This window comes from Schistocerca nitens, chromosome 2 (genome assembly GCF_023898315.1).
Source record: "Schistocerca nitens isolate TAMUIC-IGC-003100 chromosome 2, iqSchNite1.1, whole genome shotgun sequence".
NCBI classification, from domain to species: domain Eukaryota; kingdom Metazoa; phylum Arthropoda; class Insecta; order Orthoptera; family Acrididae; genus Schistocerca; species Schistocerca nitens.
This window is the reverse complement of record NC_064615.1, coordinates 398123420-398195508: the sequence shown is the minus strand read 5'-3', so window position 1 is coordinate 398195508 and position 72089 is coordinate 398123420. Positions and strand designations below refer to the sequence as shown.

General features: G+C 43.2%; 1 protein-coding gene across 2 annotated transcripts; it reads right to left on the bottom strand.

The window, feature by feature from the left end:
• Positions 1–23179: 23179 nt before the first annotated feature.
• Positions 23180–63444, bottom strand: LOC126234424 (ninjurin-1-like). Of its 2 annotated transcripts, none has more exons than XM_049943116.1 (4): positions 63231–63444; positions 50115–50378; positions 39408–39611; positions 23180–25102 (listed from the first exon to the last, which is right to left on the bottom strand). In XM_049943116.1, the coding sequence occupies exons 2-4, from the start codon at positions 50370–50372 to the stop codon at positions 24926–24928; spliced, it is 639 nt and encodes a 212-aa protein (XP_049799073.1). In that variant the 5' UTR covers positions 50373–50378; positions 63231–63444; the 3' UTR covers positions 23180–24925. The 2 variants fall into 2 exon arrangements, with proteins under 2 accessions (XP_049799073.1, XP_049799072.1); XM_049943115.1 differs by having other exon boundaries at positions 50115–50381; positions 63231–63442.
• Positions 63445–72089: the final 8645 nt, after the last annotated feature.

Below are 72089 nucleotides of genomic sequence, written 5' to 3'. Positions count from 1 at the left end.
ACTTATCATTTCTGAGAACGCATGCTGTTACAGTGTGATTACCTGTAAATACCACATTAATGCAATAAATGCTCAAAATGATGTCCGTCAACCTCAATGCATTTGGCAATACGTGTAACGATATTCCTCTCAACAGCGAGTAGTTCGCCTTCCGTAATGTTCGCACATGCGTTGACAATGTGCTGACGCATGTTGTCAGGCGTTGCCGGTGGATCATGATAGCAAATGTCCTTCAACTTTCCCCATAGAAAGAAATCCGGGGTCGTCAGATCCGGTGAACGTGCGACGACCAATCCACCTGTCATGAAATATGCTATTCAATACCGCTTCAACCGCACTCGAGCTATGTGCCGGACATCCATCATGTTGTAAGTACATCGCCATTCTGTCATACAGTGAGACATCTTGTAGTAACATCGGTAGACATTAGGTACGAAATCAGCATTCATTGCACCATTTAGATTGCCATCGATAAAATGGGGGCCAATTATCCTTCCTCCCACAATTCCGTACCATACATTAACCTGCCAAGGTCGCTGATGTTCCACTTTTCGCAGCCACAGTGGATTTTCCGTTCCCCAATAGTACATATTATTCCGGTTTACGTTACCGCTGTTGGTGAATGACGCTTCGTCGCTAAATAGAACACGTGCAAAAGATCTGTCATGGTCCCAAAATTTCTCTTGTGCCCAATGGCAGAATTGCACTCGACGTTCAAAGTCGTCGCCATGCAATTCCTGGTGCATAGAAGTATGGTACAGGTAGAATCGATGTTGATGTAGCATTTTCAACACCGAAGTTTTTGAGTTTCCCGATTCTCGCGCAATTTGTCTGTTACTGATGTGCGGATTAGCCGCGACAGCAGCTAAAACACCTATTTGGGCGTCATCATTTGTTGCAGGTCGTGGCTGACGTTTCACATGTGGCTGAACACTTCCTGTTTCCTTAAATAACGTAACTATTCGGCGAACGGTCCTGAGACTCGGATGATGTCGTCCAGGATAACGAGCAGCACACATAACACACGCCCGTTGGGCATTTTGATCACCATAGCCATACATCAACACGATATCGATCTTTTCCGCAATTGGTAAACGGTCCATTTTCACCCAGGTAATGTATCACGAAGAAAATACCGTCCGCACTGGCGGAATGTTACGTATTACCACGTACTTATACGTTTTTAACTATTACTGCGCCATCTATCGCAAAGCGAAAAAGGTGGTCCAACTAAAACATTCATATTTCTTTACGTACTGCACGAATCCTACCCCCATGAACCATGGACGTTGCCGTTGGTGGGGAGGCTTGCGTGCCTCAGCGATACAGATGGCCATACCGTAGGTACAACCACAACGGAGGGGTATCTGTTGAGAGGCCAGACAAACGTGTGGTTCCTGAAGAGGGGCAGCAGCCTTTTCAGTAGTTGCAGGGGCAACAGTCTGGATGATTGACTGATCTGGCCTTGCAACGCTAACCATAACGCCTTGCTGAGCTGGTACTGCGAACGGCTGAAAGCAAGGGGAAACTACAGCCGTAATTTTTCCCGAGGGCATGCAGCTTTACTGTATGGTTAAATGATGATGGCGTCCTCTTGGGTAAAATACTCCGGAGGTAAAATAGTCCCCTATTCGGATCTCCAGGTGGGTACTACTCAAGAGGACGTCGTTATCAGGAGAAAGAAAACTGGCATTCTACGGATCGGAGCGTGGAGTGTGAGATCCCTTAATCGGGCAGGTAGGTTAGAAAATATAAAAGGGAAATGGATAGTTTAAAGTTAGATATACTGGGAATTAGTGAAGTTCGGTGGCAGGAGGAACAAGACTTTTGGTCAGATGAATACAGGGTTATAAATATAAAATCTAATAGGGGTAATGCAGGAGTAGGTTTAATAATGAATAAAAAATAGGAGTGCGGGTAAGCTACTACAAACAACATAGTAAACGTATTATTGTGGCCAAGATAGACACGAAGCTCACGCCTACTACAGCAGTACAAGTTTATATGCCAACTAGCTCTGCAGATGATGAAGAAATTGATGAAATGTATGATGAGATAAAAGAAATTATTCAGGTAGTGAAGGGAGACGAAAATTTAATAGTCATGGGTGACTGTAATTTGAGAGTAGGAAAAGGGAGAGAAGGAAACATAGTAGGTGAATATGGACTGGGGCTAAGTAATGAAAGAGGAAGCCGCCTGGTAGTGTTTTGCACAGAGCATTACTTAATCATAGCTAACACTTGGTTCAAGAATCATAAAAGAAGGTTCTATACATGGAAGAATCCTGGAGATACTAGAAGGTATGAGAAGTGTCAGGAAGTCGTTTCTGAAAGTATTTGTATGGAGTGTAGCCATGTATGGTAGAGAAACATGGAAGATAAATAGTTTGGACAAGAAGAGAATAGAAGCTTTCGAAATGTGGTGCTACAGAAGAATGCTGAAGATTAGATGGGTAGATCACATAACTAATGAGGAGGTATTGAATAGAATTGAGGAGAAGAGGAGTTTGTGGCACAACTTGACAAGAAGAAGGGACCGGTTGGTAGGACATGTTCTGAGGCATCAAGGGATCACAAATTTAGCATTGGAGGGCAGCGTGGAGGATAAAAATCGTAAAGGGAGACCAAGAGATGAATACACTCAGCAGATTCAGAAGGATGTAAGTTGCAGAAGTTCTGGGAGATGAAGAAGCTTCCACAGGATAGAGCAGCATGGAGAGCTGCATCAAACCAGTCTCAGGACTGAAGACAACAACAACAACAACAACTACACGAATATGTAATAAAAAATGGGGGTTCCTATTTAAAACCACGCAGTTGATATCCGTTTGACCTATGGCAGCGCCATCTAGCGGGCCAACCATAGCGCCATCTGGTTTCCCCCTTCAAGCTAGACGAGTTTCGTTCTTTGTAGTTTTTTCGTATGATGCTTATTTCGTGAGATATTTGGCCCAGTCACTATCAATGGACCACCCTGTATATTGGGAGGGATGGGGGGGGGGGGGAGTAATACGTTGTCCGACTCCTCCTGAAAAGTGCTGTCCCGAAATTTCTATAGTAAATCTCTCCGTGATGCACAACGCCTCTCTTACAACGTCTACCAGTGGAGTTTGTTTAGCATCTCCGTAACGCTCTCTCGCCAGCCAAACGATCCCGTGACGAAACGCACCGTTCTTCGTTGGAACTATTCTTCTCCTCTATCAGTCCTAGCTGATAGGGATTCCAGATAAATGAGCAATACTACAGAATCGGGTGAACAAGCGCCTCACAAGCCACTTCTTTCGTGAATGAGTTACATTTCCTTAAAATTCTTCCGATGAATCTGAGTCTGGTGTCTGCTTTTCCCACTATATGTTTTATGTGGTCATTCCACTTACGATGGATGTAGATAGTTGCGCCTAGATATTTTACTGCAGACGCTGTTTCCAGCTTTTTGTCATCAATAGTGTAGCTGTACAGTAGTGGATTTCTTTTCCTATGTATGCGCAATATGTTACATTTATTTATGTTCGGGGTCAACTGCCAGGGCCTGCCCCATTCATCAATTCTCTGCAGGTCGTTCTGCAAATTCTTATCATCTTCTGCCGTTGCTACTTTGGTATAGACAACTGCATCATCTGTCAATGGCCTTAAAGAGTATCCGACACTTTTTACTACATCATTTATATATATTGTAAACAGCAACGGTCCTGAATAAAATGTTCTATGGTTTCCAACTGCGTCAATTGGTTAAAATTACACGAGCTTTCGGCCAAGCACTCCTTGGCCATTGTCAAGCGTTATGACTGCCAGTGGGCTGTTGGTGCGCCCTTATATACGCTAGCTGCCGGCTGTGACGTCACTTGTGCCCGTGACATTGCCATACATGGGCATGTTTTGAATCGGCGTTCGACGTGCCCTCTTTAACCGCGCGATCACTGGATCCCACGTAGCGCTGAGCTGTAAGCCACCGTCTCTATTCAGGGTGTTTGTGGTAATTTTTATTTCAATACCTCTTCCTTTATTAAACTGTCCCGGAAGCCGTTGGTGCGAGCCACGACAGAGGTATCGCCATATTTTATGTGGTGACTGTTTTCTAACGCATGCTCAGCTAACGCAGATTTCTCAGGATAGCGTAGGCGATAATACCTCTCGTGTTCTTTCCTGCGTTGTTCCACAGTGCGCACTGTTTGTCCGATGTACTTCTTGTGCTGTCACCACCAGACACCACACTTGCTAGGTGGTAGCCTTTAAATCGGCCGCATCATAGTCCTCGAACTCCATAATTACGGCGGCATTGCCCTTGTCAGAGGGAAGTACCACAATGCTTTCGTCATTGGTACCAATGACGAAAGCATTGTGGTACTTCCCTCTGACAAGGGCAATCCCGCCGTAATTATGGAGTTCGAGGACTATGATACGAAGATCTGTGCGCCACTGAACGAAGATACTTATCGGAAGCTCACACGCGACCCCACATCAAGAATAGTAAGAAAAACATCAGAACTTCTTAAGCGATCTTCAGTGGAAGAGAGTGTGGTTAAGAATCTTCTCCCACAGGCGCCTAGACCACCTACTACTTATGGTTTACCGAAGATACACAAGGACGGGACGCCATTTCGCCTTATTGTGTCCACAATAGGTTCTCCAACATACAAGCTGGCGAAGTACTTGGCCAAGCTCCTCGCTCCACATGTGGGACTCTGCGAACATCATATAAAAAACTCAGTAGAACTTATCAGCAGAATCAACCGTCTACGCATTAGTGAGGACGATATTATGGTCAGTTTTGATGTAGTGGCGTTGTTTACGAGTGTGCCTATCAAAGATTCTTTGGATCTAAATTCCCAGTACTTTGTAAGTGACGTGGTCGAGCTATTTAGGCACACTCTTACGTCCTCCTACTTCGTGTACAACGGCCAGTATTACGATCAGACAGACGGCGTAGCAATGGGTAGCCCGTTGGCTCCAGCTGTTGCAAACCTCTTCATGGAGAATTTTGAGGATATTGCCATAGATACTGCGCCATTGAAGCCAAAGTGTTTCTTTCGATGCGTTGACGACACGTTCGTCATTTGGCCGCACGGACGCGAGAAATTAGACGAGTTTTTGGAACACCTCAATGGCATCAACAGTAATATCCAGTTCACCATGGAGGTGGAAAAAGATAATGCATTGAACTTCTTCGACGTCCTTGTCCACTGTAGACGAAATGGGTGCCTTGGCCACAGCGTCTACAGAAAACCCACCCACACAGACCTGTACCTGCACGCCACCAGCCATCATCATCCAGCACAGAAGCGCACAGTATTGCAAACATTGGTGCATCATGCAAGAGTAATATCAGACGACGACAACCAGCCCCACGAACTGAGCCACCTACGCAAGGTTCTCAGGAATAACGGCTACAGCACCCATCAAGTGAAAGAAGTGATTTCTGGGAAATATCAGAATAAGACCACAGACGAAGAGCAGGAAAAGAAACTTGCTTTGCTGCCATTCTGTGGCTCTGTGTCGGGCAAGATAAGCCGCCCGTTGAAAAGACACAAGATCAATCTTCAGACCTCCAACGAAAATCCGTCAATTACTGAGACCAGTTAAAGAAGCTGTAGGTCTCAGAACACCTGGAGTCTACGAAATACCTTGTGAGTGTGGCCAGAAGTACATCGGACAAACAGTGCGCACTGTGGAACAACGCAGGAAAGAACATGAGAGGTATTATCGCCTACGCTATCCTGAGAAATCTGCGTTAGCTGAGCATGCGATAGAAAACGGTCACCACATAAAATTTGGCGATACCTCTGTCGTGGCTCGCACTAACGGCTTCTGGAACAGTTTAATAAAGGAAACTATTGAAATAAAAATTACCACAAACACCCTGAATAGAGACGGTGGCTTACAGCTCAGCGCTGCGTGGGACCCAGCGATCGCGCGGTTGAAGAGGGCACATCGAACGACGATTCAAAACATGCCCATATATGGCAATGTCACGGGCACAAGTGAATTTTAGAACATGTTTTTTTGCTCGAGTATCATGTCGTTTTTGGAAACCCAGAATCTACTATGTAGGAATCAACATGGATTCCGGAAACAGCGATCGTGTGAGACCCAACTCGCGTTATTTGTTCATGAGACCCAGAAAATATTAGATACAGGCTCCCAGGTAGATGCTATTTTTCTTGACTTCCGGAAGGCGTTCGATACAGTTCCGCACTGTCGCCTGATAAACAAAGTAAGAGCCTACGGAATATCAGACCAGCTGTGTGGCTGGATTGAAGAGTTTTTAGCAAACAGAACACAGCATGTTGTTATCAATGGAGAGACGTCTACAGACGTTAAGGTAACCTCTGGCGTGCCACAGGGGAGTGTTATGGGACCATTGCTTTTCACAATATATATAAATGACCTAGTAGATAGTGTCGGAAGTTCCATGCGGCTTTTCGCGGATGATGCTGTAGTATACAGAGAAGTTGCAGCATTAGAAAATTATAGCGAAATGCAGGAAGATCTGCAGCGGATAGGCACTTGGTGCAGGGAGTGGCAACTGTCCCTTAACATAGACAAATGTAATGTATTGCGAATACATAGAAAGAAGGATCCTTTATTGTATGATTATATGATAGCGGAACAAACACTGGTAGCAGTTACTTCTGTAAAATATCTGGGAGTAAGCGTGCGGAACGATTTGAAGTGGAATGATCATATAAAATTAATTGTTGGTAAGGCGGGTACCAGGTTGAGATTCATTGGGAGAGTGCTTAGAAAATGTAGTCCAGCAACAAAGGAGGTGGCTTACAAAACACTCGTTCGACCTATACTTGAGTATTGCTCATCAGTGTGGGATCCGTACCAGATCGGGTTGACGGAGGAGATAGAGAAGATCCAAAGAAGAGCGGCGCGTTTCGTCACAGGGTTATTTGGTAACCGTGATAGCGTTACGGAGATGTTTAATAAACTCAAGTGGCAGACTCTGCAAGAGAGGCGCTCTGCATCGCGGTGTAGCTTGCTCGCCAGGTTTCGAGAGGGTGCGTTTCTGGATGAGGTATCGAGTATATTGCTTCCCCCTACTTATACCTCCCGAGGAGATCACGAATGTAAAATTAGAGAGATTAGAGCGCGCACGGAGGCTTTCAGACAGTCGTTCTTCCCGCGAACCATACGCGACTGGAACAGGAAAGGGAGGTAATGACAGTGGCACGTAAGGTCCCCTCCGCCACACACCGTTGGGTGGCTTGCGGAGTATGAATGTAGATGTAGATGTAGATGTAGACGTCACAGCCGGCAGCTAGCTTATATAAGGGCGCACCAACAGCCCACTGGCAGTCATAACGCTTGACAATGGCCAAGGAGTGCTTGGCCGAAAGCTCGTGTAGTTTTAACCAGTTGACGCGGTTGGAAACCCGAGAACATTTTATTCAATGTTATCGCCGCGAAACTCTGCATTCATACAGCAACAGTCCTATCACACTTCCCTGTGGCACTCAGGATATTACATCTGACGATTTTGTTCCGTTAAGAGCGACGTGTGGAGTTCTATCTGATAGAAAGTGTTGAATCCAATCGCAAGTCTGCTCCGTAAGCTCGTATTGTTTTCATTAAACGGCAATGCGGGGCGGTACCAAATGCCTTACTGAAAACAAGATACACATCATCAACCTGAGCGCCGTTGTTCACTGCACTGTGGATCTCAAGGAGGAACAGGTTCAAACGGTTCAAATGGCTCTGAACACTATGGTACTTAACATCTGTGGTCATCAGTCCCCTAGAACTTAGAACTACTTAAACCTAACTAACCTAAGGACAGCACACACATCCATGCCCGAGGCAGGATTCGAACCTGCGACCGTAGCAGTCGCGCGGTTCCGGACTGAGCGCCTAGAAGGAGGAACAGGGCGAGCTGTTTCACAGGATCTCATGTTGATTTTTATAGAGGAGATGTTCATTTTCCAAAAATGTCATAATTCTTGAGCATAAAACATGTTCCATAATTCTACAACAGATTGACGTCAAGGATATAGCTCTATTATTTTGTGGATCTGTCTTACGGCCTTTCTTAAAAACGGGAATGACGTGCGCTGTTTTTCAGTTGTTAGGTACCTTTCGTTGCTTAAGCGATCTACGATAAATTTCCGCTAGAAGGGGAGCAAGTTCTTTCGGTTAATCTTTATAGAAACTTATAGGTATCTCGTCTGGTCGTGACGTCTCTCCACTACTAAGAGATTGTAGCTGTATTCAATTCCGTGGTCGGTTATATCAATATCTGCCCTTTCGACGTTCGTAGGACGATTGAAAGGATCTTCCGCGGTGAAACAACTTCGGAAGACCGAATTCAGTATTTCGGCCTTCTTTCCGTTATCTTCCGTTTCGGTGCCTGTGTGGTCACTGAGAAAATGAATAGACGATTTTGACCCACTTACTGATTTTACATGGGATCAAAATCTCTTAAGGTTCTTACTCAGGTCGGTTCACAAAGTGTTACTTTAAAAATCATTGAACGCTTTTCTCATTGCTTTTCTTACCCTCATTTTCGCTTCGTTCAGCTTTTGTTTGTCAGCTAGGTTTTTGCTTCTCTTGAATCTGTGATGCAGTGCTCTTTGTTTGCGTAACGCTTTTCTAATACGGCTATTAATCCGTGGTGAATCTTTCTCATCCCTTAAAACCTTACTCGGAACATACGTGTCTAGGGCATATTGGACGATGCCTTTGAATTTTTTCCATTTGTGCTCCACATCTTTGTCTTCGTCACCGAATACTTGATGCTGAGTGCAGAGATATTCTGAAATTTGTATCCTGTCTCCCTTGCTGAGCAAATATACCTTCCTACATTTCTTAACATTCCTTGTAGGACCCGTCGTCGTAGATTCTGTCACAGCCTTATGATCACTGATACCTTTGCTACTTTAAGTGATTCGATAAGTTCAGGTCTGTTTGTTGTCAGAAGGTCTAAGACGTTAACCTCACGAGTTGGTTCTCTATCCGCTCAAGGTAATTTCCGGACAAGACATCCATAACAATGCCACACAAATCCTTGTCTCAGGCACCAGTTTTGATGGCATGACACTCCCAATCTATACCTGGCAAGTTGAAGTCACTCCTCTATTACAACGGCATGATCAGGATAATTACTAATGATATTTTGCAAGTTCTGTCTGAAGCGCTCTACAACTACAGATCCTGACCCAGGTGGTCTATAAAAGCATCCGATCACCATTTTTGACCGTTCTTTCCTACTTAACTTACCCGCAGTTCGTGTTCTAGTGGCTAGCGTTGCTGTCTCTGGATCACGGGGTCCTGGGTTTGATTCCAGGTCTGGTTGGGGATTTTCTCCGCCTGGGGACTGGGTGTTTGTGTAGACTTCAACATTTCATCATCATCATTCGTGACAGTGAGTAGATTGGACTGCGTAAAAATTGAACTGTGTAGTAAAAAGTGGACCTTGTATGGACGCTGATGACCTCGCAATTCAGCACCCCACAAGCCAAACACCATCATCTTTCATACTCAGTTTCATTCAGATTAGTTCACATTCGGATAACCTCTCTAGATTTTATAGAAATTTTTTACTGCAATTAACACACAGCCACCATTGGCGACTAACCTATCTTTACGATAAACATTCAAATCTGAACTTAGGATTTCGTTATTGACGTCTGGTTTCAACCAGCTTTCTGTTCCCAACACTATCTGTGCATTATAACCTTCAGTAAGCGATACTGATTCTGGGACCTTTAATTGCATGCTCCTGCAGTTAAAAAAAATCATATTAATCTTTTCTATCCTGATCTGCGAGGACCATGATTCTCTGAGGCCACTGTGGCTGATCTAACAGGCAAATCGTCTTTGATCCCAATGGAGCGGTTCTCTAACCTAGAAAAGCTCCATACGCACGCCACACGTACTCCGCTACCCTAGTAGCCGCTTCTTGCGTGTAGTGTACGCCTGATCTATAAAGGGAAATCCTACAATTCTGCACCCGATAGCGGAGGTCGAGAAATTCGCATCCGATACCGTCACAGAGTCGTCTGAACATCTGGTTTACACATTCCACTCTGATCCAAACCAGAGGACCGCGATCAGCACTGGGAACGGTGCTAAAAATAGACAGCTTAGTCTGCACCCTCCGTGCGTTGCTAGTCGCATTCACCAAATCAGCCAGCCGCCGAAAGGAACCGAGGATGGCCTCGGAAACCAAGCGGCAGGTGTCATTCGTGCCGACATGTGCCACTACATGCACCCGGTTGCACCCAGTGCGATCGATAGCCACCGGCAGAGCCTCCTCCACATCACGGATGAGACCTCCGAATGCACACTGGAATTCTTTCCCTCCTTGCCTGCCATCTCCCAGTGGGGCTTCATAGCCCGCCTAACATTGAAGCTCCCAATGAGAAGCATACTCATCCTCAGTATTTGTCCGGACTTGGCAGGAAAATCGACTGCTGGACCAACAGCAGAGGCATCCCGTGCTGGCTCAGAGTTATCATCGACATTGGCTAGCACCTCGTACCTGTTCCTATGACGCAGGGAGCCAGCCGCACGGCCTGTTCCCTTCTTCGCCTTCCGCCCAGTGACACGCGAAACCACTACTGTCTGCCACCCACTCTTGATTGAGGACGGACCAGTCAGATGTTGCATATTAGAAGCCGAGTCACCAGGTGATTCCAGAGGTACCAAAGGTGTCGCAGGTGTCAATGGCGCCCCGACGTCACTGCAACTTTGGACATTAGCTTGAAACTTGTTGACGGTAGCCAATGCAGCTTCCAGCTGTTTACGAACAGCAGCCAAGTTTAAATAAAATGCAAATAATTTTAATTTTAGTCGCTGTTTGTCCGATTACGAAGTCTCGTAACCGGTTGGCCCTGAGTAGTATTAGTACGCAATCTGACTGCATAGAATAACAATAAAGAATGAAAGGAAATTTCCGTTAAAACAATTGATTAATTAAGTCCCCAGCAACTATAAAAGCTACGAAACTACAAAGCACAAGTGTAAGTGTTCTGTGTGTGGAAGTGTGATTCAACGTACACATCTGGCACGGTTCTTCCTCAATACGACAAGATGCTTTAAACGCCATTTACAATGGAGTAATTAAAAAAAAACAGAAATACTATGATTGCACATAGAAACCAGAATTACACTCTAATACATGAACACAAGCCAGATGCTTTGTTGACTGAACCTGTGACCAAGAGGCATTGTTATTTAGGAAATTTGAAATACAAAATTTTTTTTTATTACCTCATATATATTGACGAAAAACACACTCTGGTCATTACAACATCCCCAATCGAACAGCATCGGCTGTCTAGCCCATCAGAACAACTGCACACGACATGCTCACAACTAGTATTGCTATCGACATCCTCTCAACAAGCACTGACCACGGCAACCTCAGAACTACTACTGCCCACAGCAACTTCTGAACAAGCACTGCCAGTGGAGGCGGCGGAATAAAACTCTTTGGCGCAATCTCTGGCGCTGTGACTCAGTGTAGCCACCTTTCAATTTACATACACCTGTAATTTGAAATCCTGTATATCGAACGGTTACTGCACGAGATAAATATTCAAATTAGAATGTACTGATCTAAACTGTATGCTGTCTACTAGCACAAAATTAAAACTTAGTGGCGTGACGGAGTTTCTGGCGACGGAAAAATTTACACTAAGTAGCCGCCCTAGACAAGGATATTCACAAGACTTACGCAAAAACAAAAACTACGATTAATTTTCCACTGTGCAGGGGAATGTATTGGTACTCTGAAGCAGAATGATATGGATGATATTGAAATGGCCTTTGTTATGCACTGGAGGAAGTGGAACTCAAGTGCATATGTGAAATACAGGCACACTTTTTCTCTTTTATGTGACTACTTCAATAGGGTATGTAAGTGTGAATAGCGAACTGTTTCAAAAATCTCACATTGAGATTAAGGATCACTTTTGCGTTTGAGTGAAAGTAAATTTTTTTCTGTTGTTTCTGATCTCTAAACGAGATATTTTAAATTTTCTTTTAGTTTCTGTTAATGCCTTGGACCCCGTATTATACTAGAAGAGGCTTTAACAATTCCAATGGTCTGCATTTCTCTGTTCATTACTAAAAAGAATTGAGTGTTTTCTAGTTACGTAGGAGTGTAAAACCTAAAGATAGTACATTGTTTAAATATACTTAAAGGTAAAGGCATGAATATTTAAAAAATAAGAAATGCCATCAATAAATTTCCTTATAAAGATGAATATTTATTTGCTTATTGGCAAAAGAGATGTTGTGTAAGAATCAAATGTTTGATCATAGACCTTTTGGCACATTTTTGTGTTCCTAATTCCACAAGAAGCAGAAACGTAAGCTCTTGAACTGCGGCTGTATGGTTTTCTTATGTCTGTAGACCTTATGTGCTATAGCGTATGTCTATCCTAAAACTAAATAAATCTTTCTAACAATGAAGAAAAAGAGATAACATAGTCGGTAGAGCAATTGCTCGCGAAAGGCGTGTCTGTTGTTTCGTTCGACACACAGTTTTAGTCTATCAGAAAGTTTCAAATCAGCGCAGAGTGCAAATTCATTCGGCGAACAGTTTTTTGGGACTTCGCGTGTTTATTATGTACCACCTGCATGACCTAGCACTGAGACAAGTGGAATTTGTCCAGATCTATAGCGACCAGAAATATACTGAATTTACTTTCACATAGTTTTCGATTCATTGTCTGAAACTGAGAAGCTTTCATAGCCTTTTAGTATCAACAGGTGCAAGTAGCTGTTAGGAAAAATGAATGTCTTGCTGGCAGAGTTGCACCGATGCGTGTTATGGAATTTGCACTCGGTAAGAGTTGACGTGTTTCCTTTATTTAGCACTAAACCCTACAAATTGTTTGACGTATTCTTTTGTTTTTGCCATCTTACACAACAGTCTGATGACCCACAACCTGACCGTTGCACAGTTACGTATAAACGGTTCGGTTTATTGGCCATGTTTAAGTTTGAAAATACTAACTGCGACTTTATAGCCTCTGATGTTGATATCTCCAATATTAGGAAACTAAAAGCTAGGAGCAAGAAATATGTCTTATAGCACTGCCTAATGCCCACAGAAAAAAGTCAAAAGGGTGTAAACACCGGTCATGAAATGACTACGATGTCTTTCGCGACGACGTCCCAGGATAAAAAGGATTCCTTATAACACTGTCCCAAAAACCAGTCGCATAGGTTGGTATCAGAGTATTGTTATATTTCATCCCCGGTACCTCATTTACACAATGTTTCGCCACTGCTGATTTTTCAAGCTATTGTAGCCCCGTGCATAGGAATGCGTTGTGTATGTTCTTTCGGACACGTGCGAAACAAGTCCGCGGCTGTGATACGTAACATATAAATTGAAGGTGGAGATGGGGAAGAAAGGAAATACGAGGCGTGTTTTTTAAGTAAGGTCCGTTTTGTTGTAAACACTAGTAGTTCGCTCGCATACCGCAACGAGCACGTGCGTCGTGTACCGGCATGCCTCGGGAACAACTGTGCTCAGTTTCAGCTCTGTAACTAACCTGTACGGTTCTGTTCTGTGCTTTCAAAATGTTTAAGACTATCAACTCGCCCGTTGCGTGTGAGCTTCGCCCAGTGATACAGTTTTTGTCAGCAAGGGACATGTCTGCTCCAGAAATTTTTCGACAGATTTGCGAAGTGTACGGTGATACTGTTATGTGGGTACTAGAATTCAAAGATGGCCGTGACAACGTCCATGATGAGGACCACTCTGGTCGCCCTTCTTTGATTACAGACGATTTGGTGGCTTCAGTTGAAGCGAGGATTCGTGAGAGCAGGCGCTTCACAATAACAGGTCTCTCAAACGAATTTCCTGACTTGTCGAGATCAGTGCTTTACAACATTGTTTCTGAACACCTAAAGTTGGGTCCCGTGCTGCCGAGCTCCCGTTGGATCCCCAAAACTCCTAACAGAGGACCACAAAAACCAAAGATTTGAGTGTGCGATGAAGTTCTTGACTCGTTTTCACGAAGAAGGTGACGGCTTCTTGAGTCAGATCGTAACTGAAGACGAAACTTGGGTTTCGCATATCACGCCCGAATCGAAGTAACAGAGCATGGAATGGAGACACACACACTCGCCTGTAAAGGTGAAGGCCAAACAGACTCTGTCCCAGCGCAAAATCATGGTTTCGGTGTTTTGGGATAGACGTGGTGTCTTGTTGGTCGACTTCATGCAACGAGGAACCACTATCAATGCAGAAGCATACAGCCAAACCCTGAGAAAGCTACGCAGAGCGGTTCGAAACAGAAGACGCGGCATGCGGACAAGGAGAATTGTCCTTCTCCATGACAATGCAAGACCTCACTCTGTAGGTCAGACCCGCGATATATTGGACAGTTTCGGCTGGGAAGCCTGAGACCACCCACCCTACAGTCCTGATCTTGCGCCGAGCGATTACCATCTGTTTTGCAAGTAGGCTGCTTAGGTTTTTGTGTTGGTAACGCCATGTAGCGCTCTATATGAAAATCACTGGCTGTGCTGTGTGCAGTCTGTGGCTGGTTTGCATTGTTGGAATTTGCTATTGTAGTGTTGGGCAGTTGGCTATTAACAGCGCGTAGCGTTGCGCAGTTGGAGGTGAGCCGCCAGCAGTGGTGGATGTGGGGAGAGAGATGGCGGAGTTTTGAGAGCGGATGATCTGGACGTGTGTCCATCAGAGAGAGTAAATTTGTAATACTGGATATCATGAACTGATATATATACGAGGGCTATCCACAAAGTACATTACGTTTTGGAATTAAAAATAAATAAAGTATTGGAAATTTTTTTATTATATACAGATGAAAGCCACACTTAAATACTACTTTTCTACATAGTTGCCATTTAAATTAAGGCACTTATCGTAGCGATGGACGAGCTTGGAAATTCCTTCGTCGTAAAATTCGGCCGCCTGCGCCTTCAACCACATGGTTAATCAGTAACCCGGTAGAAATACGATTTTTGTGGATTTCCTGGAAAGAGGCACTACAATAAACTCTCAAAGGTATTGCCAAACTCTGCACAACCTCAGAAGCGCAGGGGAAAGTTGGGCTCAAAGATCTTGCTGATTCACGACAACGCCCGGGCCCACACGCAAATGCCACTCGTGAAGTTCTCGAAACTTTTACGTGGGAGTTGTTTCCTCATCCGCCGTACAGTCCCGACCTGGCACCGAGCGACTTCCACTTATTCCCAGCAATGAAGAAGTGGTTGGCTATGCAGCGTTTTGATGACGACGCACAGCTTCAAGAAGAGGTAACCACGTGGTTGAAGGCGCAGGCGGCCGAATTTTAAGAGGAAGGAATTTCCAAGCTCGTCCATCGCTACGATAAGTGCCTTAATTTAAATGGCAACTATGTAGAAAAGTAGTATTTAAGTGTGGCTTTCATCTGTATATAATAAAAAAATTTCCAATACTTTATTTATTTTTAATTCCAAAACGTAATGTACTTTGTGGATAGCCCTCGTATTATGACTTTTGAACACTATTAAGGTAAATACATTGTTTGTTCTTCATTAAAATCTTTCATTTGCTAACTACGCGTATCAGTAGTTAGTCCCTTCAGTAGTTAGAATCTTTTATTTAGCTGGCAGTAGTGGCGCTCGCTGTATTGCAGTAGTTCGAGTAACGCAGATTTTTGTGAGGTAAGTGATTCATGAAAGGTATAGGTTATTGTTAGTCAGGGCCATTCTTTTTTAGGGATTTTTCAAAGTCAGATTGCGTTGCGCTAAAAATATTGTGTGTCAGTTTAGTGTTGATCAGAATAGTTAAAGAGCGAAATGTCTGAGTACGTTCAGTTCTGCTCAGCTGTTTGAAAATCAAATTATGTAAGAGGTTTACCAGCACAGTAATTCACTGATTTTTCTAAGGGGACGTTTCAGTTTCTCCACCTCAAACAACACCTCGGTGGCAACCGTTACAATGATGATGACGTGGAAACGGCAGTGAACTTATGGTTATCGGAGCAGGCGGCAAGTTTTTGAAGAGGAATTTTTAAAATTGGTTGACAGGTACGATAAGTGTTTCAAAAAACTTGGCAACTATGTCGAAAAATAGAGAGAAGTTTATACTTTCTGAAAATAAATTTATTTTTTTGAAATAACCTTTCGTTGTGTACTTATGTTCAAACGGACGTTGCTTAAAAAAAACACGCCTCGTAAAACGGGAGAAATTACTGATGTCAGCTGCATCGGGACATTACCTGCAATTAGCGGCGACAAGTGAAAACGATTAGCGGATTGGGATTCGAAGCCGAGATCTCCTGCTCAGAAGGCACGCGCGTTAACCTCTGCGCCATTCTGGATATAGTGTTGTCAGAACCGCGTGGATCATGTCGGCACGCCTCACGGCCGACCCTCATTCCCAACGAGCGCCACCTATCCGCAGTTCTTGTTGATTTTCTCCATCCTTGCTACTCTGAGACTCCCGCAGAAAGATGCGCTAGAAGCCAACTATTTCCGTTAATTATCCCGCAAATGTATTTATGTCTATTTTGTAAAATGTTTGGTGCCTGATCGAATGTTGTAAAGGGCTTAGATAAGGAACCGAATAAACACAATAAATAAATCGCAGCCTGTCATAATCTATTTTATGTACTTCACTACACAGTAACTAGTCTTAAATATCTTTATTTCACTGGCTATGATGCCCGTAGTTTCTTTTACTACTTGAAGTATTTTGGGTCCGTCTTCGCAACTACTAAACATGAGTCTTTACCTATCCTTACGACTTTCATGTTATTAGATTAATACATAGTCAGTGATTTTCAAAGGAGTAAGTATATATACATTTTTGGTGTGATTGTAAATCTATAAACAGATCCTTTAATTAGCTTCTGAAGTGTGCCTCTTTTTACTTACTGCATTCTCGTCTGTTTTCTGCTTGCATCAGGAGGTATCGATTCTGCGTACATTTGCGAAGCATATTTCTCTTTGGCCTTGGCCATTTTGTTCAGTTATCACTTCACTTTGAGCTCTACCCATTTACTGCAACTACTTATTGCATCACAGCTGCGCAGAACTATTTGTTCACGTTTCTCTGACTAAACGCAAGTTGGTCAATGTTTGTGTATGTAGTGTTGCTGACTTACCTATTAGATTTGGCTCTTATTGTGACTTAAAAAGTTTCTTGTTCAGTACCTGTTGTGCGTTGAGAAAATAACACACACAAAAGCACAAAAACGTCGATATTCTGTGGAAAAGTAGTGAAATATTTAGTCTGGTGTTACGTTAGGAAATGGGAGTACTGCAATAATGATATGTGAAAAACATATTAAAACGATTAGTGCCTAAGACAAATATTTATGCAGGCGACGCTTACGAATGTAAGCAGAGAACAGATAAAAGCCGGCCGGAGTGGCCGTGCGGTTCTAGGCGCTGCAGTCTGGAGCCGAGCGACCGCTGCGGTCGCAGGTTCGAATCCTGCCTCGGGCATGGATGTGTGTGATGTCCTTAGGTTAGTTAGGTTTAATTAGTTCTAAGTTCTAGGCGACTGATGACCTCAGAAGTTAAGTCGCATAGTGCTCAGATCCATTTGAACCAACAGATAAAAATGCAGTAAGCGAAATAATCACACTTCAATAACTTATTTAATGTACTGTCTAGTGCTCTACAACAAAAGCAGAATTGTAGATGCCGCGCGGGACTAGCCGTGCGGTCTCACCGACACTACAGTGCGACACGCACGTGCCGCACGGGTCGCGCGGGTCCAGCGCATATTGCGACGCGTACACCATACTTCGCACGCGCCGACTGACGACGCTCTGCGCTGACTGAACCGAAGCGCGCGCAACCTCTTATTTTTCTCAAACGATTTTACAGAAACTATTCTCTGAAAATATATGATTTTTGCCTTACTTGTAGCGTTATATGTCAGCTTCGTGCCCATCACGTCGCTAATGACCATTCTTATTGTGATGTACTCATTTTAGTAAGACACTACGCAAAACTCAAAAAGTTTGCAACGAAAATTAGGGGTCGATATGATTTTGCATTTGGTGCGTATTACACCATATGTTGCTGCGTATGAAATTTAGCTAACATGCTGAATTTTTGTTTAGACTTGGGAGGAGATCTCTATCTGCCTCCGATCTCGAGAAAATGGATCCCATGTAGCGCGCTCACTTCCGATCTCACGCCCGCGAGAATGAAATACTCGCAACATCTCTCGTATCTCCTAAACCGCTCGAGACATCGAAACGAAAGTTTGGCAAATAATAGCACACAAGGAGGAGAGTGTTTTGCCAATTATTAAACACACGGACCTTTCTTATCTATGGCGATATATCACTACTTATACTTCTTTTTTTATTTATTTCACTCCAGTGACTGTAATTTTTTAAGAGTTATCGACAGCTAGCGATACAAGAGCTTCCTAGTATGAAAATAAACATGAAATTTCTTCTTTTATGTTACTGCAAACCGATACTATGAGGTTTTTCGTAAGCTATTGAGTTCTGTAATTGCCAATTACTTGTGTAAAGAGGTCCTACGTTTCGGAATTCTGTCTCAATAGCTGCTGTGAGATGAGTTTGGCAAATTACATTGTGACAAAGGAAGTACAATTAAACCAGTCACCAAGAGAAATGTGGCCTTTACTCATAAATGGTGATGCTTCTTCGAATGAGAAAAGGTTAACAACTCACACAAAAACAGATTGGCAATCCTGTTGGAATTTTGGTGGAATCCCCGTAACCCATCGTATTTTTAACACTGAGCGACGGGAATGGAAACTTACCAAAGGATTTTATTCCTTCTCTTGATCTGAGCAGTATTAAAATAATGACGAGCGTTCCTTCAGGCGTAATGATAGGCACATGCCAGATATTGTTTACTCACCTAGGGCTTGCCAAACTGACAATGCGTGATCGCGAATAAAATAGTTGTTATTGAGAAAAATAAACAATTGATCTGTCGCACAACACAATGGTCAGTGTATTGTCAGCAGCGAAGGATAATGCGCGCGACAGGAGTGCCTTGTGAGATGGAGTTCGGAAAACATTGTCATGAAAGTAGATCTGCCTTTGTCAGCAGCACATTTCAACAAATTAAATATATCTAATCATAACACTCTTTTAGGATATTCCTACTTTCGTAATAATACCGACCATTTTCTTCATTTGTGTAGCCTGTTGTTGTATAATTACTTTATTAATGCTGATAATGTCCATGCAACAATTGAAATGCTTTTTCTCATCACGGCGAAGCAATTAAAATATTGTTATTTGTGACTGCTTTTCGACTGTTTCTAGATTGCAGTGGAAATATGTTGTTCACATGCATGTAGTACAGTGTGCCGTATTACATTATTACATACATATCAGAGTAATCACAGTGAAACTATACTTCAGATCTTGGACGCTTTTTACCACAAGAACAAAGGTATCACACCTGTAGAGATTATCCCTTCCTAAATTTTTGTAACAGATCGTACAGATACGCTAGCTTACTAGGCAGCGAGAATATAACCTTGCTTTACTTTCCTGCCTTGATTCTTAATCACATGATTTTATAATATTCCTTGCTTCCTTATTCACTACCCTCTGTCCCTTCTTGAGATCTGAAAACATCACGGAGGCATATGGTGCAATTTCAGCGGCCAATGGCTCATCAGTTACTGAAGTATACATTTTTCTTGACAGAAGAAAAACAAAACAAAACTATGCAGATATAAATAACAGAAAAGTATAACGTGCTAACGAAGAAAGCTGGAGCGTTTAAATGGCGAAAAACGAAACACTAACCAAAGGCAATAAAATTCAGTACACAGTAAGGCAAAATTTATCGTATTGGCAATACTACCACTGCTGATATGCGTCGTTCCGATGTGAACATATGGCTGGGCTACTTTTCCGCTCTCCTCCTCAAATTTCCCACGATGCTAGCGAGGCAAGCGCGACGCGCGGCGCGAGAAACTGTGCCTCAACCACAACGCCGCGCGACCTGGCGCAGGCGCGTGTCGCGTCCCAGTCGCGTCGCGTCGCAATTTGCGCGGTCCCATTGGAATCTGTGATGTTACAAAAACGCGCGCTGCGTCGCGCCACACGCGCTATACGCGTCTCAATTTGCGCCTAGCCAGGCGCTGCAGTCATGGACTGTGCGGCTGGTCCCGGCAGAGGTTCGGGTCCTCCCTCGGGCATGGGTGTGTGTGTTTGTCCTTAGGATAATTTACGTTAAGTAGTGTGTAAGCTTAGGTACTGATGACCTTAGCAGTTAAGTCCCATAAGATTTCACACACGTTTGAAAAAAAAAGTTGTAGACGACTTTCATTCCAAACCACGTACAAAATTTTAATCCAATAAAACGGAACGTGTATGTGGAAATAAATACGTATTTGTAGTTTTTACTCAGACAAATCAAAAATACTCTAAGTATTGCACTTAAAACATTTCCAACATTATCAGTTTTATGAATCTTACTTCTGCATGGTCTTACATGGACTAAAAAGAGGATAGCACTTAGAGGCTCTCGCCACAGTACGAACCAGTGTGAGACAATGCGGTATTAATTCACGTACAGATAGTACCGTCGCGATGTGCAGACACAGCTAGAAGTCACGTGCATGGGGAATTGAGAAGTGGGTACTTCACTTGAGACGTGACGGAATTGCGGTGCATGGAAGTACCGGGCCACTCGCTCCCTACCACCGAGATTCCGCGAATCCTGGTGACTTCCGCTGTAGCCGTAATCAAACGAAGTGCCCCCCCCCCCTCCCTCTTCCTGTAGACTTAAAATGCCAAAGGAAAAACTAAAACAATTTATGCGTGGTAAACAAAGAAATCCTATACATTAAATGACTTCGTAATTGCGAATAAGGACAGCTATCAGCTGTAGAATGGAATGACGATAATGAGAATTTGTGCGGGATCGGGACTCGAACCCGGATTTCCCGTTTATCGCGAGCGGTCGCCTTACCATTTGGCTATCCGTGCACTTCCAAAGGAACTTCGCATCGTGATCAGAATAACACAGGCACTGCAATATCGTAAAGAAATCATATCTGAGGCGCACAGATGAGAAAACAAGCAGTAAGCGTTGAAAGTTTATAAGTGGCAGAATGTTAGTGACTTTAGACATAAAATTCACAGATGCAGTAAAGACACTGATGGTCAGTCCTGTCTCTCCACTTTGATTTGTTTTATTCTTACTTGCGTTTATCGTGGCATTTAATTTACATTCTTTAAACAGTGAAACAAAGAAATCATATACATTAAATGAATTCGTAATTTTTTCTCAGGAATGAATGTTTGTCTCTTTTGGCCCTTTCCTGGCCTGAAGTTCTTTCTTGTGTGTAGGGAGACGTCAGAATCACAGCACGACATTTCTTCCTTTTTTTTAGCTCTCTTTACTTTCACATCAATTTTTTAAAATCACAAGGCCTTCTTGAGAAACATGGGAAGCTGCTTCTTCAAACTGGCCTACTTCTGCCTTCTGGTTAGCTTTGCTTCGGCAAATCAGCAGAGACAGGCGTCACTGCTGGATCTACGACCGACTACGTAGATGGCGTCTTGGCTTCCGTAGCTCGCTCAGTTATTCGCTAATGATAAGAAGTCTGCATTAGTAAGGACACTCATGTGGACAGGCCAAATTCCATCGGTCTCAAGCCCTTTAACCTTATATAGCATAGTCGTAGCATTTATAAATGCAAAGCTAGAAAGAGATTATACTTGCCAAAGCGTGATTACCTTCCCAGAATGTGTTTTGAGCAACTTTCGAATTTATTGCTCATAGAATGAACTAAGGGGCTCCATTTGGGACACATCAAGGAGCTGCAGCCTTTGAAAAGAAGTGGTGGAAAACATAATATATAACCACACCTCTCTCTCTCCAGATCAATGACATGGTGATTCCTTGTGTGCGTTGAGTGGCCATCTGGAATCAGTAGCACCACATTTTGTTCGGCTTCATCTGGAAAACACTACGAATTTCTCGAACTACTGGGTAAAACTCTTGGTGTTCATCCAGACTGATTCACTGCATTCTGCCTAACCACTTACAGAAGGAAGGACCCAGCTCCTTCTGAATCCTTTTCCTGGGGAAGATCGGCATAGGAGGCACGTGGGCACCGGCAGCTGAAACGCATATTCATTCTGTTACTGCTCCTCCCCTCTCTGACAAGAATGCCTTCTTGACGCTTTTCTGAGGATGCAGTTTTCTTTGAACGCCCCTTTGGGTTGACACATATTCCAGTCTCGTCGCACTTATAAATCTGATCTGCAGACAGCTAGTACTTGTCAAGAATTCCTACCAGAAACTCAAAAAACTGGGAAACGTTTGTACGACAGAAGCCCATTGCTCGGGCACCAGGCGAAGCCTCCAGTTTTCTAAGCCTCAAGTCCAAATGCCTTGAAAGACATTGAGTCTTCACCCGCCATTCTCACTTCTTTATTTAATTGGTGCTTCGTTTTTGGATAATGGGGATGTAATCGTCTTCCAAAACCTTTACTTACCGTTCGGTAGTCACCGTGCCATCAGGGAATATCTCATCGATTATTCCGTGACTGGACACTGCACACCACACAACCACCAGTTGAGGTTGAAGAGACTTCTCGATCGCGAAATGCGGATTCTCAGTCGCCAAAATGTGCCAATTTTGCTTGTTGACGAACCCATCCAAATGAAAGTGGGCTTCATTGCTAAACCAAACCATACATGAGCATGCTAATTCCCATCATGACCCGTGGCCAACCGTGCAGTTTGAACGTACTAAAGCAATCCGTTCAGAAGTCATGACGATCTTATTTCATATAGTTCAATAATTGTCAACCTGCACATGTGCTGCACTCTTTATGACCGAGCAATTATCTTCCATTGGCGTATCTCAGTAGCAGTACCAAAGATCAGTTTCACAATACAGTCAACTAGATGCAGTCTAGTATTACAACAGCAACAGTCGATGTCACTATCCTGTCTCTCACCCCACAACCACCTCCACAGCCAGTTTCCTCAAAAAGGCGACTGTATCAAGATCACAACAGATATAGTTTATAAATTATTAAATAGTTAATTTTAGATTATTTCGGCAAGTTTGGTTTTCATAAGCATGCAATAGAAGTGCCTGATGATGAGTGAAACATGTTGGAAATGTGTGGTAATATATTAAATTTCATGAATAAATTTAATAGTGTGTTCGATAGGAGTACAAATTAAATACTGTTTTGATATTTAGGATCTTCAGTAAATAAAAATGTACCTTATGTTTTGTTGTTTATTTTGATAACAACCTATTTACAAAATTAAGTATAAATTCAACACTGAGCTCACACACTCTTCAGTGTTTACAGATAAATAAAAGGTCGCAGTGAATTAATCAACATTGATCGTATATCTTCCCAGAATCAACGAGAAATTTTCTGGTGATTTTTCCCACATATCAGAAACTGATTAATTTTTCTTGGATGCAGTTCACAGTCATATAAAACTTTTCAAAAGACATCATCGTCGCCTCTGAATAAATAATTTTAACAGTTGAAGGTAACCGTCAAGTGTTCAACACAAAAGCACGTTGGGTAACTTGATCATGAGAGGTGGTTCAGTAATATCTGACCACACAGCCGTAACCTAAGCAACACAGAACACTGTGGTCACGAATTAAGGCGAAGGGGAGGAAGACAACTGCTTTCCCCCCTTGTACCAGTGGCAGGCACTCTGGACTCGCAATTCGGGAGAACGACGATTCAAATCCCTGTCCGGTCATCCACGTTTAGGTTTCCCGTGATTTCCCTAAATCTCCCCAGGCAAATGCCGGGATTGTTTCTTTGAAAAGAGCGCGACCGATTACCTCTCCATCGTTTCGCAGTGCGAGCTTGTGCTCCGTCTCTAATGACCGCACTGTCGACGAGACGTTAAACCCACTCTTGCATCCGTTCAGTACCTGGGAAGTGCATATGAACGTACGCATAGCCAAGCATAAGAAGAGGACAACAGATCCACGCCATACACAGCTTGGGCGCCAAGGCACAAAGCAATACGCCGCCTACTTTTGGGAATCACAAAAATCGAATAGCTAATATACATTTCCTTAGTGTGGAAAACTTTCAGCCGGTTCCTTACTGGGATGCCCAGCCAAAGATGCAACCTTACGTAATGATGGATTCAGAATAGTGAATACGATCTGGTTTATGGCATCCGCGAGTCTTTGTGTGTATTCTTACAACCTTCTAACCGTGGCAATAATTCTACCAAATCAAATCAGTGCACAATTGTAAATTTTATGTTAAACTAGGGCGTCTTGTAGACGTCATTCGAGAAAGATGACAAACTCAGTCGGAAACGATGAGAAAGGGAATCAGCAACACCCCTATAGTAACAATCATCCCGCCATTCGCAGGAAACCTAAATGAAGATATCCAAAACTGGATTTGAAACGCAATCAACCAGTATACGTGTCGAAACTTCCTGGCAGATTAAAACTGTGTGCCGGACCGAGACTCGAACTCGGGACCTTTTCCTTTCGCTGGCAAGCGCTCTACCATCTGAGTTTCCCAAGCACGACTCACGCCCCGTCCTCACAGCCTTACTTCTGCCAGTACGTCGTCTCCTCCCTCGCAGGAGAGTTTCTGTAAAGTTTGGAAGGTAGGAGACGAGGTACTGGCAGAAGTAAGGCTGTGAGGACGGCGCGTAAGTCTTGGTCCAGCACACAGCTTTAATCTGCCAGGAGGTTTCATATCAGCGCACACTCCACTGCAGGGTGAAAATATCATACCAGTATACGAGTCCATTGTCAAAACCGCTGTTTCACTTTCCTCAGTCACTTTAGAAGAATAAAGATAACACCTTCTTTATAAGGAATGTACAAAATTGCTCACGCACTAAGGCACATAACACGCACACAAGTACAACTGTACAAGAAGGCCTGGAGCTGACACTGTTCATACATAGGTGGCGTTTCCTGACTGCCTGTCGTGTACATTAGAGGGTTAAGTGGACGCTACAGAAGACTAAGGGGAAGCTGGTGCGGGCGAGACGTCGCTGAAGGACGCTGCGAACACGTTGATGATGGTGACCAGAAACACGCCCACCACCACGTAGTTGTTGAGTTTATTGGCGTGCGCTTTCTTCTCCTCGCCCTTCAAGTCAGACTTGCCCTTGAAGATGAGCACCACGCCCACGGCCACCTGAAAGAAAAGAAACGTTTAACTTCTGCCTTTCGTTTTCGTCATTGTTGTTGTTGTGGTCTTCAGTCCCGAGACTGGTTTGATGCAGCTCTCCATGCTACTCCATCCTGTGCGAGCTTCTTCATCTCCCAGTACCTACTGCAACCTACATCCTTCTGAATCTGCTTAGTGTATTCATCTCTTGGTCTCCCCCTACGATTTTTACCCTCCACGCTGCCCTCCAATACTAAATTGGTGATCCCTTGATGCCTCAGAACATGTCCTACCAACCGATCCCTTCTTCTGGTCAAGATGTGCCACAAACTTCTCTTCTCCCCAATCCTATTCAATACTTCCTCATTAGTTATGTGATCTACCCATCTAATCTTCAGCATTCTTCTGTAGCACCACATTTCGAAAGCTTCTATTCTCTTCCTGTCCAAACTATTAACCGTCCATGTTTCACTTCCATACATGGCTACACTCCATACAAATACTTTCAGAAATGACTTCCTGACACTTAAATCTATACTCGATGTTAACAAATTTCTCTTCTTCAGAAACGCTTTCCTTGCCATTGCCGGTCTACATTTTATATCCTCTCTACTTCGACCATCATCAGTTATTTTGCTCCCCAAATAGCAAAACTCCATTACTACTTTAAGTGTCTCATATCCTAATCTAATACCTTCAACATCACCCGACTTCATTCGACTACAGTCCATTATCCTCGTTTTGCTTTTGTTGATGTTCATCTTATATCCTCCCTTCAAGACACCATTCATTCCGTTCAACTGCTCTTCCAGGTCCTTTGCTGTCTCTGACAGAATTACAATGTCATCGGCGAACCTCAAAGTTTTTATTTCTTCTCCATAGATTTTAATACCTACTCTGAATTTTTCTTTTGTTTCCTTTACTGCTTGCTCAATATACAGATTGAATAACATCGGGGAGAGGCTACAACCCTGTATAACTCACTTCCCAACCGCTGCATCCCTTTCATGTCCCTCGAATCTTATAACTGCGGTCTGGTTTCTGTACAAATTGTAAATAGCCTTTCGCTCCCTGTATTTTACCCCTGCCACCTTTAGAATTTGAAAGAGAGTATTCCAGTCAACATTGTCAAAAGCTTTCTCTAAGTCTACAAATGCTAGAAACGTAGGTTTGCCTTTCCTTAATCTTTCTTCTAAGATAAGTCGTAAGGTCAGTATTGCCTCACGTGTTCCAGTATTTCTACGGAAGCCAAACTGATCTTCCCCGAGGTCGGCTTCTACTAGTTTTTCCATTCGTCTGTAAAGAATTCGTGTTAGTTTTTTGCAGCTGTGGCTTATTAAACTGATTGTTCGGTAATTTTCACATCTGTCAACACCTGCTTTCTTTGGGATTGGAATTATTATATTCTTCTCCAAGTCTGAGGGTATTTCGCCTGTTTCATACATCTTGCTCACCAGATGGTAGAGTTTTGTCATGACTGGCTCTCCCAAGGCCATCAGTAGTTGTAATGGAATGTTGTCTACTCCGGGGGCCTTGTTTCGACTCAGTTCTTTCAGTGCTCTGTCAAACTCTTCACGCACTATCGTATCTCCCATTTCATCTTCATCTACATCCTCTTCCATTTCCATAATATTGTCCTCAAGTACATCGCCCTTGTATAGACCCTCTATATACTCCTTCCACCTTTCTGCTTTCCCTTCTTTGCTTAGAACTGGGTTTCCATCTGAGCTCTTGGTGTTCATACAAGTGTTTCTCTTTTCTCCAAAGGTCTCTTTAATTTTCCTGTAGGCAGTATCTATCTTACCCCTAGTGAGACAGGCCTCTACATCCTTACATTTGTCCTCTAGCCATCCCTGCATAGCCATTTTGCACTTCCTGTCGATCTCATTTTTGAGACGTTTGTATTCCTTTTTGCCTGCTTCATTTACTGCATTTTTATATTTTCTCCTTTCATCAATTAAATTCAATATTTCTTCTGTTACCCAAGGATTTCTACTAGCCCTCGTCTTTTTACCTACTTGATCCTCTGCTGCCTTCACTACTTCATCCCTCAAAGCTACCCATTCTTCTTTTACTGTATTTCTTTCCCCCATTTCTGTCAATTGTTCTCTTATGCCCTCCCTGAGACTCTGTACAATCTCTGGTTCTTTCAGTTTATTCAGGTCCCTTCTCCTTAAATTCCCACCTTTTTGCAGTTTCTTCAGTTTTAATCTACAGGTCATAACCAATAGATTGTGGTCAGAGTCCACATCTGCCCCTGGAAATGTCTTACAATTTAAAACCTGGTTCCTAAATCTCTGTCTTACCATTATATAATCCATCTGATACCTTTTAGTGTCTCCAGGGTTCTTCCATGTATACAACCTTCTATCATGATTCTTAAACCAAGTGTTAGCTACGATTAAGTTATGCTCTGTGCAAAATTCTACCAGGCGGCTTCCTCTTTCATTTCTTAGCCCCAATCCATATTCACCTACTACGTTTCCTTCTCTCCCTTTTCCTACACTCGAATTCCCGTCACCCATGACTATTAAATTTTCGTCTCCCTTCACTATCTGAATAATTTCTTTTATTTCATCATACATTTCTTCAATTTCTTCGACATCTGCAGAGCTAGTTGGCATATAAACTTGTACTACTGTAGTAGGTGTGGGCTTCGTATCTATCTTGGCCACAATAATGCGTTCACTATGCTGTTTGTAGTAGCTTACCCGCATTCCTATTTTCCTATTCATTATTAAACCTACTCCTGCATAACCCTGTAGTCACCTGACCAGAAGTCTTGTTCCTCCTGCCACCGAACTTCACTAATTCCCACTATATCTAACTTTAACCTATCCATTTCCCTTTTTAAATTTTCTAACCTACCTGCCCGATTAAGGGATCTGACATTCCACGCTCCGATCCGTAGAATGCCAGTTTTCTTTCTCCCGATAACGACGTCCTCTTGAGTAGTCCCCGCCCGGAGATCCGAATGGGCGACTATTTTACCTCCGGAATATTTTACCCAAGAGGACGCCATCATCATTTAATCATACAGTAAAGCTGCATGCCCTCGGGAAAAATTACGGCTGTAGTTTCCCCTTGCTTTCAGCCGTTCGCAGTACCAGCACAGCAAGGCCGTTTTGGTTATTGTTACAAGGCCATATCAGTCAATCATCCAGACTGTTGCCCTTGCAACTACTGAAAAGGCTGCTGCCCCTCTTTCGTCATAGGCCGCTAAAATGTCAAATGTAGTCATTTCGGTTGCTGGAATATCAAAGAAGACATTTCTTTTTTCCCTTTGTTGTTATTTCACTCCGTCGCAAGTCGTGGCGAATATGGGCTGGCGGTGGTCTACTCCCTATTTCGGCTAAGAACATTAATAAAAGAGAAAAAAATGGTTCAATGGCTCTGAGCACTATGGGACTCAACTTCTGAGGTCATTAGTCGCCTAGAACATAGAACTAGTTAAACCTAACTAACCTAAGGACACAACACACACATCCATTCCCGAGGCAGGATTCGAATCTGCGACCGTAGCGGTCTCGCGGTGCCAGACTGCAGCGGCTAGAACCGCACGGTCACTTCGGCCGGCAATAAAATAGACAAACATTGTTTCTAAGATATTTTAAAATGTAAAAAATGTACATTTTTAAAATTATTAAAACAGGCAGTTGCATATTTAAGATTTCAAGTAAAATAGCGTTGTTTTGTCTTAAATATACAGTTAACTGACGATACTCTTTATAAAATAGAACACTTCACTTTAGTGAAGTTACAAGAACAGTAGGTGAGAAGGACTGTTGGAGGAAAATGGTTTTGAATAGGGTGTGGGACGGAGGAATTGAGGACCCCGAACCAAGGGTTTGGAAAAGGATGCAGCTCCTTCCGCCGGAGGTTCGAGTCATCCCCTCGGGCATGAGTGTGTGTGCTGTTCTTAAAATGGTTCAAATGGCTCTGAGCACTATGGGACTCAACTGATGTGGTCATCAGTCCCCTAGAACTTAGAACCACTTAAACCTAACTAACCTAAGGACATCACACACATCCATGCCCGAGGCAGGATTCGAACCTGCGACCGTAGCAGTCGCACGGTTCCGGACTGCGCGCCTAGAACCGCGAGACCACCGCGGCCGGCTGCTGTTCTTAGTTTAACTTAGTTTAAGTAGTGTGTAAGTCTAGGGACCGACGACCCCTGCAGTTTGGTCTCTTAGGAATTCAGACACAGTTAGTTAGCTAGTTAGTTGGTTGCGTGTTCCATTGATCAATCGCACGGTACGGTAACCGTTACGATGTGGAACTTGTCAAGTGCACAAGAAATGCACATATGAAACAAAATTGTTTTATATATATATATATATATATATATATATATATATATATATATATATATATATATGTGTGTGTGTGTGTGTGTGTGTGTGTGTGTGTGTGTGTGTGTGTGTGTGTGTTTTACAATACAGAGTTAATATTTCTATTATTTACCCCATTCCCTTAAATAGCACAAAATACATATACTGTATTTATATATTTATTTATTCCTATTCAAGAATTCATCCATGGTATAGAAGGAGTTGTCAAAAAGATATGATTTCAATTTATTTTTGAAGCTATTACTGCCTTCTGTCAGACATTTTATTTCATCTAGTAATTCGTTGAAAATTTTTATAGCAGCATATCTTACCTCTTTCTGTGCCAAAGGTAGGTTGAGTAAAGGATGGTGTAAGTCTTTCTTTTTTCTGGTATTATAATCATGGATGTCACTGTTATTTTTAAACTGGTCCGTGTTGTTGAGAGCAAATTTCATTAGAGAGTAAATGTACTGTGAGGCTGTTGTAAGAATATGAACATTTTTGGAGGACGGAGAAAAGTGGGAGGGGCGAGGAGTGGGGGCGGTGGGACGGAAGCCCGACGAGGAGAGGAAGGGCGGTACTCTGTTAAAATGATACTGTGGCGGATTTCATGGTCAGGTAGGAGTGGTTAAAGTTTCGTCGGGACACGATGTGGCGAGTATGTAGGTGTGACGTTGGAGCGCAGCAGAGGACAAGGGTTGACAACTAGGGATGAATCGATTGGATACTTGGTATCAAGTTTGCAGGATATGTAGGAAATCCGAAAGTGTTCAGTGTGTTAGACGGGGAGAGGGAAAACTCGGAAGTTTTTACATGGGGATGGTGGGTTGATATGGAAAGCGAAGTGCAGTACATGTCGTCTAATAATTTGAAGAGAGTGGCAAAATTTTGGTGAAGCAGAAGTTCAGGTGACGCTGGATTGGACACTGGTCGGATCAAGGCTTTGAATGTATGGAGTATGGTGGAGAGATGCATTCCTCATGTTCAATTTCTTAGTGGCTTTAGTCTATTGAGGGCTTTCAATTGGATGGTTAGTAGATGCAGTTTCTAAGTTAGTGTAAAGACGGGGGTTAGTCCAGGGTGTTTTAGTATGTCAGTTAATCGTACAGTGCGGTCGTAAATTATGAGGTATAAATCATGGGAGTGGAAGGTGCTGGTGGCTCGTTCTATAACTATTGCCTACATCTTGGAATGGGTGAGATTGAGGAGCCAATGGTTGCACCAGAAGGTAAAACTGTTTGAGATAGATTTGCAGTGATCGTTGGATTATATATGTTGGTCCATTAATGTTGATCGGGCCAAATATCTCACGAAATAAGCGTCAAACGAAAAAACTACAAAGAACGAACCATGTCTAGCTTGAAGGGAGAAACCGAATGGCGCTATGGTTGAACCGCTAGATGGCGCTGTATAGGTCAAACAGATATCAACTGCGTTTTTTAAAATAGGAACCCCCATTTTTATCACATATTCGTGTAGTACGTAAAGATATATGAATGTTTTAGTTGGACCACTTTTTTCGCTTTGTGATAGATGGCGCTGTAATAGTCACAGACATATGGCTCACAATTTTAGACGAACAGTTGGTAACAGGTAGGTTTTTTGAATTAAAATGCAGAACGTAGGTACGTTTGAACATTTTATTTCGGTTGTTCCAATGTGATACATGTACCTTTGTGAACTTATCATTTCTGAGAACGCATGCTGTTACAGCGTGATTACCTGTAAACACCACATTAATGCAAAAAATGCTCAAAATGATGTCCGTCAACCTCAATACATTTGGCAATACGTGTAACGACATTCCTCTCAACAGCGAGTAGTTCGCCTTCCGTAATGTTCGTACATGCATTGACAATGCGCTGACGCATGTTTTCAGGTGTTGTCGGTGGATCACGACAGCAAATATCCTTCAACTTTCTCCATAGAAAGAAATCAGGGGACGTCAGATCCGGTGAACGTGCGGGCCATGGTACGGTGCTTCGACGACCAATCCACCTGTCATGAAATATGCTATTCAACAGTGCTTCAACCGCACTCGAGCTTTGTGCCGGACATCCATCATGTTGGAACTACATCGCTATTCTGTCATGCAGTGAAACATCTTGCAGTAACATCAGTAGAACATTACGTAAGAAATCAGCATACATTGCACCATTTAGATTGCCATCGATAAAATGGTGGCCAATTATCCGTCCTCCCATAATGCCGCACCATACATTAACCCGCCAAGATCGCTGATGTTCCACTTGTCGCAGCCATCGTGGATTTTCCGTTGGCCAATAGTGCATATTATACCGGTTTACGTTACCACTGTTGGTGAATGACGCTTCATCGCTAAATAGAACGCGTGCAAAAAATCTGTCATGGTCCCAAAATTTCTCTTGTGCCCAATGCCCTGGTGCATAGAAATATGGTACAGGTAGAATCGATGTTGATGTAGCATTTTCAACACCGAAGTTTTTGAGATTCCCGATTCTCGCGTAATTTGTCTGCTACTGATGTGCGGATTAGCCGGGACAGCAGCTAAAACACCTACTTGGGCATCATCATTTGTTGCAGGTCGTAGTTGACGTTTCAAATGTGGTGAACATTTCCTGTTTCCTTAAATAACGTAACTATCCGGCGAACGATCCGGACACTTGGATGATGTCGTCCAGGATACCGAGCAGCATACATAGCACACGTCCGTTGGGCTTTTTGATCACTATAGACATATATCAACATGATATCGACCTTTTCCGCAATTGGTAAACGGTGCATTTTAACACGGGTAATGTATCACAAAGCAAATACCGTCCGCACTCTCGGAATGTTACGTGATGCCACGTACTTATACGTTTGTTACTATTACAGCGCCATCTATCAAAAAGCGAAGAAAGTGGTCCAACTGAAACATTCATATTTCTTTACGTACTACACGAATATGTAATAAATATGGGGGTTCCTATTTTTAAAAAACGCAGTTGATATCCGTTTGACCTATGGCAGCGCCATCTAGCGGGTCAACTATGGCGCCATCTGGTTTTCCCCTTCAAGCTGGACGAGTTTCGTACTTTGTAGTTTTTTTCGTTTAATGCTTATTTCGTGAGATATTTGGCCCGGTCACTATCAGTGGACCAATCTGTATATAGGAGGACGTACAGGAGCAGAGAAGACAGGGACGGAAGGAACCGGAATTAGTGTTGTTTATGGTTAAAAGGAGAAGACAGTTTGTAGAAAGTGCGAAGTGCAGCCGGCCGCGGTGGTCTCGCGGTTCTAGGCGCGCAGTCAGGAACCGTGCGACTGCTAAGGTCGCAGGTTCGAATCCTGCCTCGGGCATGGATGTGTGTGATGTCCTTAGGTTAGTTAGGTTTAAGTAGTTCTAAGTTCTAGGGGACTGATGACCACAGCAGTTGAGTCCCATAGTGCTCAGAGCCATTTGAACCATTTTTTTGCAAAGTGCAGATGGCTGACGTTTGTTGGGTGCCATGCGAGTTTATATGCTTTATCATGGTCGAGGGACACAAGGATGGCAGATTAACGATTATGCAGTTGGTGGGATGCGAGCTGGCTAAGGCAGAGGAGCTGGTCGTCAGAGCGAAGCTGGGATGGAAGCCAGCTGTTAGGTACTGGCTTATGTGTTTATGGACGTGTTGATAATGGACGGATTCGAAAACCTTGCTGAACACGAAGGTGACGTTGATGGGTCGGTAGGACGACACGTCACTGGCAGGTTGGATTTAAGGAAAAATGCACTATGGGTAGTTTACCACAGTATAGTCGACTGTATGAGGGATCACATTGGCAAAGATTTCTAGGAAATAATTTACATATTCTTTCGTGTACCAATAGGTAATACAGTCGTGACCAGGACCAGTGTTTCGTTTATCGTGTAGTATTTGTATGATGTCTTGCACTGTGACTGAAGTATTAAGATCTGTTCGTGTTATGTGGTCTAAGGTCTGGACACTAGAAGCAAAAGGTGAGACAGGCGTGCCATTTCATTAGCGAAATACGGGAGACTGGTGTTCATACTGAATGTTTAGTCAAGGATCGAAAAACGTGAGATGTGGGATGCAAAGTGGTTAGCTTAGATTGTTAGGAAATGGGTGATTATTGTGCAGAAGTGGATAGTTGAGAGTAGGATTCTTATCAGTAAGGCGGTGTAAGGTATTTAGAATAGATTATAGGTAGCATAGTATTGAAATTGATGCATGATTTTTGCCTGTACCATTTTTTTCTTGTTTTTACTTTTATTAGGCTGTTGGTGTGTCGCTTTATTTGCATGTGTGTGTGTGTGTGGGGGGGGGGGGGGGGGCTGGGCGGGAGGTTGGGTGGCTGCGTGGGTGTAATTGAGTAAATGTGTGTATGTATATCTCGGCCGTGTGTTTGGAGAAAGGAGCAGTCACTATGGGGGAACTCACGGAGAAGGAGATGTGAGTGGGCATGGCGTTTGACAAGGTGTGTTGCAAGAGGGAGGAGCCAATGAGTGCTGTCATCAGGATGTTCGAAAGTTAAGGGCTGGCTTCCGATTTGTATATCAATATATTCCCGGTGGGTACTCCAGCTGGCTTGAAGCAGTCGTGGATAGGTTATCAGTGTTGCAAGTGGGGAGGGGGGGGGGGGGATGTGCAGGTTTGATATGCTCGGGTGAGAGGGGGGGGGGGGGGGAGAGGAGTTAATGCGTAGGACGGGTAAGTGATCACTTCCAGTAGCATCAAGTGTGCGTAATCTTTAAAAATGTTTATTGTTTAGCGGAAAAGGGACATAAATAGTGAAGTCACTTTTATTAGAGATGAGTAAATCAACATGCGCTGGTGATGCTGTGAACGGAATAAAACAAATTATTTATGTTGGAGTACGAGTATGGCAGTTGTCTTTGTCCGGAACCGTGAAATAGCCGATTGAATTTGAGGTATGGTATCACGAATGTGTTGCACATGCTGAGTAATGATGCAGCTGAAAGGCTCTTTTTTCCTCGCCACAAGTCTTACGGCCCAATGAAACGAACTAGGAGCCGTCTGAGATAGCCTAACTTTCCTCTGTCGTCACGCCCAGCGGACTGCACGAAGTTGCCTACAGAATCCTCTACTGTGCTATGCTAAGGCGTCATTTGTCACCGGTATTGAAGGTACAAGTTACTATCGCATTGTTCTGGTTGTCGTTAATGTAAATATTCGAAACCGGACCGTCTACTTCACTTGAAGTAACTGCTTAGTTGCGCTTTTGAACCTGAACAGACTCCATTCTCTCAAGAAGGAAACATTCTTGTCATTATCGCGGTTTGTGGTTATGAGGGATGGTTGCTGGGAGTGGTAGGAGGGGGAAGGGTGAAGGGCAACCCGGAACCTTCGTGTTGTTGCCGCACAGTGCGTTCGCTCAGAAGCGGCGACCGATCTTTTGAAGTACTTCGAGTATCAATGACGATGAAGCAGGCTGTCGACCACTGTTAACAGGATCAGTAGCTGTTAAACCCATTACCGAACCTGAGTAGTTTGCGTTCTGGAACGGGATATCGTCAAAATAAAAGTCTCTGACGTCATGAGAGTATAGCAAAGAGATCAGGCCGAACTCAGAATGTCGTTCTTAATGGGGAAGCCTCGTCAGGGCAGAGAGAGCGTCCAGAATACCCCTACACAAGAGTTATATGGCCGCTGATGTTTACAATATATAGAGCATAAAAAAGTATTACATACTTTGGGAGTCGGTAGTATGTCCGGTTAACATGAGCCGTAAAAAGCGTAGCTAAAGATCTATGAGAACTTGTTCATCTTTGCTACTGTAAAACACATCTCTTCTATTGCATTCTTTTTGCTGTTATGAGCGATCGACGGACTAAACAGACAAGGACACTTTCTTCTGTTATTGTCCATGAATTCTGCATGGAGTAAGCATCTGTTAGTGTCATTATTGTAAGCCCTATTCGCTGTTCTGGCTAAGTGCACCGCATGCATTAGTTCTAAAGGAACCAGTATGTGTCTTGATAAGTTTACGAAATGCTTTTACTTGTATTTTCATCATTGCACTTACCAGCAAACGAAAGCCTGTTACTGCACACGGGAAATGGTGTACATGATCTTCTGTTGTAGTCTAGAAGCCCGTGTCCTTAATGCTGGAAAATGTGTTCTCATTTTTCACTCGTATCTGTTGACTGCAGGGTGTAGACCGTTCATAATAGCAAAGAGATTGCTGTGGAGAAGATGTGTTTCACTATACCGGAGATGAACAAGAACTCATAGCTCTCAAGGTATGCAAGTTTACTTGATGTTGCTCTCTTTTTTTTTTTTGTCCATTTTTGTCCGTACTACAACCTCTCAAAATATGGAATACTTTTTTATCATCCTGTACATAAATGCAGCGGTGGATAATATCTGTAGCTCACTGAGGATATTCGCAGATGACGTACTTGTGCCCAAGGGAGGGTTAGAAACTTATTAAGAAATGCGAAGGGGCTTGCAGACGATCAGCGCATGCAGTCAATATCGGCAGCTGAGACGAAACATACAGACGAGGAAGTAGAGAGTGTTTCAGCATGAAGCTCCAGCACGATATTTATGAAACTTAATGGAGATTCTCATAAAGTGACGAGTCTTCATTAATTATTCTTTCACTACATTCGAAACTGATGGCGAGCCGCAACATCAGAATGAGGTGTAAATTCCACGGGCATAGATGCATTCTTGTGCACGTTGTGGTGTGGAAGCAAGAAGCCTCCGCATGCCATCTTGAGGAATTTCTTGATCAGTTGATGAAGATCGCCGGTTAGAGGTATATGAAATTATAGGCTTCCCGCGACGTCCTAAGCATTCCTCGATGGGTGGCAAATGAGGGGGCTGGGTAGGTCAGTCAAGGATTCGTACATTCCTCAAGATGTCTATGGTGTGAGCTACAGCATGGGGTCTTGCATTATCCTGCTCGAGTATGCCATTTGTTACAGTAGTCATGGAGGGAACAATAACAAGGTTTACCATTCTTATCACATAGTGGCGAGCATTCAGCCTTCCTTCAACAATTGCCAAGTTACTCCTGTTGTCATGCCCAGTAGCTCCCAACAACATGATTCCAGGAACTGAACAAGTATAGGACTTGCGAACTGCTGTTTGCTGTGTCCTTTCACCATATCGTCTCCGGACACGTTCGCATCAATCTGATCGCTGCAAACAGAAGCGAGAATCGTCGCTGAACATCATAGATGTCATTCAGTATCCTAGTTGACTCTGCTTCTGCACCATGCAAGTTTTTCCTGTCAATGAAGTAAGCGGTAAACGACGCCTGGCAATTCGAGATTTCATCCCAGCTTCCAGGAATCTGTTTCAGACGACGGAAGGTTCGTGGTGACAGTCAGCCTGAAACATCTGCCCGAATGTCAGCTGTTGTCATCCACCTGTCGATCACAGCCAGTCTAACACCCTTACTGCCTCAAAAAATCCTTCTGAATGTGTCAGTGCGTCATATGTTCTAAATCTGCCAACGTTTCAGCTGTTACTGCAGGCAGTCTACATCAGGGATCACGAATGGTGGCAATAGCAGACGAAATGTTGCTAGTTTTTTAACAAACCGTGAAGGATTTGGTTTAAAATTCAGTCCGGCGGAAAAGTCTACGCTTTTACGATACTACCATCTTCCCGAGGTGTAGTTCTTCTGGAAGGACCCGTAACTACACATCTTGTCACACTGTGTCCTGAGTCCATCTCATCACCATTCGTTCTGCATTCATTGCACTAAAGGCAACTATCTGTGCTGTCAGTGTGCTGATTTCATGATTGGAGTTTTTTCAAAGTCCGACATACGGAAATAAGCAGCACTCGCTTGTCCTCTGGGTATGCTGTGTTGCCACCTCCATTCGAAATGTCCCAGGAACTGTTGGATGCACCCGTAGTCAACGTGTTCTCACACCATTCTTCATCCACATGAATGGCTTTTTTAACTGGAAATACTGAAAGTAAGCCCGTATATCAATGAAATTTTAATCTAAATATCCCATAGCCATGAAAATACTAAAGCCCATTTGGTAGTGTTCGATCATGGTGTTGATGGTGTTCCATTTCCGTCATTATAAATAAACATTATATAATTATTACTCTGCACCGTCGGAGAACAACCACTGTAGCCGGCCGGTGTGACCGAGCGGTTCTAGACGCTTCAGTCTGGAACCGCGCGACCGCTACGGTCGCAGGTTCGAATCCTGCCTCGGGCATGGGTGTGTGTGATGTCCTTAGGTTAGTTAGGTTTAAGTAGTTCTAAGTTCTAGGGGACTGAGGACCTCAGAAGTTAAGTTTTTTTTTCACTATGGGACTTAACATCTATGGTCATCAGTCCCCTAGAACTTAGAACTACTTAAACCTAACTAACCTAAGGACGTCACACAACACCCAGCCATCACGAGGCAGAGAAAATCCCTGACCCCGCCGGGAATCGAACCCGGGAACCCGGGCGTGGGAAGCGAGAACGCTACCGCACGACCACGAGATGCGGGCAGAAGTTAAGTCACATAGTGCTCAGAGCCACTTGAACCATTTGAAGCCAACCACTGTAATCAGACGCAACCTTCAGGTATCTATAAGTTTCTATACAGAGTGATTCAATGTGAAACGACCACATCAATCTAGGAATGGGAAACAGTTCCCAGACTCAGATTTATAGAACAAAATTTGGGAAAGTGTAATTCATGAGCGGAAAACATCGCTTGCAAGACCTTCGTTCAACCAATTCTTCAATATTTGTTCCTTAGCAATTTGAATTAACGGAAGAGCTGGAAAACATCAAAGAAGAGCTGCACGATTCGTCAGAGGCTTTTTACTCGGAAAGAGTGTGACACGGAAATCCTCAACAAACTGCAGTAAGAGTTATTGTGGGAGAGACTATTTACGTCGCATGGAACCATACTCACAAGATTCCCAGAGTTCGCGTTCCAGTGAATTAAATGGGAAAGGAGGTGATGGGATGGGGAAGAGGAGGGGAGTGGAAGGCACTATGTACTGTACGCCTCATACGGCACACCGGCTTGCGAAGTGCAGACGTACCTATCTGATCAAAAATATCCGGACATCTATTACGGGACAGCTTGAATTCTGCTGGAGACACTTTCAATGAGGTTTCTGAATGACTATGGAGAAATGGCAGCCGATTATTCCCCGACAGCCGAAACCAGAGAAGGTACTGTTTGGACAATGGCATCTGGTGCGAAATCGATGTTCTAACTCACCCCAAAGATACTGTAGTGGGTTCAGCTGGGGACTCTGGACAGGCCAATCCATTTCTGGAATGTTATTGTCCACAAACTACTGCCTCACAGATATGCTTTATGACTGAATGGAATTGTCATGCTGGTACAAATAATCATCGTCTCTTAACTGTTCCTGTACTGGAAGCATTAATCCATGTCGTAAAATGTGTTCATATCCTTTTTCAATTAACATTTTGTAAAGTACAGTAAAGGGTCCACACCATAATCACTAAACACCCTCCGCCCCACATACCGCAATACCGCTTGCTCCATTCTTCGTTGTTGGCACAATATATCACCGCAGATATAGTTCTCCAGACATTCACGAGTGATTCCTTCCGCTGATTTCATGCGATTTTTTTTTTTTTTTTTTTTTTTTTTTTTTTTTTTTTTTTTTTACAATCAGCGTCCACAATGTTCGGCTGTCCCTGGCCAGTACATGAGGTCTGCCTGGTCGTGTTTTAGCTCCGATTGCTCCTTCGCTTTTCCACTTCACTACCGCATTACCAACAGTCAACTTGGGCAACTTCAGGGAGGTTGAAATGCCCTTGATGAATTTGTTACTCAGGTGACATCCAATGAATAGTCCACGTCCAAAGTCACTGTGCTCTCCTAACCTACCCATTCTAATTTTACTGCTTTTCTGCTAACTACGCAACTCTCCCCTCTTCCTATTATACAGGCGAGTGCGCCTGTCGTTACATCTACTGGTCAGTTCCGCAATACACAGGTGTGTCTGGATTCTTTTGATAGTGTCGTACAGATGTAGATGTAGAGAATATCAACTGACCTGCAGTAAGATGCTGATGGCAATGAGCGTGATGCTGATGACGTAGGTGCTGCTCTGCTTGCCGTACATGATGAGGTAGCGCAGCTGGTTGGCGTTGGAGGTGAGCAGCGCAATGTCCATCATTCCCTGCGCCACCGTCTTTTTCGCCGCCCACGCGTTCCCTCTCCGTTTCACAGTCTCCAGATCATCCTCCGTTTCTCCATCCTTTAATGAGACAGACAGACAATAATAAATGAACCGTCCACTATTATATCTGAGGGAGAAGCTATCTTTGTCAGGTAAAACGATTGAATTGGTTGTGAGATGTCTGCTTCTAGGTACTATTTTTGACACATATTCTATTACATCTACATATATACTCCACAAGCTACTGTGCAATGCGTGGCTGAAGACACTTTACTCCTAAATTGGGAAATTCCTCACCTCTTACATCCACGTGCTGTGTGAGGCTGGAATTACTATCTGCTCTATACGCGCACATTCTCCCTCAACTTTTTCTCATGATCCTTAACGCCAGTTAGACGATGTTGGAAGCGCAGTTGTGATACAGTTTTACGTGAGTACCGGATCCCTAAATTTACTCGACAGGGTTTCATGATTTAGCAACACCATCTATCTTCCGATAATTTCCATTTAATTTTCCCAAGCAGCTCGGTTACACTTTCATGTGGGCCATACCTATCTGCAACGGCCTCATTAGCAGGTTTCCGTAACTGTTGCTATGACTACCTGATGAGACTCCAAAGGGTGGACCAGTGCTCGAGAACTAGTCGCGCCAGCATCAGGCTTGCAATTTCCTTTCCCAGAACTCTTCAAACAAACCTAGTTCTCCATTCGCCTTCACCACTGCTGATTTTACCTGTTCGACCCAGATCATATCGACTCTTAAGCTTACCCTTAAATATTTAAATAATCAGAAGATCTCCATAAATTTACTAATAACTGCACACTTTCGTGTTCTTTTAAATGGATATTATCCTACAATTATCCACATTAAGAAGTCAGCTGACGTTCATTACATCAAGTGTAAATTATGTCCAAGTCTTTCTCCATTTCCTTACTATTATCCAAAGACGATGTTTCCTTGTTGGCAACAGCATCTTCGGTCAACACTTTGGTAGTGGTGCTGTCACTATCTGGTAAATGGTTTACAGATACGGTGAGTGTATTCACATACACTAGCAGCCATAGCACAAGAAAGTAATTAAATATCTTATCTGGCTTACAAAAATACTTTAAAATCTAACGCGATAAATTTATAATGAAATCGTCTCATTGGTGCTGATTACAATGCAAATATATCTTCTTGTAAAAAAACTGTATTCACTCATAAACGCAGTTTCACCAAACAGATTATCAGTTGTAATTGCTTGCCACCCAACACCACCACATTAGTACTAGTAAATGTTTCCCGCTGTCAGCTGTTGGTTAATGTAGAAAACCTTAAATTTATGATAAACATACATATTGTGATCTTTTCTGTATACTTTTCAGCCAATCTGTGAAGTTTGTAGTCGTGAATTTACAGAGTGAAAGAAAGATGAATTTGGTGCATCATATACCGGATGGTTAAAACTAAAGTGCTGCTACTCCCAGGGTTCCCGTGTGGGCTGTAATTATCGTTAAGCAGTGTAACTTAGTAAATATACTAACGTATTAAAGCGGAACCGATTTACGCTGGAAAAAAAATTTATTTCAGTTTTGGTCACCAGAGGCAAATCTAGCGCTGTGAATGCAAGAAAGACGTATAAATGTGTTTCTATATGTAATTGATTAGGATCTGGACGTGGGCAAGAAAGGTCAAACAAGTGAGAGTGGTATATTGTCGATTTTATGATTAACCAGCGCTTACTCAGTTTGTTCAGTACGAGCACCGGAGTCTTCGACGACATGCTGCATCCGCGAAATGACGTGATCTACAGTTGCTCGCAGCAGTTCCGATGGCTTCTGAGCAACGTGGTCCTGTACACTGACCTACGATCAGGCAGAGATGGAACGTGTACCTAGTAAATGCGTTCTTTTAGATATCCCCAGAGCCAAAAGTCTCACGGTTTCAAATCAAGTGACCTTTGCAGGCCTTGCATCTGGAAAACCTTTAGAGATAACACGTTCGTGGAAGGCTGCATGAAGCAGATCTTTCACTGGGCGAGAGACGTGAGGTATTGCCCCATATTGCACGGAAAGAGTGGTTTCTTCACAGTTTCCCCGTCCCAAAGTAGGAATCACATACTGTACAAGAAGGTCTCGATAACGTGCAGAGCCGGCCGGTGTGGCCTTGCGGTTCTAGGCACTTCAGTCTGGAACGGCGTGACCGCTACGGTCGCAGGTTCGAATCCTGCCTCGGGCATGGATGTGTGTGATGTCCTTAGGTTAGTTAGGTTTAAGTAGTTATAAGTTCTAGGGGACTGATGACCTCAGATGTTAAGTCCCATAGTGCTCAGAGCCATTTGAACCATTTAACGTGCAGACGCCGCTGTACACATGACAGGCCCTCTGTTTGCATTATCTTCAAAGAAGAACAAACCGAGTATAAAGGTGTTTGGTCACATAAGGCGAGTGCTTTAGCTCTTCGTGCACAACACTCAGTTTAACAGTACCTTAAATTCGGCAGTTCTGTTTTTTGACTGCACCCTTTAGTGTAACATGTGTCTCGTCACTGCATAGAATACTGCCCGACCACATGTAATCAACTTCGATCCGTTGCAGAAACCGATGAGCAACTTCAGAACTTTATTGTGGATCATCAGGTTTCAGTTGCTGCACCTCTGGTCTTGTTCGGGTACTAGTGTAATACAGACCGTAAAACGTACCGTACTGTTGACCATGAGATGAACAATTCTCGTGACACTGTACGGGCATTAACGCTAGGAAGGGAACGTGCTGCATGCTTAGTTACAGTAACTGCAACCTCGGCAATAACTTCCAGGTGCCACATCAAACTAACCCGTGTTTTCGAATTTCATTATCGTCTTCTTTAAACCATTTAATGACCTCGGGTCTCTCCTCAAACTTTGCAGTCGGTGATACTCTCTCAATGCAACACTGTAACTGCTGCCGTTCGCATAAAACAGTTTCACTCACAATGCACAGCCTCTCCTTTCGATAACTATACCGCTACTCTTGTTGCCGGTACTACAAGATAACATTACGAAATTTAGTTGGTGGGAAATCTCTAGCGTTTGGTAGCAGAGCTACGACCAGACAAAGTGTTCTGAAACAGACTGTTTGCTCTTACAGTCATCGTGGCAACAGTCGAGACAGCAGTCAGCAGGGGCTGTTGTGCATTTCTCGGTTTAATTGTTGTAACATATGAACATTGCTACAAGTGTGCAGTACCAGATTTCCATCACAACATAGACCTGTTGTGAGTGATTCGCCCAAACTCGCGGAGGTATTTCAGATTCCCAGTAGCACAAAATATTCCTCTAGTTCAACAAAGAGCAGCAGCTATAGACTGCATGGATTTAGCAAGTGAATAAAAGACGTCAGGGAATGGGTTTGTCCCTCGCAACTACTGGATTCCCTCTGGCTTTATATTCTTGACTCTACTCACGATTTTAATTGTAATTAAGTATGGAAAACTACAAAATTGTATTTGATCTCTAATTAAATTATAATACCTTCAGAACAGGTCATCTTAGATCTTAATCCGAAGTAAGTTCTTTATTACCAGATAATCGTACAAATCACAATCTTTATAGTGTCACAGTTTTATGTTGTGTATGACTCGTTATTCTATCGGTGACAATAACACTGAGTGCAAATGAAGATGTTCTATACAATAATGGGGCAAAGATCAACTTTCCAGTTATTAAGTTAATAAGCTATATCATGGGATGCTCTTTGCAATACCAGGAAAATAGAACACCTATAGACATTTTATCACATTTTTTCTTTCGAAAAAATAAAGTGAAATGAATTTCATTTCTTTTCCTGGAGCATTGAACAAATCATGGTCTGCGTTACTGTGTTTGCCGATGTTTCGATCACAAATTTATGTAATCGCATAACACTGAAATTTGAAATGGCACCTTGCCGAAGTGAGTGGTGGTGGTGGTGGTTAGTGTTTAACGTCCCGTCGACAACGAGGTCATTAGAGACGGAGCGCAAGCTCGGGTTGGGGAAGGATTGGGAAGGAAATCGGCCGTGCCCTTTCAAAGGAACCATCTCGGCATTCGCCTGAAACGATTTAGGGAAATCACGGAAAACCTAAATCAGGATGGCCGGAGACGGGATTGAACCGTCGTCCTCCCGAATGCGAGTCCAGTGTGCTAACCACTGTGCCACCTCGCTCGGTGCCGAAGTGAGTGTCTCAACGATACAGGCAGCCGTATTGTAGGTGCAACCACTAAGGAGAGGTATTTGTAGAGAAGCTAGACAAACATGTGCTTCCTGAAGAAAGGCAGGAGCCTTTTCTGTAGTTTCTGAGGCAACATTCTGGATGATTGATCTGGTCTTGTAACGTTAGCAATTATCGTCTTGCTGTGCTGGTATTGCGAACGGGAAACAAAGAAAAATTACAGCCGTCGTTTGCCCTGGAGGCACTTAGCTCTTTTATTTGGTAAATGATCATGACATCCTCTTGAGTAAAGTATTACGGACGTAAAATAGTCCCACATTCAGATCTCCGGGGCGGGGACTACTCAGGAGAATATCGTCAAAAGGAAACCAAAAAGTGGAATTCTAAGGGTCGGAACGTGAAATGTTGGATCCCATAATCGGTAGGGAGGTTACACATCAGACTGAAAGTAAGCTACAGAATAGTACAAGTTTATATGTCAACTAGTTCCGCAGGTGATGAAGGGATTGAAAGAATGTATGATGGGATAAAAGAAATTATTGAAATAGATGAGAAAGAGAACATATAATTGTGACGGGGAATTGGAATTCTATAGCAGTAAAAGGAATAGTAAAAAATAGTAGGAGACTATGGACTAGGGGAAAAGAATGAAAGAGGAAACCACCTGACACAGTTTTTCACAGAACACCGTTTGATCATTGCTATCACTTGGTTTAACAATAATGTAAGAACTTTGTGTACGTGGAAGAAACATGGAGACACTGGAAGGTTTCAGACTTATATGTGGTAGTCAGAAACAGTCTAAAAATCTTTTAAGGTTGGCTCACTTCATTGCTAATTAATTCTGGAACGGTGCAGCGTATCGAATTTTTTTCATGACAATTATTTCTCAGCACAACCTAGCCTGTAACAACCTTACAAGCTTTTCAGACTCTTCCCGACTAACATACTTAATAATAAGACAGTGACTTCTAAACCGAATTTTAAACTCTAAGACATTTCCAGCACCAGTTACTGACCCTGGACATAATTTATTACTTATGGAGTGTAAATTAAAACTTAAGAAACTACACAAAGATAAGAAATTAAGTAGGCGAGAGCTAGATAAACTAAAAAGAACCTTAGGTTTTTGAGAGTTTCTGCGGGAGCATCAGGCAACGTTTGACTGAAACAGGGGAAGCGAACACAGTAGAAGACGAACGGGCAGGTTTGAAAGATGAAATAGTGAAGGAAGCAGAGCATCAAATAGGCAAAAAGGTAATTCTTTGATATCACAGGAAATACTGAATTTTATTCATGACAGAAGTAAATATAAAAATGCTGCCAATAAGGCAATCGAAAGAAAATACAGACGTTTAAAAAATTATACTGGCAGAAAGTGTAATCAGGAATGTCTAGAGGAAAAATGCAGAACTGTAGATGAATGTATTCTTTAGGGAAAGATAGGTTCTGCCCGCAGGAAGATTAAAAGGACCTTTGAAGAAAAGAGAAGCAACCTATAAATATTAAGTGCTCATATGGCAAGCCAGTATTGAGCAAAGAAAGAAAAGTTAAAATGTAGAAGGCAAATATATGGAGAGACCACAAGGAAAATGGAAACATTATTGCAGAAAAGGGAAATGGAGTAGATGAAGGTGAGACGGGAGATACGGTACTGTGAGTAGAATTTGGCAGAGCACTGAGAGAACTAGATCAACACAAGGCCGCTAGAGTAGATGACATTCCGTAGGTTCAATTGATGAGTTCACTTGGAAGGGCGATTGTTAATTTCGCTGCTCGAAACTAGGGTTGTCGAATGTCCCGATTACTCGGGACTCCCGGTTGTAACTTTCAAGTCCCAGTGTGCCGGTTACACGTTTCGGGACGTTCAAATGTCCCGTCTTATCGCCTTTTTGATTCTTAACTATGTTTGCATTGTGAAACCGGTAGCACCTCCTCTAGTCGGCGCGCAGCACGCCGTGTTTCTCACTATCTTCTTCTCGCAGTTCTCAGTCTGCAGATATACATGCAGAGGGTCTGATTCTTACTGTATTTAGCTGACTAGAAGGTGTTTGACGACAAAGTCTGAAAAGATGATATTTATGTAGATATCAAATGTTTCTACTGCTTCTGCATACAGCTTGCTACCGACGTTAGTAAATTTTGCAATGGTTAGCAATTATAGTGCGACAATCTAGTGTCGGTAGAAGTCTACGGATATGGTGCCTTTTCTCGCTGTTCTCATCACTTGCGATCTAACAGTCTGACATGGAGTAAATACGCCACTGAAGTTTAAAATATCATTGGTTATCTACTTACTGAGTCATTACTACTTTATTTTATTTAGTATTTATTACTATAAATAATACCATATTTGAATGTGAGCGTTCTCACATTGTGCAGCAGCGAAACCTTATTATTTGACATTTCTAGCGTAGCGGAAGATCGGCCAAAGTTTATGTTGTCAGCAATGCATGTGATGCTGTTAATTGCTTATCTCTGTGCTGCCCTTCCCCCTCATTCCCCTATGAGGTGCACTCACTAAAAAGTTTCCGTAATGTACCTAATATACAGTTTTTTTAAATAAATCAGAAAGTTTCTAAATACTGTATTTTATAAACTTTGAGTCCTGTCCACAATGTCAAAGAGGAAGTGGAAATTTTCGACAAATAGAGCGAGAAATATTCTTTTGTTGAAAAAGGCAGAACAGAACATGAAGCCTTCTATAAACTCTGTAATACATATTTAAGTATTGGTCATGGAGGTTGTCATGGTGGCCCCTTATCTGTTAGAGGGCCCGCACAACAGACAAGCGAGGTGGTCTGCTGACCTCCCTTCAAGAGCTCCCATTAAAACATCGCCAGTGAATGTAAACATCGACAGACCTTCCGCATAAACACGGCACTGCTTCGTGAAATGCCATGTGACGGAGACCCACCAATTGGAACTAATTATGGCATTCCGCAGAATCGGTATTATTAGCGCGCCAACAGAGTGAGATCGGCATTGTGTACCTACAGCTAGGACAGCTCTGACCAATACCTACGCCGGCTCTAGTTCAGTAGACACTCGCCGTTGTCTTCTGAAGAAATTTGTATCTTGTTGAGAGTAACACCAATTTGGAATTGTATAGTGTAGTATTTTGGTTGTCATTATTTTTTTTCAATGTCTTGTTTTTGCCACCTCCAGAATTTTTGTGTTTCTTGTTCTTGAGTTTGGAAATTAGTCCAGGCCAAGAAGGCGCTTTAGTTAAATAAAGTGTGGTCAGACTTGATCGTTAGTTCTTTCCTGCCGACTGCAGATAAAAAGGATCACGTTCGAAAGGAGAAACATAAATCCAACGTATCATCTTTAAGTGTAAATAAAACTTTCACAAACTATTTTATAAAACTACGATAGTTTAGAGGAAGAAAAAATTACTACAGCAGGTGTTTTGCAAGCCACATGGCCGAAAAACATCAGTCTTTTGCTTCTACAGACTGCCTCAATATGTTAATACCAAAAATATTTAATGACTCCAAAATTGTCACATAATAGCAAGTTCTTGCACCTCAGTCAGCTGATCTCATTCGTAATGAACTTCAAAGTTGCTCATTTTATAGCTTTAGCACCGATGTAAGTAACCATAAAAAGGAAAAAAAGTCACATTTTATTCAGTATTTTACCAAGGCGGACATAAATATAAAATTATTGAAACTGAGAAGTTTGAGAGGGGAGACGTCAGATATGGCGGTCAATTATAGTGTACAAGTTTTAAGTGGTTTAAAAAGTGACGTGAAAAAATGCACTGGATTTGGAGGCAAGACGAGACAGACATGGTATTAATAAGGTATACCAAAAAAAGGGAAGAAAAAGTCAATCACAGACTTCTAAATGTTGTTACATCGACTAAGAACACAGCAATGGAAAAGTTGAAAATTCAGTTTTTATGTTCTCTAGTTAAAACAATGTAAATTTTCAAGAAACAGAATAACATGTTTAATGAAAAACTTGTAAACTTTTACAAAACGATGGCTGGCTACTTGAAACGGTGGGCCATACGATTAAAAAAATACTTAGTGTTTTCGTGGATGACTGGAAAAAATAACTGAATGGAAAGATTTAGAAAAATCGGCGGAATATTTGAAAACAAAAAATATTATTTTAAAAGACACATTTTTATTTAACTGAATCACCTCAGTAAAACCCAACCTAATCTGTGAATTACAGTCTCCAGACTGAGAAAACAAAATGGGTAGTTGTATTTTCCAAACCAGAAACGGAATTTCACGAGAAATGTAGGGATTTATTAAGCATGTGCGTTGTTTCCATACCAAGCCACAACGGTAACATAGAAAGAATATTTTCTTTGGTGGAAATACAGTGGAGGGAAGAGAGTAATAAACTTTCAGTCAGTACCGTTGTGAGCATTCTTCTATGCTTGGAAAATCATGATTTTGATTGTTCGGAAATGACCGATTATTTATTAAATAATAAGGCTGGATTAAAAATGGCCAAGTCAAATGCAAAGCACAAAAAAATAAAAGTTCAGGCTTATTTCTGTTATAGAGTAGTTAAGGTGTAAAATATGACTCTATTTTGCCATTATTGTTTCTGTTCCTAAAAACATTTATAGGCCATAAAGGCAAAAATATAGTTGGCAGACATGTTCGTACATACATATTTATGCATTTCATTTGCATTTTTCGTTTTTGTTCTTAATAAATGTATTTTATCTTACAATTTGAGAAGCGATTTTTCATTGTGTTCCGGTTTGATGACCGAGAAATCAGAATGTCCAGGTTGGGCGACCGAGAAATCTGACAACCCTACTTGCAGCTACTGTAGAGTTACGTTTAGCATAGATTTGTGTACAAGTTGGTTGTCAGTTGTCATCATTATGCGCAGTAGCTATTTTTTTAAGTAGTCTATACAAGAGGATGAGTGGTGTGAAAAAGCTATTGGTGTACAAAATAGAAAACCAACAACTGAATGAAAAAAGGTGACACTATTCCAGCTTGAAGATTTGGCGAATGTTTTTCTAACCGAATTCCTGAAAGACAGAAAGACCACAGTCATACACAAGCAACAGAAATGAAATTCCTTAGGATACTACTGGGACACACACGCGCTGATAAAATAAACAACCAGGATATACGGAATCAGTTACAAATATTCGCAATGTAGTATAAAATGGACCAATATAGAATCAAGTAGGAAGAGAATTTAGACAGTGGCACTGTCATACAGACCTGTTATACAGACCTGTTGGTCAAAGAGACTCAGAAGGCTGAGGCAAAGACGGACTGAGGCTGGAACAGGCAGTAGGGCCTAATCCCTGAAAGGATAATGATGAAGATGATGAAGGTGATGATGTTTTTCTAAGCGTGAGAATTCAAATTTGCATTACCTTGTAAATAGTAATATCATTAACGATCAAACTGACATAAAAACGTTTAATGAGAGAGCTGATGGCAGTCATGCCTGTGGCGAAAGCGCTGTTATAGTTTGTAGTGGTAGCGATATTATTGTTGGCGTTTATTCCTAAGAGGCATTAAAGGCGAGAGTTGTGATGGTAGTATGGAGCTTCCACTATTTGGGAGCAAGGTTCAAATGGTTCAAATGGCTCTGAGCACTATGGGACTTAACAGCTATGGTCATCAGTCCCCTAGAACTTCGAACTACTTAAACCTAACTAACCTAAGGACAACACACAACACCCAGTCATCACGAGGCAGAGAAAATCCCTGACCCCGCCGGGAATCGAACCCGGGACCCCGTGCTCGGGTAGTGAGAACGATACCGCGAGACCACGAGCTGCGGACTGGGAGCAAGGAAATAGACGACAAAGCCGGGGAAACGTAAGAGTGTGTGGGGGACAAAGAAGAAATGAGGCACGTGAGCGCAATTGGAAGTACGCACATTGTTATGAAACTGTATTTTAAAGACGCAAACAATGAAAATGTAACATTTAATGACCCAACTATCTGAGCATTAAACAACCTACAATGTCACGTTAGGTCTTTCAAGAGTGTTTGTTAGAGACGAACACCACTTCTCATGATCCTTTCAACAAATCCGTCGAAAATCATGGTATCGCAGAGATATTTATGAACAAAAACAAACCTGTCGTAGTGGGTTGGGGTTGCGGAATCAAGGGAATCAGGGGACGCCGGAAAGTCTTTGGCCTAGGGCGCTGTCGTGTCTAAATCCGGTCGTGGCACTTGCTCGACACGTAATGCATTGTAGCGGAAAGTAAGTTCACCACTCAGTTCGTCGTTCACGTCTACGTAGTGTGAGCTTGACCGAATTCCGTAGTCAATAAAAAAACTTGCTAGTGTAGGCATGTGACATCCTGTATGAACTCCAATCATACAATCTACTTCAGGTCATCGGTGGGACAAGAGATGAGCAGATTTGTTTTGACTATTACTGCCGGGTTGACTCACCTCGTCATCAATATCCTCCTTGCTTGTCGCGGCTGACAAGTTGGCCAACTCCACTTTGACGACTTTTTCGTCCTGGTCGGCCAGGTCGACGACTGCCAGCGAGTCTGCAGCACCGCTAGGAGTGGATGGCGCCGCCCCCTGAGCGCCAGTGGAGTGTGACGAGGCCACCACGTCCAGGGAGTCGACGCTCACGCTGACCGCGCGGCCCTGCATGGCCGGGCTGCTCTGAGTCGTCTCCATCGTCGCCATGGCCACCATAATCACCTGCTGCCATATCCACAAAAGACGCGTATCACCACTGGGAACTGCGCTCAACATCAACTATACTGGCGAAATTGTAATAAATAGTTAGTTTGCTACGTTAATTTATTGGCAACATAACACTCAACGAATTAATCTTTCATAAGGAACGTACACTGGCTGTCAAAAAAAGTGATGCCATTCTCTGTGAGACGTAGAACGGCCACCAGAATACATTAGTGATATTCGTGTTTAGTGTTGTTACCAGGCCCAGAAAGGTATATAACGTGCGTGAACAGCGTCAGATGGTGAGTGATCATCCTGAAAGACACAGAGTTGTCACCTACTCGTATTATAATGCCTTTTCAGCATTTGACAGGGTCTGAAGAAAGGTCTTGTTGTGGATTCCCATTTCGGTGGCTGGTCCCATCGTGCGATATCCAGAATTGTAGATCATTCACCTGTGACAGTGGCCCAATGTTGAAATGCATGGCAACGTTAAGGCAGGGATACTCGTCGCCAAGATTCCAGCTGATCACGCCTGACCACTACAACGGAGAATCGCCGTATTGTGCACCACGCACATGGTAATCCCCTCACATCTGCACCTGCCATCCGAGAACAAGTAAAGGGCTCTGCGCAACATTCTATACTGGCCCGTACCATTGGTCAGAGACAAACAGCAGCCGTACTATGGAATTACCATTCCATGCGTAGCCTGCTGTTAACACCACTACACAAACGGCTGCGTCTTGGACTGGTGCCGTGACCAGAAAGCATTGACTGATGACGTATGGCTCGGAGCACTATGGGACTTCACACCTGTGGCCATCAGTCCCCTAGAACTTAGAACTACTTAAACGTAACTAACGTAAGGACATCACACACATCCATGCCCGAGGCAGGATTCGAACCTGCGACCGTAGCGGTCACGCGGGATGACGTATGACGCCACATTGTTTTCAGCGGTGAATCGCAGTTCTGCACTACCCCGGATGACCGTCGTCGGCGCGTATGGTGGCGAGCTGGGGACAGGTCTCACTCTTCCAATGTTTTAAACAAGCACAGCGATGTTACTCCTGGCGCCACGATGTGCGGCCGTCGGGTCACGGCCAGTAGTGACTGAGGAAACTCTGATGGGACAATGGTACGTCACGGACATCCTGTGTTCTCAGTTGTTAACTCATGTGTGACAGTATCGTGGCGCCGTTTTTCAACAATCGAGATTCATTCAGTATCATAACCTCTAACTCTGGAATAAAATTATTGCATGTTTAATAATCTCTCTCACTTCTATCTATAGCCTTTCGTTAATACCCGTTCTTGGCAGCCAGTACCTGAGGCCTATCTAATCTAATGGTCTCCCTGCTGCAAAACATGTTTAAAAGGAAGGAGGGGATGTGCAATTGAACGGAATACGGATGGCGGTCCTGAGGAAGATGTGTACCAGTCGTCCACCACGGGGAGATAGCGATGGCGGACGACAGCAACGGACAATGGCCAACTGCGTTCGAGTTTCGAGCCTCCCCAACGGAGACCGCGCAAAAAAACTTTTATTGTTGTGTGTAGCGAGCCAGGGTGTGAACCGAACATTCAGAGAAGCTACAATCCACCTGGACTATGTCCTCTACAGATAGGGACAAAACGTCAGGTTTCAGCAAGAAGTTCATTGGATCATGGCAAGGAATATTTCAAAGAAGTTACATTTCCGGCAGTGAAAGTTTACATTTTACAGCAAGCACACATCAAATCGTCATTACAGTACCATATTTTGGTACAAGTGACAATAATAACTAATTTGTCACTAAATGAAAATAAAATCATAATTGGCTACATCCAAGTGAAAAAATATACTTATCCCTCTGATCCACCTGAAGGTGAGAGTGTACACCCACCAAAAGCATCTTGGAAGAGAATAAAAATGAATCACGCAGGTAACTCTTTCAATTCATCTAAGAATCTTCATTGCTTCGCCTGTGCAGTGTGATTAGTTCGGTAGTGGCACCTAGTAAGATTCTTGGTCAGACTGGCTTTACCTCACGATATGTCAAGATTACGTATCCCAAACAAGAGAAGAACGAAGGAACTCATTACTGTCCACACGAAATACTTCTTCCACCGTGCACCCCATGTTTGAATTTTTTTAAGCCCTATTTGTTTCATATATATTCAGAACCGAAACAACTATGTTGTTCTGTCTTCAAAATATGGACCTGTTCCAGATCGAGCAACACCACGAAACTATGAACTAGCAGCATCTTCGCACGATAACGCCAGACACAGGATTGTGGTTAAAGTAACGTCTGCTGTGTCTTTCCCCTTTCCCTCCCCTTGTTAAGGTTTGTAAATTAATATTTGTCCTGTTTGTTTGCAATTATTACTGTCATTTTTCGATCTGGAATTTGTAGTTCACCGTTTTGTTGAGATTATTTTTTTCTCTTATTACATCCTGAATATGTTACGACGTGCAATATGGCAATGTATCGTTGACATAAATATCAAACTGAGTACAAAATTAGCAAACCGTACCTCTTCAACTCTGCATAACTACTGTAACCTACATCCGTTACGTGGTTACTGTATTCAATCTTGGTCTCTCTCTCTACAATTGTTAACCTCCACACTTGTCTCCATTAAGAAATTCTTGATTCCTTGATGTCTCAGCACTTTAGATTGACTAAACTGCGTTTAAAAGAAAAAAAAACCTGAAAGAAAAGCGAAACCAGAAATATTTTATTACATCGTGAAACATGACCTTTCTTTTTTTCTCCTGTTTATAATTGACGAAATAATTTACATCAAATTCAGAAATGACACCAGTAGCAGAACGCTTTTTAGTATAGGGCTATTAATCTGGAAGTTTTCGACAGAGTTGGCAATAAAATTCATTCATATACACAACTTTTACCGCATTTCTGGAGAGCTTGGGAATTTCTGTCAAGCTTTCACCACGATGGCAAAGTAACAATTTCATGTCCTTCCTCTAGTATAATTTCATACAAATTAGTCATGTCTAATACTAAAGGTGGAGATGTGAGGCAACTGAAAAAGGAGGGCTACATTAATTCATTTCTCCTGCCATTCCCTGCAGATCCTGAAGTCTTTCCTCGAAACCGCAATTAAGCTGTTTAATTTTTATCTTATTTTATTTTATTCATTTACTTTTTCTTTGTAAACTACTAAAGACGCGCCCTGGGATGATTGCAGCGAAAAATGCTTGATATCCAGATGACGTTCTTCCATTATTGCGTTAAAGTTCTCACACATCTTAATGGTCACAAGATTGTTTCCACATATTGTTGCATTTAAACGCCCTGTTACATCTCTTCTAAATGTAAAGTCTGCTATTAATCAGTTATATCTCAAGTATGGCGTGGCTTCTTCAACATGGTGATTTACTCGGAAATCGGAGGGCACAACTCTAGAACAGAGGCTCTTCCAAACCAACATATTCACCATGATTACATACATCACTAAATGCTGACGCCATCTCTGCGGCAAATAATCCACCAACACTGCTGAGAAAGCCTCGTCTTACAGCATGCGCAGTCGTAAATGAGAAATAGTTGACAGTACAGAATTTTTAAGGATAATCCGAATATACACTGTCCAGTCACATCAATGTGACCACTTTTCAGAATCCGGAATAACCACTTTTTGTAGCGCGGACGGCCGCGAATGGTGCAGGGAGAGTCAGTAAGGCTCTAAAACGCAACGCGGAGGATGTGAGGCCATGCTGACTCCAGTGCCGTGGCCAGCTGCGATTGACGATTCGTGTTCAAAATTTTCAAATGTGTGTGAAATCTTAATCCGAATATACACTGTCCAGTCACATCAATGTGACCACTTTTCGGAATCTGGAATAACCACTTTTTGTAGCGCGGACGGCCGCGAATGGTGCAGGGAGAGTCAGTAAGGCTCTAAAACGCATCGCGGAGGATGTGAGGCCATGCTGACTCCAGTGCCGTGGCCATCTGCGATTGACGATTCGTGTTCAAAATTTTCAAATGTGTGTGAAATCTTAATCCGATTATACACTGTCCAGTCACATCAATGTGACCACTTTTCGGAATCTGGAATAACCACTTTTTGTAGCGCGGACGGCCGCGAATGGTGCAGGGAGAGTCAGTAAGGCTCTAAAACGCATCGCGGAGGATGTGAGGCCATGCTGACTCTAGTGCCGTGGCCAGCTGCGATTGACGATTCGTGTTCAAAATGTTCAAATGTGTGTGAAATCTTAATCCGATTATACACTGTCCAGCCACATCAATGTGGCCACTTTTCGGAATCTGGAATAACCACTTTTTGTAGCGCGGACGGCCGCGAATGGTGCAGGGAGAGTCAGTAAGGCTCTAAAACGCATCGCGGAGGATGTGAGGCCATGCTGACTCTAGTGCCGTGGCCAGCTGCGATTGACGATTCGTGTTCAAAATGTTCAAATGTGTGTGAAATCTTAATCCGAATATACACTGTCCAGCCACATCAATGTGACCACTTTTCGGAATCTGGAATAACCACTTTTTGTAGCGCGGACGGCCGCGAATGGTGCAGGGAGAGTCAGTAAGGCTCTAAAACGCATCGCGGAGGATGTGAGGCCATGCTGACTCCAGTGCCGTGGCCAGCTGCGATTGACGATTCGTGTTCAAAATTTTCAAATGTGTGTGAAATCTTAATCCGAATATACACTGTCCAGTCACATCAATGTGACCACTTTTCGGAATCTGGAATAACCACTTTTTGTAGCGCGGACGGCCGCGAATGGTGCAGGGAGAGTCAGTAAGGCTCTAAAACGCATCGCGGAGGATGTGAGGCCATGCTGAGTCCAGTGCCGTGGCCAGCTGCGATTGACGATTCATGTTCAAAATTTTCAAATGTGTGTGAAATCTTAATCCGAATATACACTGTCCAGTCACATCAATGTGACCACTTTTCGGAATCTGGAATAACCACTTTTTGTAGCGCGGACGGACGCGAATGGTGCAGGGAGAGTCAGTAAGGCTCTAAAACGCAACGCGGAGGATGTGAGGCCATGCTGACTCCAGTGCCGTGGCCAGCTGCGATTGACGATTCGTGTTCAAAATTTTCAAATGTGTGTGAAATCTTAATCCGAATATACACTGTCCAGTCACATCAATGTGACCACTTTTCGGAATCTGGAATAACCACTTTTTGTAGCGCGGACGGCCGCGAATGGTGCAGGGAGAGTCAGTAAGGCTCTAAAACGCATCGCGGAGGATGTGAGGCCATGCTGACTCCAGTGCCGTGGCCATCTGCGATTGACGATTCGTGTTCAAAATTTTCAAATGTGTGTGAAATCTTAATCCGATTATACACTGTCCAGTCACATCAATGTGACCACTTTTCGGAATCTGGAATAACCACTTTTTGTAGCGCGGACGGCCGCGAATGGTGCAGGGAGAGTCAGTAAGGCTCTAAAACGCATCGCGGAGGATGTGAGGCCATGCTGACTCTAGTGCCGTGGCCAGCTGCGATTGACGATTCGTGTTCAAAATGTTCAAATGTGTGTGAAATCTTAATCCGATTATACACTGTCCAGCCACATCAATGTGACCACTTTTCGGAATCTGGAATAACCACTTTTTGTAGCGCGGACGGCCGCGAATGGTGCAGGGAGAGTCAGTAAGGCTCTAAAACGCATCGCGGAGGATGTGAGGCCATGCTGACTCTAGTGCCGTGGCCAGCTGCGATTGACGATTCGTGTTCAAAATGTTCAAATGTGTGTGAAATCTTAATCCGAATATACACTGTCCAGCCACATCAATGTGACCACTTTTCGGAATCTGGAATAACCACTTTTTGTAGCGCGGACGGCCGCGAATGGTGCAGGGAGAGTCAGTAAGGCTCTAAAACGCATCGCGGAGGATGTGAGGCCATGCTGACTCCAGTGCCGTGGCCAGCTGCGATTGACGATTCGTGTTCAAAATTTTCAAATGTGTGTGAAATCTTAATCCGAATATACACTGTCCAGCCACATCAATGTGACCACTTTTCGGAATCTGGAATAACCACTTTTTGTAACGCGGACGGCCGCGAATGGTGCAGGGAGAGTCAGTAAGGCTCTAAAACGCATCGCGGAGGATGTGAGGCCATGCTGACTCCAGTGCCGTGGCCAGCTGCGATTGACGATTCGTGTTCAAAATTTTCAAATGTGTGTGAAATCTTAATCCGATTATACACTGTCCAGTCACATCAATGTGACCACTTTTCGGAATCTGGAATAACCACTTTTTGTAGCGCGGACGGCCGCGAATGGTGCAGGGAGAGTCAGTAAGGCTCTAAAACGCATCGCGGAGGATGTGAGGCCATGCTGACTCCAGTGCCGTGGCCAGCTGCGATTGACGATTCGTGTTCAAAATTTTCAAATGTGTGTGAAATCTTAATCCGAATATACACTGTCCAGTCACATCAATGTGACCACTTTTCGGAATCTGGAATAACCACTTTTTGTAGCGCGGACGGCCGCGAATGGTGCAGGGAGAGTCAGTAAGGCTCTAAAACGCAACGCGGAGGATGTGAGGCCATGCTGACTCCAGTGCCGTGGCCAGCTGCGATTGACGATTCGTGTTCAAAATTTTCAAATGTGTGTGAAATCTTAATCCGATTATACACTGTCCAGTCACATCAATGTGACCACTTTTCGGAATCTGGAATAACCACTTTTTGTAGCGCGGACGGCCGCGAATGGTGCAGGGAGAGTCAGTAAGGCTCTAAAACACATCGCGGAGGATGTGAGGCCATGCTGACTCTAGTGCCGTGGCCAGCTGCGATTGACGATTCGTGTTCAAAATGTTCAAATGTGTGTGAAATCTTATGGGACTTAACTGCTAAAGTAGTCATCAGTCCCTAAGCTTACACACTACTTCACCTATTGGGTTTAAATCTGGGGGTTTTTTGGTCAGGGGAGTACGATAAACTCATCCTGATGCTCTTCGAATCAGACACGTACATTCCAACCTATGTGACACATAGCATTGTCCTACCGCTAGACGCCGTCGTACCGACGAAAGACAAACTGTACATAGGGGTGGATGTGGTCCCTATGGAGACATGCATACTCGTGTTGATCCAGTGTCCTTCCAGAATGACTAGATCACGCAGCAATGCCACGAAAACAATCCTAAGACCAATATGCTCCCTCCTCCGGTCTGGACCACTCCGATGACTGTTGCAGGTGTTTTTTGCTTCCAGACGTATCACGCTGTGCACGTCAACCGACGTTTGCCCGATTCTGCGCGATTCATCTGGAAAGGCCACCCGTCGCCACTCGGTGGACGTCCAGCTGTGGCACTGGCATGCAAATTCCAGCCTTCGGCTCCGATGAACAGAAGTCAGCATAGGTGCATGAACCACGCGCTTTCTGCCAGGGCCCATAGGCAGCAACGTTCGTTGAATGGTCGTGGAGTCACTGCTGATAGCCCCTCGATTCATCTGGGCCGTCAGTTGCTCAACAGTTTTGCACGTTTAATCACGCGTACGCTTCTCTGTAGCCGCCACCCCGTCGTGCACCCCAGTCATCTACGGCCCGTGGTACCCAATAGTTGCCTCGGCGTCGGTTTTGGATAGCACCAGTTTGCCACGCACGGTATACTTTAACCACGGTGAAAGTTTACCGTCTTACCTCTTTGCCTAGGGACGCCAGATGAAAGTTGATGTTGTCAAGCCCTGAATCAAAATTGCCCAACGGATAACTGGGGGGAAGAGCTTGAGAGCGTTACGTAGAGAGCGTGTCCTTTTTGTACGGTACTAGGCAAGGGGCTGGAGGGCTCACACGCTAATGTGTGGGTCCCTCCATTCTACAGCTTTTATTTTAAATAAATTCCTTTAACTTGACGTCTTTGTGATTTTTGAGGTGTGTTAAAGATTGATGACAGTTGATTTCCTATTTATTTTAAACATTATCACTCGACTTTACGGCGATAGCAGCAATTGTTTCAGTTTACAGATATTACAATTTTACAACTTATAGCTCGGGTATATTATATACTAACTGCACCCACATTTCTACGGGTAAGACGGCATTGCGTTGGCCAGATGTATACCACCAAAGTCTCCCAATATTTTACATAGGACATTCACTATGTGAGGAGGATAACGGGCAAACTGGGGACCAGATACTTTAACACAGGGGGTCAAATTTCCGGAATTAAACGAGCACATTCATTACCTTACACGATCCGAAGATGGAAATAAAAGAATTAGTACAAATATTCAAATACCTCTCTTCCATGCGTGAACATTGAGACAGACGCACTGAGGGCACGTCTGCTCACTTACCCGTCTTCTGTAACACTCCCAGAATATGGCGGGCACCCGGAGGTCTTCAAAAATGGTTCAAATGGCTCTGAGCACTATGGGACTCAACTGCTGAGGTCATTAGTCCCCTAGAACTTAGAACTAGTTAAACCTAACTAACCTAAGGACATCACACACATCCATGCCCGAGGCAGGATTCGAACCTGCGACCGTAGCGGTCTCGCGGTGGTCTTCCTGGGCCCCGGTGGAGGGGGTGGTCGAACCACTTGGCCGTGACCAACCTCTCCACCCCAAATCTTGTGACACTGGACAGTCTTTGACTTTTACCTGCCTGTGCTGTCTCTCTGATCCCCTAGCCAGGAGTAAGGTTGGCACTACTATACTACAGAAATACTTCCCAACAAAGATTTGGTCACGCTTTACGGAAAGGTGTGAGAAGGATTAGGAAAGTTCATGTGCAGATTCACATTCACGTACAAGAAATGCATAATACACGACACATATGAATACGTATTATGAAGCCTGACCTATTTCTTTCCACCCGTCCACATGGGTTCTGTTGCAGCCGCCGCCGGCCGCGTCGTGTAATAAAATTGGCTGCGTAGCCGCCTCTGTTTCTATTTCCCGGTGCGAGCGAGTAGCGAAACCTGCTGCTTATAGAGCGGAAACTACTGTACCGTTTCAACGGGGCCACTCGAGCATTTTGTAAACTTAGCTATTTCGGAAAAGCATCCATCTTTGCCCCGAAAACCAATGATAATGCCCTTTTGGACCTCAAATAAGTCTATCCGTCTCCGTATTACAACGGCTGCACTGTTTCCGTGCCCCCCGACACGCCTTATGTACCGTCCTATGCCAGTTCTGTCACCTGGTGCCTGTGAGTGGTTACTGCATGTTGACGTCGAACATTAATGTGACTGGACCGTGTATTTTAAAGGAAGCAGCAACGATGTACTCAGTACATTGGGGAATTTAAATGTAGGAGACTGAGCATTGGCTGAAGAAAATGACAGTTTGTATAACGTGGACTGCACGCCTTTCTAAATATTTCTGTTGAAAATCAGTAGATTTTAATGAGTTACGAATAAATTTTCTTACCAGAAATCAATGTAAGTGCTGCTTTTTACTGGTTCAACGGCACACAGAAAAAACAGCTCTCTAATGTTAAAAAGATAAAAAGCTTTTATTGATAACGACAGTAGTGCAACTTTTCTTTTCTGAACCAGTTTTACTGCTTTTTGTTATGTGAAAATCTGTTGATTTTCCAAAAGTATTTTATGACACAATGGAAGAATATTTGACAACAGTTTGAAATTTCAAATTAAATTTTAAGTAGTCCTTTATTGTAATAAATTTGACGTGCATCAATATTTAGAACCCAGTAGAATAGGATCAATAGCGTCAAATTGCAGTCCAAGAACTCTTAAAGTCTGTGTGACAATGGTCCATCTTTGGAAAGTCTCGTAGGAAAGTGATAGCATAGTAAAGATGATTACGTCTGCACCAAGAACTATAATAATACCGTACACCAGAACGAATTTTCACTCGACAGCGAAAAGTGTTCCTAGCCCGCCTCGCTAGCTGCGCAGTCAGTGCGACGGATTGCAAACGGAAGCGGCCCGGCTTCGATTTCTGGCCGAGTCGGAGGAGATTTTTCTATGCTTGGGGACTGGGTGCTGTGCTGTCCTTACGTTCATATCGTCATAACTGACATTCCACTATTGAGGTGGGTGTATGTGCAAGTCCCCGAAGAAATAAATAGAAAAAAAGCGTGCGCTGATCCAAAAACCCCTGACGCATTGAACTAACTAACGGAACGCAATGCCCCAGATTCGATTCCCAGTTCGGAAAACAATTTCAGTCTGCCAGGGAATTTCAGCACAATACTCAGTTTTGTCTCCATGAGTTGTGTAGCAGTTAATAAGGTTTACATATAGGAAGGTCAGCACACAGAGGCAGATCGGTGTACATTGCCATCTCATCATTTTCTTTATTCGTTGTTTGTCTTGGTGTAAGTTCTGCTTAAAAAGAGGAAGACGTTCCCGGTAGTTATGTGGTTAATTCAAATTTATCTCATAAATAAAGCACAGTACGTGTAGTGTGCACTGGTCGTTTCTGTCATATAGCGTCGTTTGTAGTGCGAGGAATATTTTTAGATTGGACAAAATTTCAAGTAGCTGCATCTCATTCAAAGCCAAGGCAAAATGCTGTCAGTGATACTTTCTGGCTCTGAGCACTATGGGACTCAACATCTGAGGTCATCAGTCCCCTAGACTTAGAACTACTTAAACCTAACTTAACCTGCCCGAGGCAGGATTCGAACGTGCAATCGTAGCAGCAGCGCGGTTCCAGACTGAAGCGCCTAGAGCAACTCGGCCACAGCGGTCGGCTGATACTTTCTGCCTGCGTTAGTTAGTAGCTTACCGCATTTAGCCAAACAGACGAGGCCTGCTTGTACGTCTACACTGAAGGCTTACGTGTTAAGGCGTTTCTCTGAAAATGTTGTTGCTTTTCTCTGCACTCAAAAAATGCCTGGTTCTGCACCATAGTAGGTCTGAAGAATGTATGTGGTAGCTGGCAGAATCTGAGGAGAAGACACGAAGTATTCTGCAGAGTTTCGGAGCCCAGATCAGAAGCAGGAAAGTCACTGCCCTTACACGTTCAACATCCCTTGCTTTTCTGGATTTAAGGCCAAACTAGGAACCCTCTCCCATATCGTTCACAATTGTTACTGCCACTACCCCTACCGCTACAAAAACGTAATGTCGTCGGAGGTATCATAGACTTCTGAACTTCACAAGCGCTTCCAAATATAAACAATTAAGTCTTCTTCCCAAAACCGGAAAAGAAATTAAAATTAAGAAAGGCGATATAATGTGAAAAAGTTTTACACAAAAGGAAAAGTGTCATTGTACCAAGAAACCAGAGTTATTCTCCGTCCTCAGTAACAGTCATGACGGTATTAGTCATAGACAGAAACATTGTGCGAAGTTAGTTACTTTCGAATATGCTTGATCATTAGGGGGAGGCGATTGATTGTCACCAATAAAAAATTTTTGTTTAACGAGATCGTCATTTACTGACATTTTGAACTTCGCTCAGAATAAAAGTAGAAAAATTCCTACAACTGTTCGAAATTTCAATTAACACACAGCGGCAGCAGAGAATGATGTCTGCTTATAGTGCACGGCTTGGGAGTATCACTCTTTCTATGTGGCTCATACGAAATAAGAAGCAATATGTTGGTAACTGCGCGATTTTCAATCTTTTGTCAGCAAACAGGTTCGATCTGCTGGCATAGATGGAAGGAGGGAACATGCCTACCAAAACTTCGCGGGCACTCTGCGGATTTACCCGGCAAGAAACGCGAGAAGATATTGCGCTGAAACGTCGCTAGAACTTTCAATTGCAAACAACTTCCAGTTTTTTTATGCAGTTAGACTACAAGTTTTACTGTCTGCGAACCACTTAAACCATACACATTAAGGTGCAAAAAAAGCATAAAAAGAAAGAAAATTTGAGAAAATCTGTGGGCAGAACACTTCATCAGCAATTAATGAAATTTTCACATCATTGGTGTGGAACTTGTAAGTTCAAATGTATTGACAGTACATAACTCATCATTATTATTATTATTGGAGTTTGTTGTAATCGTGCTGGCCAGTCCTCGGATCCTCCTCTCCAATCTGCGCTACGAATCTCCTCGCATTCCTGATCTTGCAAATATTAACATCACTTGTTTTGTCCGGTCTTCTCTCGGCCTTCTTCTTCTTCATCATCTTCTTCTTCGTCTTACTTGTGGCTGACAACCCCATGCTCTCCTTGGCGGACGGTCTTGGCCCGTTCTTCTTATGTGAACTCATAATTTTCTGCCTTCCTTTCCCTAGCTCTTCAAGTATGTCTTTTTACACCCCTTTCATTCTTTTCGATTCTTCGTTGGTCTTTTGAGACAGTTTCGGTAATGAACAACTTCTTCTCACAAAATTATTTCCCACTGCTGCTGTTCTCTACCGCTCTTCTCCTACAAAATTGTAAGAACGCGTTCGTTTTGACTGATCGTGTAGTATAGCGACAGATCATTGACTTAAAAGTCCGCGGCTCGTGGTCTTGCGGTAGCGTTCTCGCTTCCCGCGCACGTGGTCCCGGGTTCGATTCCCGGCGGGGTCATGGATTTTCTCTGCCTCGAGATGACTGGGTGTTGTGTGTCTTTCATCCTCATTCACCCGCAAGTCGCCGAAGTGGCGTTAAAGAACTTCTGGAGCGGCGGCCGAACCACACGGCGAGGGGTCTCCCGGCGACCTATGCCATACGCTCACCATCATTGACTTAAAAGCTTCGGTCATTCTCGTTTGTTGGAAGCTATCAAATTAATATGCAATTTGATCGTCTGCAAGTGGAATAACGTTTGTTAACGACTAAACATGCAATTCTTTCGAATGTCATAGTACAAGTCAGGTTCGTACTGCATTACCAAATTGTTCATATGTTATACCAATAGAAATGAGTGACGGATCAGAAGATTTCGAATCAGAACTCACTACATCTCTCAGGACGGTGTTCACTAAGAAACATAAAAGTGGACTCACGCCACTACGTTCTTACCTGACGGTGTTTGGAAACGCTGACAGTTCCTCAGGCGCGAAGATTATGTCCGATGCGTGGATTCAGTCACCAGTAGCAGTATTACGGACGAAAGAAACGCCCGTTAACACATGACAGGTTTCTCCACGCAATGCTCAACAGAATTATAGTGTCCACACTTGCACCGTGCTCGGGGGAAACTGACGTCTCGAAACTGGACTGGCGACGCATGCACAGCCACGATAAGGCGCCCACCGCAGGGAGGATGTGCGTATCGCCTTGGCCAATGCTGCCTTCTCACGTGCAGCAGTGAGTTCCCGCACGAATCCGATAGTCACTGCGCAGGACTCACCACGTCCTCGACCTATACCTGGAACAAAGACGTCGGCATCTGGGGCACCATTCTGAACAAGCACGTCCTCTCAACGTGCATAACACGGGGATACAGCGAAATCAGAAGTCTTGTCCATTTCATTCTGAAGAACTTATTACGCCAGCATTTTCTAAGATTCGTGATACTTACTACAATTATCACCTGTTCTTACTGTTTTTCCTCCCTATCGACCTGCCCCCCCCCCCCCATACGTCCCCCTCCCCGGCACCTATCGAAAGCGAGAAGGCGCAATGGACTTACATTTGGGAGAACGGTGGTTTAAATCCTCATCGGCCGTAAAATTTAGGATTTCCATGGTCTCCCTGTATGCTGGTATGGTTTCACTGGAAACGAAACGGCCCGTTTCTTTTCACATTCTCTGCAACATAGCAAGTGCTTCATCTTTAACGAACTGGCCACCGAGGGACCCCAAACGATAACATTCCTTCCACATTTTCTTAAGCGGCCGCTGTGGCCGAGCGGTTGTAGGCGCTTCAGTCCGGAACCGCGCTGCTGCTACGGTCGCAGGTTCGAATCCTGCCTCGGGCATGGCTATGTGTGATGTCCTTAGGTTAGTTAGGTATAAGTAGTTCTACGTCTAGGGGTCTGATGACTTCAGATGTTAAGTCCCATAGTGCTTAGAGGCATTTAAACGTTTTCTCTCCTCTACCTGTGTATTTTAGTACTTTGTTTAGCTTTCTTTAGCCCTTTCCACTAACATATTCTTGCACATTCTCTTTATTTTCTGTTTTAAAATGGTTCTGAGCACTATGGGACTCAACTGCTGTGGTCATAAGTCCCCTAGAACGTAGAACTACTTAAACCTAACTAACCTAAGGACATCACACACATCCATGCCCGAGGCAGGATTCGAACCTGCGACCGTAGCGGTCGTGCGGTTCCAGACTGTAGCGCCTTTAACCGCTCGGCCACTCCGGCCGGCTTTTCTGTTTTACCTGTCCATATAATTCTATAGTACTTATGTAACACGATGTATCAAATTTTCGCATTACCCTATTCGCCAATTACCCACTGAGTAAACACCTCTGTTCACAGTAGACAGCTGTTACTCAAAAAGACTCATATTATACAGTTTCATACAAACAAAAATTATTTGTTGGTATCATAAATATAGACTACATTAATGGTTATTTACGAAACGAAACATCAAGGGTGCAAAATTCGTCAGCGTCTAGATGGATAACATGCTGCACTGGAGTAAACCCACAGAAAAACTGGTGAATAAGCTCTGTTCATAATGTTTTGCACTTGGCAGTACCTCTCACTGCGTTGACACTAAGCCTAAAGTTTTAGCTTATTTTGAAATTTAGCACTACATGTTGCCTTACGGAATTATCCTCTGCCGCAACGCAGCTAAAGCAAGGAAAGAATTTCTTTATCAAAATCAAGCTGTAAGAATACCACGTAATGTAGATAACAGAACACCATGCAGCGGTCTCTTCAAATATGTTGAAATTCTTGCACTCCCTTCTCAGTACATTTTCTTCTTAATGGCGTTTTCTGCTAGAAATAAAAGCATTTTAAATAAATTATAAATTACACAAGTACAGTAACATACATGAAATTAGTGTCCCTGTGGACTTTACCTCTTTATTTAGGATTCAGAGTGAGGTCTAACGAAAGGGAAGAAACTGATAATCTCCCTAAGTAAAATAAAAATAAAAAATTAAAAAATAAAAATTTATTAGCCACTCCGTCGATAAAAATCTAATTTTCTAGATTTAAGAAATAAAACTTTCTATTAGTTGTTTGGCAAGTAGTTGTGCTCACTTTAACTGAGACTGTCCAGTTTTCAGCAGAAAGTTAACTGTTGGCAGTTTTGAATTTAAAATAATAATACCCGTTTGTGGTTATATGTACATGATTGTGCACGATTTTTTACGAACTGTAAGTACTGGATTGTTGACGTAAAATGGTATTTTTCGGTAGTTTGAAGTACTCATGCGCCGCATTTATCCTTTATTAAACCACATCTTACATGCTACAAATTGGCACAAGTTTTGTGTGTACTGTTCTCTAGTCTCCTGTCCAGTATGGTCAACAGCGACTGTTTGCATCACAATTTTGTTCGACTATGGTATCTAACGGAAGAAAAGTAATTATTGATAAAGCTGGCTTAAAAGTCATTTCTTGATGTCTCCTCGCTAGAAACGACGTAGACCGCGAAGTTAAATAGCTGAACAACCAGCGTTGAAAAGCTGTTCGTCTGAATTCAGTTTAGCGATAAACCGGCTCATTTAGTGCTGTGTTTGGGACTCTACGTAATTTTGAACTTGAGCCACAGTGTGACTTTATAGTATGTTTGTCTAACATGTTTCACTTCATGTTTTTATGCATGGTTTAATATTTGCAGGCCAGACCAGGCCAGGCGTAGCAGTATTGGTTTCAAACTTCCGCTCTGAAGTAGAAAGCGGATCGGGCTTTCGCAAACATTGTGTCACGATGTTTTACTGAGGTATGGTACTATGGAGTGTGTAGCGAAATTTGTTCTGTCTATAGGTCTAAGCTATTTAAGTATACAGGGTGAGTCACCTAACGTTACCGCTGGATATATTTCGTAAACCACATCAAATACTGACGAACCGATTTCACAGACCGAACGTGAGGAGAGGGGCTAGTGGAATTGGTTAATACAAACCATACAAAAATGCACGGAAGTATGTTTTTTAACACAAACCTACGTTTTTTTAAATGGAACCCCGTTAGTTTTGTTAGCACATCCGAACATATAAACAAATACGTAATCAGTGCCGTTTGTTGCATCGTAAAATGTTAATTACATCCGGAGATATTGTAACCTAAAGTTGACGCTAGAGTACCACTCCTCCGCTGTTCGATCGTGTGTATCGGAGAGCACCGAATTACGTAGGGATCCAAAGGGAACGGCGATGGACCTTAGGTACAGAAGAGACTGGAACAGCACATTACGACCACATCCTAACACCTTTTTATTGGTCTTTCTCACTGACGCACATGTACATTACCATGAGGGGTGAGGTACACGTACACACGTGGTTTCCGTTTTCAATTATGGAGTGGAGTAGAGTGTGTCCCGACATGTCAGGCCAATAGATGTTCAATGTGGTGGCCATCATTTGCTGCACACAATTGCAGTCTCTGGCGTAATGAATGTCGTACACGCCGCAGTACATCTGGTGTAATGTTGCCGCAGGCTGCCACAATACGTTGGTTCATATCCTCTGGGGTTGTAGGCACATCACGGTACACATTCTCCTTTAACGTACCCCACAGTAAGAAGTCCAGAGGTGTAAGATCAGGAGAACGGGATGGCCAATTTATGCGTCCTCCACGTCCTATGAAACGCCCCTCGAACATCCTGTCAAGGGTCAGCCTAGTGTTAATTGCGGAATGTGCAGGTGCACCATCATGCTGATACCACATACGTCGACGCGTTTCCAGTGGGACATTTTCGAGCAACGTTGGCAGATCATTCTGTAGAAACGCGATGTACGTTGCAGCTGTTTGGGCCCCTGCAATGAAGTGAGGACCAATGAGGTGGTCGCCAATGATTCCGCACCATACATTTATACAGTCCACGGTCGCTGTCGCTCTACCTGTCTGAGTCAGCGAGGATTGTCCACGGACCAGTAATGCATGTTCCGTGGATTCATTGCCCCGTGGTTTGTGAAACCCGCTTCATCGGTAAACAGGTAGAACTGCAACGCATTCTCTGTTAATGCCCATTGACAGAATTGCACTCGATGATTAAAGTCATCACCATGTAATTGCTGATGTAGCGACACATGAAACGGGTGAAATCGGTGACGATGCAGTATGCGCATGACACTACTTTAACTCAGTCCACCGGCTCTCGCAATGTCCCGTGTACTTATGTGTGGGTTAATGGCAACAGCAGCTAACACACCAACTGCACCCGCTTCTCCTGTGACGGGCCTGTTACGGACCCGTTTGCGTGCTACGACCATACCTATTGCGTACAGTTGGCGGTAGATGTTTTGCAATGTGCGGCACGTTGGATGCTCTCTGTCCGGGTACCGTTCTGCATACACCCTGCAGGCCTCAGCTGCATTTCGTCGACACACGCCATCGATGAGTATCATCTCCGCCTTTTCAGAGTTCGAATACACCATGGTCACAGTTCCTACAACACTGCACTATCACAGACGTCTGGTAACACGGTGTACTACAGTTTGTTTGCGTGCGGAGACGAATGCAGAACCACAATAGCAGCAAGCGCTACATGCGGACACTGCGACAGCTAGACCAAACCACAACATTGCACTACAGCCACACTCGTAAACACGGTCGTCATCATAAACATGTCCCTGCAGATGCTGCTCGCCGACCGTGGCCCGTGTTTGTTACAACACGCAACTGAACGTCGGAGGTTTCAAGCGTCAACTTTAGGTTACAATATCTCCGGATGTAATTAACATTTTACAATGCAACAAACGGCACTCATTACGTATTTGTTTATATGTTCAGATGTGCTAACAAAACTAACGTGGTTCCATTTAAAAAAACATAGATTTGTGTTAAAAAACATACGTCCGTGCATTTTTGTATGGTTTGTATTAAACAATTACACTAGCCCCTCTCCTCACGTTCGGTCTGTGGAATCGGTTCGTCAGTATTTGATGTGGTTTACGAAATATATCCAACGGTAACGTTAGGTGACTCACCCTGTATAATACGAGGCATTTTACTCCTTAATGTCAGCTGTAATAACGTATAATTAATTTCGCGAAAGTCTATGCAAGTCAGCGCCTGCAACGACTGTCAACTGTCAGTTCTGTTAGCCGGTAATTTGACTGAAGGTAGAAACCTAGAACAGTGGTCACATCACCCTTCTCATCTAAAGAAAGCAAGGGTAAAAATACTCTGGCCAATCATCGCTTTTAACGTATTCACGGCCCAACTAGATATAATCAATTTCACGCTGCACACACTTTTTTTCGTACAGGCAAGCTGAGGAAACCTTTCGGATTACCAACAGTTCTGTACTGATCACAAGTAAACTGCACGAAAATGTGGTTGTTCTTTTTTTTTCTATTTGAAAAATGGTTCAAATGGTTCTGAGCACTATGGGACTTAACTTCTGAGGTCATCAGTCCCCTAGAACTTAGAACTACTTAAACCTAACTAACCTAAAGACATCACACTACGTCCATGCCCGAGGCAGGATTCGAACCTGCGACCGTAGCGATCGCGCGGTTCCAGACTGTAGCGCCTAGAACCGCTCGGCCACCCCGGCCAGCTTCTATTTGAACGGAACGATTAAGTGTCTACTGTGACAATCAGTTTATGTCTTGACCTGGTCAGATATTGGTTAAAAAACTTAAAGTGGATTGCAGATGTTGTACCTTACATTAGTCACATAAAATTTTCTTAGGTGATAGCTTCACTTTTTGTTTGGAAGTAAAACAATACTGTTGAAAATGTGCAAATATACAAGAAGAAATTTGATAAGGAAATTAAAGTTCAGACAGGAGAAACAACCCATTGAAGACTTGCCGATGACACTATAATTCTGTCAGAGGCAGCTAAGGACATGGACCAGCAGTTTAACGAAATTTATAGTGTCTTGGAAAGAGCTTATAAGATGAATATCAATAACAATAAATTACTGTTAATGGAAAGTAGTTGACTTAAATCAGGTGATGCCGAGCGAGTTACATTAGGAAATGATACACTAAAAGTAGCAGAGGGGTTTTGCCATTTGAGTAGGAAATTGGCTGATGATGTCCGAAGTAGAGAGAAGCTAAAACGTAGACTGGCAATGGCAAGTAAAGCATTTCTCAAAAAGTGGAAGACGTTAACACCTAATATAAATGTAAGCGTTAGGAAGTCTTTTCTGAAACTATTTGTCTGGAGTGTAGCCATGTACGAGAGTGAAATGTGAACGACAAGCAGTTCGAACAATAGGAAAATAAAAGCTTTTTCAGGGTGATGCTACAGAAGAATTCTGAAAATTAGGTGGACAGGTCGAGTAAGTAATGGTAAAGTACTGAATAGAACTGGGGGGAAAATAAATTTATGGCACAACTCGGCTAAAAGAAGGTATCGGTTAATGAGACACGTTCTGAGACATTAAGGGATCACCAATTTACCACTGGAGGGAAGTGTGGGAGGGGGCGGTTAAAATAATAGAGGAACACCATGAAATCAAAAAAAATAAGGAGGTTCAAATCGATGTAGGTTTCAGAAGTTATTCTGATTTGAAGAGGCTTGCACAGGATGGACTGAAGACGACAACGACATCTTCATCATTATCGTCATCAAAAACAACAACAACAGCAACATTGCCGAACAAAGGTACCAAAGTTCAGCAGTTCTAGGTTCTCACGAGGCCTTTAATAGACAGCATATGGATAACTTTTGTTGTAATAATAAATATCAGTTTGGTCACATGTATTGGGTGTCCATAATTAAAATTCTACTTTCAAAACGCAGTAGAAAGAGAAATACTTCTCAAAATGTCGTCAAATTTGAACATCATATTATAGATGCAGGGAGAAACGTCAACGACAGTTGAATCAATAGATGGCGCTGTAAACGTATAACGTAAGTGAGGTCGGCTACAAACTACAGATGAATCGCAATACGACGGCTATGGTTTGAGTAGCTTATTACTCCGTCCGTACTGTTCAATGTGCATAATTGCACAAGTTGAGCATTCAAGATTTGTAACACTGTTAGTTGGAAAAGCCCATTCACCACGGCAAGATCGCACCACATTGGATGGGGAAAATCGGTCTTTAGTTGTCCTGAGGCCAGATGCCAAATAAAAACAAAAATGACATCCGTTTCTGATTGTCTTGAGTCTGGAACAGGACTGCTCAGTATGCGTGCCTTCATTTCAGCTACGTACGTAACTGGAGCACTGAACTCAGTATCTTTCAGATAACTCCATAGCCAGGAGTCACACGCATTAAGATCAAGTGATCTGGACGGCCTGTCTATAGGGTAATGACGGCTGATAATTCTAGCACTTCCGAAACGCCTCTGCACTGTCCTTTTCACTACCTGTGCAATGTGCAGAGGAGCGCCACCTTGCATAAAAATGATCCTATTCGCACATCAACGCTGTTGCCGTCAGCTTGCACCACACAGTCACCTTTGTAGGATAAAGTGGTACCGGATTCTCCGTTACCCACGTTCTGCAACTCTGCGTACTGAAATGACCTTGCAGATGGAAATGGACTTCGTATGTCCACAGGTTGTTCTATGGCCACTCATTGTGCGCTTCCGAGCGAGCAAGAAATTCCAGAGCACTGATTTGCCTTGCTGGCAGGTCAGCAGCAAGCTTCTTCTGAACGTGAATGATTTCTTGTTGTTGTTCTGCTCTTCAGTCGTGAGACTGGTTTGATGCAGCTCTCCATGCTACTCTATCCAGTGCAAGCTTCTTCATCTCCCAATACGTACTGCAGCCTACATCCTTCTGAATCTGTTTAGTGTATTCATCTCTTGGTCTCCCTCTACGATTTTTACCCTCCACGCTGCCCTCCAATACTAAATTGGTGATCCCTTAATGCCTCAGAACATGTCCTACCAACCGATCCCTTCTTCTAGTCAAGTTGTGCCACAAACTCCTCTTCTCCCCAATCCTATTCAATACTTCCTCATTAGTTATGTGATCTACCCATCTAATCTTCAGCATTCTTCCGTAGCACTACATTTAAAAGGCTTTTATTCTCTTCTTGTCCAAACTATTTATCGTCCCTGTTTCACTTCCATACATGGCTACACTCCATACAAATACTTTCAGAAACGACTTCCTGACATTTAAATCTATACTCGATGTTAACAAATTTCTCTTCTTCAGAAACGCTTTCCTTGCCATCGCCAGTCTACATTTTATATCCTCCCTACTTCGACCATCATCAGTTACTTTGCTCCCCAAATAGCAAAACTACTTTACTACTTTAAGTGTCTCATTTCCTAATCTAATTCCCTCAGCATCGCCCGACTTAATGCGACTACATTCCATTATCCTCGTTTTGCTTTTGTTGATGTTCATCTTATATCCTCCTTTCAAGACACTGTCCATTCCGTTCAACTGCTCTTCCAAGCCCTTTGCTGTTTCTCACAGAATTACAATGTCATCGGCGAACCTTAAAGTTTTTATTTCTTCTCCATGGATTTTAATATCTACTCCGAATTTTTCTTTTGTTTCCTTTACTGCTTGCTCAATATACAGATTGAATAACATCGGGGAGAGGCTACAACCCTGTCTCACACCCTTTCCAACCACTGCTTCCCTTTCATACCCCTCGACTCTAATAACTGCCATCTGGTTTCTATACAAATTGTAAATAGTATTCCAATCAACATTGTCAAAAACTTTCTCCAAGTCTACAAATGCTAGAAACGTAGGTTTGCCTTTTCTTAATCTAGCTTCTAAGATAAGTCGTAGGGTCAGTATTGCCTCACGTGTTCCCATATTTCTACGGAATCCAAACTAATCTTCCCCGAGGTCGGCTTCTACCAATTTTTCCATTCGT

Coding starts and splice junctions, on each gene's coding strand:
- LOC126234424 (XM_049943116.1), bottom strand. CDS start 50,372: ATGGTGGCCATGGCGACGATGGAGACGACTCAGAGCAGCCCGGCCATG. Junction 39,612..50,114: donor AGGAGGATATTGATGACGAG/GTGAGTCAACCC, acceptor GTCTCATTAAAG/GATGGAGAAACGGAGGATGA. Junction 25,103..39,407: donor CCATCAGCATCTTACTGCAG/GTCAGTTGATAT, acceptor CTTTTCTTTCAG/GTGGCCGTGGGCGTGGTGCT.